The sequence below is a fragment of the Rana temporaria genome, chromosome 2 (genome assembly GCF_905171775.1).
Source record: "Rana temporaria chromosome 2, aRanTem1.1, whole genome shotgun sequence".
In the NCBI taxonomy this organism is placed as follows: Eukaryota; Metazoa; Chordata; class Amphibia; order Anura; family Ranidae; genus Rana; species Rana temporaria.
Window position 1 is genome coordinate 430,529,950 of NC_053490.1, and position 72,089 is coordinate 430,602,038.

Below are 72,089 nucleotides of genomic sequence, written 5' to 3' on the forward strand. Positions count from 1 at the left end.
ATTACTGATCTGTGAGTGAAAGTCTCAGATAATCCTTAAGCATGATAGAGAATTGAATAACATGTACTGAATATTTCTAAGCATTTGGGAAGAAGTTAAATTGGTGGGTTTTTTTTTTCTGCTTTAAGTCACATGACATGACCTATGTATCAGATGATTTCTAACTATTTTACAATGTGGTGACCAATGTATTGTTAATTCTCTGGCAAGCTTGAACAAAATCGATCAGAAATTGTCTTTTGCTATATGGTTCTTTTAATGCAGTAAAAAAAATCTGTTATAAGAATGATTGCTCCTAAGAACAATGATTTATACAGTATATAAATCCATCATAGTCTACTTTGCAAGTAGTATGTTGAAGAGGGAGCATATATTACAATTTGCTACATTGGCATATTTGACGCTAGGCTACAGTAGAATAATGTAATTTCAGGTATTAGTGTCAGTGCTTGATAGGAGATTTACATTAGTTTATATAAGTTATTTTATCATATTACGTATGCATATAACTGCCTTAGAAAGCAATATGTCTGTAGTTATCTGGTAAATGAAATGATGTACAACCATCCCTTATAATGCAGTAAAAAAATACTATCAAAATTGGCTTGGAATTTTTTTTGAGGTACATCAAAATGACAAAATAGAAAAAAAAAAAAAAGCTTTTATTTTGAGTATCAATCAATAAAATTAATATTTACAAATATACAAACAATTAAAAAAAAAGAAGGCATATTTATTATTGTCAGTGTGCAAAGCAAAACAAGTTCATAATTCTGGTTTCATATCTTATTTACGAATATTCATATTGAAATTCTCCAAAATCACAGTTTAATAGAAAAATTGAACGAATCATAAATCGAATAGTTGAAAAAAAGGTTGCGTGTGGTCTCTTTTATAAGGAAAGTATATGAAATAAACAGGTGCCTACATCCCAATTAGTATGTAAAATAAAAAGACCCAAATAATTAGGACACCATTGGCTGCTTGAGGCCGAACGTTTGTCACTGATTAGGTCAAGGAAAAGGGGGAGGGGATTTTGGGGGGGACTATTCACGGCACTGGTTGGACACGGTATAGTAAAAAATAACAGGTGTTTATTGAACATAAAACAAGTATCATAAAACAACATTTAAAGACAATCCCCACATTGCACATCAGTAAGTTATACACAAACTATGTCTGAATGTAAGGAGTCGATCGCCTCGACCGGTTTCGCGGTAGTGTACCGCTTCTTCTGGAGGGGGTTTATCTACAAGATATGCATAAAACATATAAATATACAAGCAGGTTTATACAGTATTGGTAAACATTGTATGACATAATCCAAGCGGCATGCCTTATAATGGAGTAGAGAACTTACCCAGACTGGTCAATTGATCGAGCCCGGAACCCAGTAGAAACCTTCTATGGCGCAAGGAGGGGGATATGTTTATTTAGAACGGGCTCTATTGAGGAATAAGATTGATGAATTTATATGCAATGAAGTGATCAGTTAATTAATGGGATGGGGGTCACCATTGAGTGCGTGAAGGTAGTGCATCTCAGTGACAAAAGTTAGTTAAGAAAAGTGGGGAGATGGGAAGCGGAAGTGGAGGGGAAGGGAGGGAGTGAGGGGGGAAAAAGGAAAGAAAAAGGAAAATGGTTAGAGGTAGGATGAAAAAAGACATAAAGAATGACGCTCAGATATAGTGGAAGTGAATAAAGAGAAAGTGTGGGGGAAGGGAGGGGGGAGGAGGGGGTTATAATGAGACAAGGGAGGGGGGAAGGGGGGAAGGGGAGGGGGGAAGAAAGTAAAAATGAAAAATAAAATATTAAAAAAGAAAGGGGCAGGGGGGGGGATAGGGAGGGGGGAAGGGGAAGAAATAACGGAAAATTAAAGGAAAAGGGGAAATAAGTGGAGAAGGGAGAGGCGGGGGAAAAAGGGGGGCAGCCAAAGGTGAAAATAAAAGGAGGGGGGAGGGGGAAGGGGAGGGTGGGTGTGTATGGTGACGTGCTCGTGAAAGTGAAATGTGTTAATGATGATGGGATAAAAATAATTGTGTTGAAGACGGTAAACAGATAGTGGAGGAAAGGATGGGGAAAGGGAGCGGGGGGGTGGGGAGTAAAAAACAGGGGCTGGGGGAAAGAGGAATGGAAGGGAAAGGAAGAATAAGGGGGTGAGGGGAGAAAAGAGGGGGGGAAAAAATAGACGTAATCCGTTGGAAGTGAAGGGAGAGGAAAAGGGGGGAGGGAGGAAATGGGGAGGAGGGGGAAGTGAAGGGGAAAAAGAAGGTTGGGGTGATAAATAATAATTTTAGTTGTGAGTACATGCAAAGTGACCAAGGTGAGCGTGGGACGTATAGTGTTATAAGGAGGTGCAAGGAATATCCAGGAAACCAAGAATTAAGAAAACCGATCACCAAGCAAACGAATAAAGGTTATATAGGTAGACCCTGATGGGTCCTTACCATTGCTGTATGCAAGATACTCAATTTTACTGGGGCACAAATGGACAGTATCTGTCAGCCAATTGTATGGTATGCTGAACTGCCAAGATATGGGCAGTAAGAAGCATTAATTCCAGCTGAGGAGGTTATAAAACAAGTCAGCCGGTTAGTCATGCAGTAAGGCAATCAAAACAGGGGCCGGGTAGGTGGGTGGCAGTCTGGCTTACCGTGGCTGGTACTCATCTGCGTGTGTCCCCAGGGAGAGCGTCCGTGCTAACTCACAGAAGCGGCTGTCTCAGCCGCTTTTGTAAGGATCCCTGGACGGCGTGTGACGTCATCAATTTGCGACGCCACCGCCGTCCAACGTCCCACCAACCCCTGCACGTGAGTGCGTGGGTGTGCAGCCGCAGACCCAATGGCATGACGCCAGGTCATAGGCTGCAAACAGGGAGCCGTGATTGGTGCTCCCTGCTGGGGACAACACTCCATGCGCCAGTAACGAAGGAGGGGCCGGGCACCAGGCTGGACCGGCCAATCAGGGAGGTTAAACTCCGAAGGCATGCTGCAAATGGAAACTGGGGAAAAAAGAAACATTGTACAGAGACATTTAAATAAACAATTACAGCGATAGGAGTAAAGATTACTCAATGCATATATTTGATGGGAGATTAATCCATCATATTGCCTAGAAAACTGCATCAGAGCTCAGCATTCTGAAATCAAAACAGGGCACAGAATTTTATATAAAACAAAGCTATCGCATTGTCCCATCTATGTCATGGCTCAGAGGCCAGATAGCCCACACAACGGGCCATGGTTGCGGCCTATGGATGTGGGAAATACGATTGGGAAATGGGAGAGAGGAAATTTCAATACACAGGGAGGGCAGGGGGGAGGGAGGGAAAAAAGGAGGGGAAGAAAAAAAAGGAATGGGTTGGTGCAGGGCCATTCTCTCAGAAGGTACATGTATTAATGTTCACGTAGAAATGGTTTGTAGGAATTGACTTCATTCAATCCTGGGAACCTCATGGCATTTAAATCTTCAATCCACAGGCATTCTTTCTGCAGGATGGCCCTGTTCCAATCACCCCCCCCGTTTAGCTTGGGGGATAATTTCCAAAACAAAAAAACGTATAACAGAAAGATCGTATCGATGGTATAATCCCACATGGCGTCCTACTGTGGTTAGTTTACCTACATCGGAATCGTATAGGTGATCACCCATCCGTTGCCGAAATTCTCTGAAGGTCTTCCCCACATAGAAGGCTCCACAGATACAACTCATAAGGTAAATAATGCCCTTAGTGCCACAATTGGCAGAGAAGGGGGGGTAAAAGTCCCGACCATTAGGCAACAAAAAATGTTGTCCCTCCATCACCCAGGGGCATCTTGGGCAATTGCCACATTTATAGGTGCCTCGGGGTGATGTATCGGTCGTATGTTCTGTGGTGTAGTGACTTTGAGTCAGTCGATCCCTCAATGAACTGGCTCGACGGAACACCATCTCAGGCTTTTGTTTAACATATTTCTTTAAGATGTTATCCTCGGCAATGATATGCCAATGGGTTTGTAGTATATTGCGCAGTTCATTGTGGTTGGCTGAATATGTTGTAATGAATCGTACTGACTCATGAGAACATTTCTTTGTATTTTTGGAAGGATCATACAGCAAGGAATGCCTGGATCGAAGGCATGCCCTGTTGTAGGCCTTCTTTAAATTGGTGTGGGTGTAACCACGAGCTAGGAGACGATCGCGTAGTTCATCTGCCTGTCTCTTAAAATCTATTGACAATGTACAGTTTCTACGTAGCCGCAAGTATTGGGCGAAGGGGATGCTTCGAATAAGGGGTTTTGGGTGGGCACTGGAAGCGTATAATAAGGTGTTGCCCGCTGTAGGTTTCCTATATAGGTCCGTGTAAAGTATACCATTGGCCTGTTTGATGACAGTCAGGTCCAAAAAGGGGACCTGACTCTTATCAAACACAACCGTAAATTTCAAATTAAATTTGTTTACATTAAGCATCTGTACAAATTCAAGTAACAGTTCACTTGAACCTGTCCAAATAATGAACAGGTCGTCTATGAATCGATACCATAACAATATCTTATCCATAAACCTACTGTATATATCGCTAGCATTGAGAAATCGCTCCCATGCACCTAAGTATAGGTTTGCGTAGGCTGGGGCACAGGAGGTGCCCATCGCCACGCCCTGGGTTTGTAAGAACAATTTGTCATTAAAGGTAAAGTGGTTTTTGGTCAATATAAATAATAACAACTGTAAAACAAAATCCATCAGGGGCCAGGAGGTGTTCTCCTGTTCATGGAGGAAGGAGCCAGCCATCCTGACACCCTGCTCGTGGGGGATGCTGGAGTAAAGAGCCTCCACATCCAAGGCCACGAGCAGGGCGTCAGGAGGGACTTGGGTCCCCTCAATGTGTTTCAGCAGATCCGACGTGTCTCTGATAAAGGACGGAAGGCTGATGACATGTGGCATCAGAAAAGCATCAACAAATTTGCTAGCGTGGTCTGTGAGCGAACCGATGCCAGAGACAATAGGTCGCCCAGGGGGTCTCTGTAGATTTTTGTGGGTTTTGGGGAGTGCATAAAAAGTAGGAAGACGGGGGAACTTTGGAATAAGGTATTCAAGGGTATCTTTGTCAATGAGACCTTTATGATGAGCTTCCGTACATATTGTCTTTAATTCAAAGGACACCCTGCTCGTGGGGGATCCCATCATCGGATCGGGTGGATTTATATGTCTTTTTGACCCCATCTAACAGGGGGTCCAACTTGTCTGGTAAGAGCATTCACTTACCCTTCCCCTGGTGTGACCCTGAAGACTTCTACCTTTCAAACCATCTTCTTCTGAACCGGTGGTGGACTGTATTCTTCCATCTTTTCATAGTTTTGGATTTATTTGGAATTGGACAATTTATTTTCACGTTTTTATTTTGTTCTTTTTTGCATTTTTGCTTATTTAATGTTGGAATTGTTTTTCTTGTTTGAACACTTGTTATTAATCTGATCATTCAGAGTGCACAGTAATATGAATGTGTGAGCCAAAATGTAGTCTATCACAATGTCTATCTCTGACTATTATCCTTTAAATTCTAACATTGGTTCCATAGGTGTGCACAGCCTATTGCATTAGGGCGCGCACCTCAAAGATCAAACACATATGTGTGTGCATATATACTGATGGTGTCAGTAGAGCAGTGGACGGTGTCAGTAGTATTTATTTGTATTATTTTATTTTATTTACAATTTTAGAAGCCCTGTTAGGGGGCTTTGGTGAAATATCAAGGGTTCAAATAGGGGGAGTTTGCACCAAACAGGGTGAGTAGGGTGTGCCCAGGCACATCTTGCACACCCTCTGTGCATGTCTATGATCAGTTCATGAAAGTCTTGCAAAGACATGCTGGTAGGTTAATTTGCAAACTGCAAAGACATGCTGGTAGGTTAATTTGCTCTTGTATAAATTAGCTCTAAGGCCTCGTACACACGATAGGATAGCCAGAGGACAACGGTCTGAAGGACCGTTTTCATCAGTCCAAACCGATCGTGTGTAGGCCCCATAGGTTATTTAACCTTAGGTTAAAAAAATGAGAACTTGCTTTAAAATGTAACCTGTGGACTGGTAACCGATAGGTCAAAACTGATCGTTAGTATGCAAAAGCATCGGTTAAAACCCGCGCATGCTCAGAATCAAGTCGACGCATGCTTGGAAGCATTGAACTTCGTTTTTTTCAGCACATCGTTGTGTTTTACGTCACCGTGTTCTGACACGATCTGGTTTTTTAACTGATGGTGTGTACGCACGACGGACCATCAGTCAGCTTCATAGGTTAACCTAAGACAACGGTCCTTCAGACCGTTGTCCTCTGGCTATCCTATCGTGTGTACAAGGCCTAATATGTGTATGTTTGAATATTAATTGAATTGTAAGCTCCATGAGGGCAGGGACTGTTGTGAATTTTATAATATATATGCAAAGTGCTGCGTAAATTGATGGCACCGTATAAGTAAATATTTAAAGTATACTTATGCGCTACTATATACCTTTAAATTACACTAATTGTTATAGTGAAAAAATATATGTGTAGAAAAATGTATCTGATCAAGTAAAATATGTAAATAAAGAACAGTTGCTACCATTCAATAGTGATCTCAAACACTAATCAAAGTAAATATAAAAGTGTATAATGGTGCGCTTATTCTAAATGATAAATTCAATTATTGCATAAAGGAACTGAGTAATGATGAATGTAGAAGTGTATGGTGATAAATGCTAACAATAAATACTAAACCATTAATAAAAAAATCATTAATAAGGAACAATACATTTTTTTTTGAAAAAACAAACACAATCAGTCCAAATATCGTGATTACATAATTAGTGATATTAAATGTCCTAAAAACGTGATATTAGATGTCTAAAGAAAGTGCAAAACGGAGGGTAAACTGTCCAGTGAGATAAACTTGCATCCACCGCCACCAAAAAGTGAGCCACCATAGTGCAATATTGCCAAATATATATATATATATATAAGAAGGCCAGTATGGTGGCCTGAGTTTATGGGAGGAGCCCGGAGGGTATTTAAGCAGCCCACTCACACATGCTCTTTGTCGGTTCAGTGTGCAGTACTACACGTCACTGGGCCGACTCTTCCCAGCTCACCTCATGTCCGTGAGTCTGCGCATTCAATCGCATTCGACATCGCAAGCGCTTTGCGGCTTCTCCCTTCATGGTCTTCGCCGGCGGTTCCCGCTTACTGTCGCAGGTAGGATTCAAAACTTTTCGTATCTTGTGCAATCTTACAATTCGTTATGCTTCCTATCCTGCATCCCTTTTGGGAAAAAATCTGCCTGAGTTACTTTTGCTTATGTTCCAACATCATTCGGCTCAGGCATAATACATTTGCAACTTCCTTCTGCCAAACATACGATTCATTTGTAAATCCATTTGGAGATTGACATGTGTTTGTATGGGTTCTTTGGCAGATTGAGGTGGTAATTGGACTCACATGGTGCCTTGTCTGCACTTGATTAGCCTGGGGGGATGGGTGGTTGGTAGGTGTTCAGTTTCAAAGCAAGGGGTAGCATACACTCTACAACCAATTTGTATCAGATTCGTTCAATACTCCTTACTATCAATTCGTATCGGATTCATTCATTTGTTTCCCCCATGTCGTGTGTTTTAGTTCCCCCAGCGGAACTTACGAATTGCTTGTACACGGCTCTTCTCTCTCATTTATTTACCAAAGTTATTGCCTGTGTGTCATGCATGGCACCACACCACACTCTTGGGATGTGTTGCACATCCACTCCAGTCCAAAGCAAACCCAGTCGCACGTTCACTGTCCCAGGTAGGATTCGTTAGCTTGTTTGTCATGTCAAATTCGTGGCCACTCATGGTGTCACCTGTACCATATGTTTGGTTCGTGCAGTGGAGCTTATAAAGCATTGATACGCACTTCTCGTGTTCTATTTTCTACAACAAACCTTGTTGTTTTGCCCCATGCACGGCATCACGCTACACGTTCCCGACATGTTTCACTCCAGCCACAGTCCGCCAGCAAACTCACTCGCATGGTACACTGTCGCAAGTAAGATTTGTTATTACATTCTTTATGTTCTATCAATTTGCTACCATTCGTTGTCTCCCATATCGTTCATTAGTGGCCCCTATGGAACCTACGATTCAAACAGGCGTTGTCCTTCTACCTTATACTGCTTGCTTAAGGTACAAACAAACCAGGTGTTTCTATCCTTTCTCAGTAACCCAATTCTTATTGATTGAGACCTTGCAACCATGCAAATCATCTCAGCAGTCTGATACCCTTGCTGAGACCCTTGCAACACATGACCCTTACAAAATGCAAAAAATAAAATGAAAACTATTGCCACCACGTAATCTCAGCCCAGCAACCTGACACCTGTTGAGACCGTTGCAACGATGCAAAATTCGTCTCCACAGCCTGACACCCTTGTTAAGACCCTTGCAAACGCAATACCGTCTTAGCAGCCCCACACTCATCGAGACTCTTGCAACCACACTAAATCGTCTCAGCAGCCTGACACCCTTGTTAAGACCCTTGCAACACATGACCCTTACAAAACGGAAAAAAAAAAAAAAAACGCAAAAAAATAAATGAAAAAAAAAACGAAAAAAAGAAATATAAAAGTGCAGAAAAATAAAAAATGCCACCACACAATCTCAGCCCCGCAACCTGACACCTGTTGAGACCGTTGCAACGACGCAAAATTCGTCTTCGCAGCCTGACACCCTTGTTGAGACCCTTGCAAACGCAATACCGTCTCAGCAGCCCCACACTCATGGAGACTCTTGCAAGCACAGAAAATTGTCTCAGCAGCCTGACACCCTTGCAAGCGCAATACCGTCTCAGCAGCCCCACACTCATGGAGACTCTTGCAAGCACGCAAAATTCGTCTCCGCAGCCTGACACCCTTGTTGAGACCCTTGCAAACGCAATACCGTGTCAGCAGCCCCACACTCATGGAGACTCTTGCAAGCACACAAAATTGTCTCAGCAGCCTGACACCCTTGTTAAGACCCTTGCAACACATGACCCTTACAAAACGCAAAAAAATAAATAAAAAATATGCAAAAAAAAAAAAAAAGCAGAAAAAAAAAATTGTCACCACACAATCTCGGCCCAGCAACCTGACACCTGTTGAGACCATTCCAACCATGCAAAATTGTCTCAGCAGCCTCACACCATTGTTGAGATCCTTGCAAACGCAATACCGTCTCAGCAGCCCTACACTCATCAAGACTCTTGCAACCACACAATACCATCTCAGTAGCCTCACACCATTGTTGAGACCCATGCAAACGCAATACCATCTCAGCAGCCCTACACTCATCAAGTCCCTTGCAACCACGCAATACCATCTCAGCAGCCTCACACCATTGTTGAGACCCTCGCAAACGCAATACCGTCTCAGCAGCCCCACACTCATCAAGACCCTTGCAAACGCAATACCGTCTCAGCAGCCCCACACTCATCAAGGCCCTTGCAACCACGGAATACCGTCTCAGCAGCCTCACACCATAGTTCAGACCCTTGCAAACACAATACCGTCTCAGCAGCCCCACACTCATCAAGACTCTTGCAACCACGCAATAACGTCTCAGCAGCCTCACACCATTGTTGAGTCCCTTGCAAACACAATACCGTCTCAGCAGCGCCACACACATTGAGACCCTTGCAACCACGCAATACTGTCTTGAGCAACCTCCCACTCGTCAAAGACCTTTGTGACCATACAGTCTCGCCCCAGCAACCTGGCATTCATTGAGACCCTTGCAGCCAGACAAATCATCTTTGGCCTCATGTACACTGCTGTTGGTAAAAAAAAAAATGGGTTCAGACGGATGTTCAGAGGCATTCGAAACGCATTCTAAACGCCAATGCCTGTAACAGCTTGTAAACACTGCCAGATGCGATAACTCATGTTTACCAGCGTTTCATTCACAGTCGTTTTCATAAAAAAATTAAAATAAAGGGGAATATTGTCTCAGCAACTTGACACTCATTTGAGACCCTTGCTAAATGTAATATCATCTCAGCTACCTCACACCCTTCTAGACCTTTGCAACCACACAATCTCATCTCAGCAACCTGACACCCGTTCAGACCTTTGCAGCCATACAAAGTCATCTTAGCAACCTGACACTCATTTGAGACCATTGCAAATGCAATATCGTCTCAGCAACCTGACACCCATTTAGACCCTTGCAGCCATACAAAGTTGTCTCAGCGGCCGACACTCATTTGAGGCCATTGCAAAACGCAACATCGTCTCAGCAACCCCTCACTTGTTGAGACCTGTGCAACCACACCATGCCATCTCAAAACAAACCTCATAATCATCGAGACCTTTGCAACCACGCAATATCGTCTCAGCAAACCAGACAGACCCTTGCAACCACCAATACCATCAAACCTTCATACTCAAGGCCCCTGCCACCACACAATATCGTCCCAGCAACCTGACACTCACTGACACCCTTGCAACCGCACAATATTGTCTGCAGTAGTATAAAACACTTAGCGGCACGCACCTATGTGCAAACCCGAATACAAACTAAACTTGCAAACACACCTCAGTGACAAACAATCAGCCACACAAACACACAGTGGCACCCAGTTGGCCATTCATCTTCAGTGGCACGCGGGCCACTCATCTTTTCTCAGTTTTTTCCCTGCGGTTAGTTCAGGTTTTCATCCAGCACCAGCGAGTGCACGTTGGCCTGCGAGTGCACGTTGGCCTGCGAGTGCACGTTGGCCTGCGAGTGCATGTATATCGTCTTGTTGAGCACCTGTGTATTGTCTTGATTTTCTCACACCAATGCAAGATCCAGTCCAAGTTCTCAAACTAGACCAAGCATCAGTAGCAGACTTAGCTATGTGGGACAACTTCCCCACCTGATAGAACATCATTTCAATCTTCATCCCGGCAGTGTCAGCCGAGCCACCAAAGGCTTTTGCAGCCATTTTTAGGCCGCCACTGGTTCTCCAAAACTTGGCCCCCAGAAATTCTCTTAAATTTTTGCTTCACCCAGTCTTCATCACGCCTCGTGCTGCACCCCATCGTGGCAGCTGCCCAGGTCTGGGACCACACTTGAACAGGACAGACACTGTTCTTCACCACAGACAATCAGGCCACAGCCGACATCATCAATTAAGATAGATCTAAGTCACTCCCCATCACTTCCTGCGCAGGCTCGCGCAGCTGTCACTCCGTCACCAGTTAATATCTTATGTAGACCTTTTCCAGGCAAATGCAAAAAGCAGCTGATGCGCTTTCCTATTCCAACCTTGGAATGGATGTTTTTTCCAGCAAGAGCCTGGAGCCGACCCAACAACTATCCCTGTCCCACCATGGACATTGCTGACGATGGACTGAAGTCGCATCTCGCCAACGCAATCCAACTTATTAACCACTCCTTGGCACGCAACACACTGAAGGCCTATCGCACTGCTTGGAACACTAATCGCAAATTTTTGGCCCCTTGCCCCGGAGCAGCAATAGGCAACGTTGGACACATCCTAGCCTTCATATCGTATTGCCACATGCAGCTGACCATTTCTCAATACTATCACGCCATATCTAGATGGCATCCAGCATTTCCTGTCCCTGCAGGACCCCAGTAAACCGTCAGTATTCTCGAGCCCATGCAGTCAAGTCCCTCCTACAGGGCATACAGAAGCACCAACCTGTAGTCAGTGGCAAGCGCCTACCTTTCAAGAGTTCCCTCTTTAGGGACATGTCTAAAATCCTTACTTGTTCCCTGTTTAGGGCTTTTCCCAGTCTAGTCACCCAACAGCCATCTACCAGGCCTTCTACTGTTCCCTACAACCTAGTGAATTTAGTCAGCGGCTCCGGCAGTCACACACTGCTCCGACGCCACCTGACTCGCTTTCGAACCACTACACTCTCACAGTCTGCAAACGCAACAAACAGGCCCCTGGGGTTGACATCAACCTGTTTCAGACTGACAACGGCTGACGCCCAGTGACGGTGCTCGACCCACTACTGCTCCATCTACCCAGCCAATCTGATGGTAGCTCGTTGCTACCCTTTCTAAACCAGCTCCCTGAGTGTCAGCCAGTGTGTCAAGCATGTCAGAATCCTCCTAAGTAACTTGGGCTTCAAACCCCAGTCAGTTCTCTGGACATTCTTTCCGAATTGGAGCAGCCTCAGTTGCCTCCCAACAGGGAGTACCAGACTACGTAATCAAAATACCAGGCTGATGGAAGTCTCCTTGTTTTGCCACATACATCCCAAATCCTCATGAAGGAATGGCACAAGCCTTTACCAAGCTGGCTCAATAAATACAAGAAATCAATATAAACTATTTCCCTATCTGAGTTTTTTGCCCCCTTTTCTTGGCATACTGACCAGACCACCAAGGCACACTTCAGGTCTATTTATGTTGTAAGTCTTGTCGCGTGTTTATGTGATCCACATCTCTCTCGGTCAGAGGGTAACGACCATAAATAAGAAGGCCAGTATGGTGGCCTGAGTTTATGGGAGGAGCCCGGAGGGTATTTAAGCAGCCCACTCACACATGCTCTTTGTCGGTTCAGTGTGCAGTACTACACGTCACTGGGCCGACTCTTCCCAGCTCACCTCATGTCCGTGAGTCTGCGCATTCAATCGCATTTGACACCCTCCCGCCCTTCCCACAGTATATATATATTTTTTTTAATAATGTCTGCTTACATTTCAATTGAATGACATCCGTTTTAGGAAGGAAACTTCAGAAAACGTCACCTCCTCACTGCACTTCCGTATACTGCAAACATGAGAAGTGACGTCACAGGCCCGCCCAAATAAGTACCTGTAATAAATAAAATAAAAAAATTGTATAAAATGATGATTGGGTAAAACATGGCAAAATTGGCATTTCCTCTGTGTAATCTTAAAAAAGAGACTATTTTACCAGCCCCCTGAGCCACTACAGTGTTTTATGCACTTAGGTAATTTCCTTTTTTCCTTGAACAAATTATTTCCTATTACATTATGGTGTAAGATGTCCACTTTCCTAATTCCATATACATATCAATATTTGTGGTCTTGAGGCTCTCAAATGGTCATGAATGCATCTGACTTTTCTCTAGCACAGGTAAGATGTCATGATAGTATTTTAAGCTAAGACCTTCATGTGAGTACAGCTGAGAACAGCACATCCCGCTTCATCCTTCAGACAATGGTGTTTGTGTACTTCAGGATGCATGCCAGCACACTGTTGGTGAGTGTCCAGAGGACCTGCCTGGCTCTTGCTTACAGGAATGAAGCCTCGTCAGCTCGTAATGAATAAATTATGTCTTTAAACATTTCACCCTGTCAACTATAATTTCATTTTGGACGGGGCGAGGCAGTCTGGGAATTAAGTCTGGGGCTTCGAGTTGGTGTTATAGACATTTAAATAACAGGAAACATTGTTTTTAAGCAAGGTGCAAAAACCGTTCCAGCCCTGGCGACGGGTGATCTTTATAGCATGCTTGGTGGGTTTACACTAAGTTTTATATAAAGAAAGAATTGTTCTTTTTTTCTCTCAGTTATTATACCTATTGAAATATAATATATTTTTTATATACTAAGATAATAGGTAAGCTGGGTGAGTACTTTCAGTGGAATAGTTCCTTTAAATACTTTTTCTCAAACGCTGTCAACATGTATTAAAACCTTTGTCAATTAGTAATGACATGTGTTTACCATAGAGAACAATTGCCTGTGTGGTAACATACATTAGGGTTTATTTACTAAAGGATATTCTCCCCCAGAGCATAGTGAATGTGGTAACATTTCTCTTCGCAAAGAATATCCAATCACTTGTCAGGGAAAAAAAAGAAAAGAAAAACAGCCTTTTTCTTGTACATGATTGGATGATGGAGATTAAGGAAATTAAATTTAAGGAAGTTCCCCTTATTCATAAAGCTCTGGAAAAATATAATATAAAATAAAATATTTACAGTGCAACTGTGTTTGCAGTCTATTTGCAATTAGTATTTTTACCCCATTACATCTGCAGCACCCTCTAGTGTAAGCTAGAAGTTAGAGTAGTAAAAAAAAAACATAGTTTATCTCTGGTGCCTCCCCCCTGGTCTAGAAGGTTGGAGAATCCTCTAGATTTGGTGGATGGAGGTTAGGAGGAGCTGCCTTGAATATTTATGGAGCCTTCGCCAAATCTCACAGGTAGGCTGGCAGTGGGATGAGACTACTCAATAAATAGATACGGCCAGTCTCCCTTGAAGACAGTGGTGTGCTTACACTGTGTGATGCTGAGAGTATCACTCTCTGCCACACTGTCTCCTCTAAAGACAAACCACTGTCTCTCCTTAACCAGTATTCTCATTCACACCATAGGGAGAGGTTTGCATATCTGGGTATTCCTCATCTAATGTGTGGCAAGTGGCAGGAAAGGAAAATCCACCAGGCTCAGTGCTCAGACCCCTGCGTCCTTCCTCTTCTCTGGTCTGACACAAAGTTCAACTCACTCCTAGCTATACACAGAGCATAGAAATCAATACATGTTTTATATGTGACCGAGGCTAGCTATATCCCCAGGGCCCCTTTTAGATGTGACATAGCAGTGCATCCCCAGTGCTTCTTTAAACATAACCGAACCTTGCTATATGTGTGAGATTTGGGGCAGGGGTGGGGAGTGGACGTTTCATTAGGGCAGTGTACAGTGACAGAAGTTTTTTGTTTTTATTATTTTATTTTCTATTATTTTTTACAATTTCACTTGTTTTCACTTTGTGGCTAGGGCAGTGGAAGATGTCAGTAGTGCAGTTGACAGTGTCATCAGTAGTTTTTTTTTCAGTTTCTATACACTTTTTACAGATGTATTCTTTTGTTTTTTTCAAATTTCTTCTCTTTTTTTCACAATAATTTTTTTGGGTGAGAAGTTTAGGGCAGTGAATTGTGTATGTGTGTGTGGTTGTGGGGTGGGGTTGTACGGTGTCAGTGTTGTTTTTGTTATTTTATTCTGAATAATTTAATGTTTGTTTGTTTATTACAATCTTTTTTTTTTATCAGCACTGTTGGGGGGGTGGGGCTTTGGTAAAATATCAGGCACCTCTGACATCTCCCCTTTGAGACAGAGAAAGGGACTGGGGACACAGATTCCCCCGTCCCTTTCGCTGCAGCTTCAGCTGCACTGATGAGGAATGAACAGGTGTAAGGATGAGCCGAAGCCTCCCCCCCCCCCGTTCGGTTCGCACCAGAACCTGTGAACAGACCAAAAGTTTTGTGTTTTAGAACCCCGTTAAAGCCTGTTAAAGTATGGGACTCGAACTTTTAAAGGCTAATATGCAAGTTATTGTCCTAAAAAGTGTTTGGGGACCCGGGTCCTGCCCCAGGGGACATGTATCAATGCAAAAAAAGTTTTAAAAATGGCTGTTTATTCGGGAGCAGTGATTTTAATAATGCTTAAAGTGAAACAATAAAAGTGAAATTTTAATTTCGTACCTAGGGGTGTGTAAAGTATGCCTGTGAAGTAGCGCTTGTTTCCAGTGCTTAGACCTGTCCCTGCACAAAGTGTCATTTCTGAAGGAAAAAAAGTTGTGGCTAAAATAAATTGTCTGCTCCCGGTCATTCAATTACCAGGCTCTTCAGGTCTGGTATGGATATTAAGGGGAACTCTGCCCCAAATAAAGAAAAAATTACGTGATGTTACCCCCCAAAAAAACATTTAAAGGACTATTTCACTTTTATTGTTTCACTTTAAGCATTATTAAAATCACTGCTCCCGAAAAAAATGCAATTTTTAAAACTTTTTTTGCATTGATACATGTCCCCTGGGGCAGGACCCGGGTCCCGAGACATTTTTTTTGACAATAACTTGCAGATAAGCCTTCAAAATTAGCACTTTAGATTTCCCCCATAGACTTTTACAGGGTGTTCCGCGGCTTTTCGAATTTGCCGCTTAACCCCAAATTGTTCGCTTTTCGGCAAACAGTCGAACAGGCAATGTTCGACTCGAACATGAATTCGACTCGAACTCGAAGCTCATCCCTAAACAGGAGACAGGCTCCTGTTCATTCATAAACTAAAGCACACGGGGAGCTGGAGGAATGATTGGGGATCTGGAGAACCACACATGAGCCAAAGGATCCCACTGGGACAAGCCGGACAAGCACACAGGGAGCTAGAGAAGCACATAAGTAGCCAGAGAAGCACACGGGGAGCCGGAGGAACAAACAGGGAGCCAGAGAAGCACACGGGGAGCCAGAGAAGCATATGCGAGCGACAGCAGTTACAAGCACCGATCTTCATGAATGGTTTTCAGTAAAGCAGCTGAAAGCCACGGGAAGGGGAGGAACAGAAGAGGCTTTTAGCTGCTCCATACAGCCATACAGATCGGTGCTTGTAACTGCCCCTGTTCTGCGAAAAACTCCAACTCGCCACAATCTTCAACCGCATCACTTCCGTTGACTCGCCAGCAGCAATAATTGGAGATTTTGACAAGTTGGCTGTTTTCACAGAACATGGCAGTGTATACACTACAGTACACAATGAGTTGGCTGTTTGGATAGAACACAGGGACAGAACACAGGGCAAAGAGGAAAAAAGTTGTTGCTGCCTTGGAGGAAACCATGTTGTTGGTTACTAGCGGGCAGACTAATAATGTTCACTCATTATATTGTGTACTTTAGTGTATATGCTGTCAGTGTTCTGTGAAAACAGCCAACTGATCAAAATCTCTAATTGATGCTGCTGGAGAGTCACTGGAAGTGACTTGGTTTTCAGCAGAACACCACCACACCGATCACCCCCGACTGTCAAATTTCACCATCCATGTTTTATCATCCATGAATGCAGTGTGCAGGGTGGGTCAGACCATAATACCCCCCCCCCCCGGGGCCCGTGTGCAGTGAACACCCTGCACCCATGGATGATACGCCACAAAGTCTCATGCATGCAAGCCTCGGACAGCATCTGAAAACCCAGCTACATAATCCTTTACTTGTCAAACCTGCTCTAGGAACATGAATCATTGAATGTGATTGCCAACACCATTTTTTGTAATAAAGCAACTCAATTTGTTCATCTGTGCATGCCCATGTCTTTTTTTTTTTTTGGATTTACTTTCGTAATTGGCATGTTGGCTATGTTTTCTGGGCCTCATAAAAACAGATTAGGTGGAAACAATGACATTAACAAGCTATTATAGCCAAAACATCCTCAGTATATTGGTATATTATAGCCAGAGATGTAAGTTTTCTTCATTCTGAGACATTTTTATAAGGAGCAGAAACATTTTTCACTCCCTGCCTGACAAGCACTGAGCTATGAAGAATGCTTCTCCCATTTATTTTGGACTCCATTTTCGAAACTGAAAACAAAGGTTTGAGGAAACACAGCCAGTCAACAGAGGGGGAACCACTTGGTTAATACTCTAACATTAAAGGGGTTGTAAAGGTAAAAAATGTTTCCCTAAATAGCTTCCTTTACCTTAGTGCAGTCCTCCTTCACTTACCTCATCCTTCGAATTTGCTTTTAAATGTCCTTATTTCTTCTGAGAAATCCTCACTTCCTGTTCTTCTGTCTGTAACTACACACAGTAATGCAACACTTTCTCCCTGGTGTGGAGAAAGCCTCTTGAGCGGGGAGGGGGCGAGCAGGAGTGTCAGGACGCCCACTAACACACAGCTCCTTTCTCTATCTGCAAAGTAGAGAGTGTCCTGACACTCCTGCTCTCCCCCTCAAGAGGCTTTTTCCACACCAGGGAGAAAGTGTCGCATTACTGGGCCAGATTCACATACAATGGCGCATCATTCTGCCGGCGTAGCGCATCTTTTTTCCGCTACGCCGGAACCAGCGCGGGGAGGCCTGTACATGATTCACAAACAAAATTCTCACCCAGATGCACCAGTGGGTCGTATTTTAGACGGCGTAAGGCGGCGTAACTGTAAGTGGGCGTCACCCTATGCTAATGAAGCTCCGACCGTGGCGCAGGGAGATACATCGGCCGGAACTTGTACCGCGCATGCGCAGTGACCTCGACGGGGTGACTGCCCCAATCTGCACATGCTCAGAACTGCGGCCCGGCGTGACCCCTAAGATACGCCGGCCCACTGCCTATGTGCCCAGTCCATAAATACGCCCAGACATCCGCCCTACAAGTGCAAAAGTACCCAAGCATTTTTGGTTCCTGCTAGGTCTTTTGCTCTTGTTTTTTGGGGGAATTATGGCTGTTGGAGATTCATCAGGTGAACTGAGGATGACTAATTTCAGCCCAGAGGAGAGGGCTGTAATTATAGATGGGCTCTCCCAACATGGGGCCCGCCTCTATGGGCCACAGAGTGGCCACACTGGCAAAGCTGATAAAACCCGCATTTATGTGGAAATAACCACACAGGTTAATGCTTTGGGTGTGGCGGAGAGGGAGCCAAAGCACATCCGGAAAAACAATTAACGACCTGCGGAGACTGGTCAAAGAAAAATTGGTTGCCAGGAAGAAGCATGCCACTGGCACAGGTGGAGGACCAGCCACCAGGATCACCCTGACGCCTGAGGACCTGGTCGTGGCCAGGTTCCTGGATAGGGAGCTTGTGGAGGGCCTGGAGGGATTCGATTCTGGGGATCAGCCCTTGAGGACAGGTAAGTGTGTTTGATCTTATTTCGGGTGTGTAGCATGTGTGTGGGGGGGGGGGAGGTAACATGTGACAAGTGTGTGGGTTCACCAACATCTGAATGATTTGTGTCATCCACAGATGTGCAGGATGGAGCTGGGCCATCATCGGCTGCAGGGCGACCCACCCCATCCATGGTGGAGACTGCCCCTACCTCAGTGCTGGAGGAAGTGGAGGAGGAGCACGTCGGGGTAGAGGAGGATGCAGTATATCTGTTGGTGGAGACCTCCATTCCTGGCCCCTCCCAAACCTCCCCCCTCATGAGAGTTACCCCCTCACGGATCTCAATCCCTATCAGGGCCAGCCCCTCACGGGACACCATCCCATCCAGGGATTGCCCCTCACAGGACACCATCCCATCCAGGGATTCCCCCTCACAGGACAACATCCCATCCAGGGATTCCCCCTCACGGGACAACATCCCATCCAGGGACTCCCCCTCACGGGACAACATCCCATCCAGCCGGCCTCAAGCCTCTCCTGCCCCTAGGAAGGCTTCCAAAAAAACTTGTGGAGTCCCTGAGGAGTTGGAGGACCATCTGGCAAGGGACCAGACAAGGCAGACCTGCCATATTGGTAGTCTTGCGGGGGATCTGCATCGGGTCGCAGATAGCCTGGCCTCCTCGGCCGAGAGCCAGGCTGCCTGCACTGTGGCTGTGCAGGCGGCCATCACGCAGCAGGCTGGGCAGAGTCGTCTCATCAATGAAAGCCTTCTGTCCTGTCTGGTGGACCTGCAGGCCACAACATCTGGCCTGGTCTCAGAGGTCCGGAGCCTGGCAGATGCTGTCAGAGAGGAGGGGAGGCTGACACGGCGCCAGCAGCGCAGCAATACTACCCGCCGGCTGCGGATGCAGGCTGCGACAAATACCTACCTCCACCGGCTAGCCGTGGCAATGGAGGGCAGCCAGGCAGCCAGGGAGAGACTGGGAGAGGTTCCACCACCAGCCCCACCAGCCCCCCCAGCTGTGGCTCGCCCCAGGCAACTGCACCCCAGGAGCCTAGGGACAAGACGAAGCCCACGACAGGGCCGTTGATTTTTGTGGCTATTTATTTGATACTCAGGTTATGAGTTTTTTTTACTTTCTTACTCAGGTTATGAGTTTTTTTTTACTTTCTTACTCAGGTTATGAGTTTTTTTTTTACTTTCTTACTCAGGTTATGAGTTTTTTTTACTTTCTTACTCAGGTTATGAGTTTATTTTTACTTTCTTACTCAGGTTATGAGTTTTTTTTACTTTCTTACTCAGGTTATGAGTTTTTTTTACTTTCTTATTCAGGTTATGAGTAATTTATTTTTCTATCCCTGCACACGGTCAGTAGTGCAGGCTTCAGTGTGAATGGTGTGTGAATGTGGGGGGGGGGGTGACACTCCTGCCATTAAGGTTTGTCACCCTCAGTCGTTGGGGAGAAGTGATCCCCACGACCCGTGTGAAAGGTGTATGAATGTACAGCGACATAATGACATAATTGGAGCCTTGGCGTGGCATTGCTGCTCCCAAGTCCCGAGCAGTGTACTTGGGTCTAATCCAATTTGATGTGGATGTAGGGTGTGTGTGCTAGGGACCACAGTGGTGTGCATGCGTGCATTCTCATTGTGCCATGATGAATGTGTGTGTTTAACGTGAAAAAAGCCTACCACGAGGCATCTCCTGACTGCTCTTCCCTCAGCAGACGGGGTAGCCTCGGGCAGTTGGGGATTATGTGGTTCGGGGGTCAGGTCATCACGTAGGTCAATCTGCAGGCCCTTTCTCACGGCGAAGTTGTGCAGAATGCAACATGCACCGATGATCTGGCACACAAAGTTTGGGGAATACAACAGGGTACCCCCAGACTTATCCAGGCATCGGAAACGGGACTTCAGGAGGCCAAAGGTGCGTTCCACCACTCCACGGGTACGTGCGTGTGCTTCATTGTATCTTCTCTCTCCTGGGGTTTGCGGGTTCCGGAATGGAGTCATGAGATGGGGTCCCAGTGCATATGCCGCGTCACCTGGAAGGGAAAAGACAGGAGAATGTTAGTCATGCATGTGCCCCTCGTGATGTCTGCATCATGGGGTCGGACAGTCATGCCTGACACCCATGTCACTCACCAACCAGCCAGCTGTCCTTGTACACGTTCTGCTCAAATTCTGTGGGGATGTTGCTTTGACGGTATATGAAGCTGTCATGGCTGGACCCTGGGTGTTTGGCACGGACGTGCCATATGAGGTATTGGGCATCGGCTATCACCTGTACATTGATTGAATGCCAATGCTTCCGATTGCAGTATAGGTGCTCTGTTTCATGGGGGGGGCTGTAGTGCCACATGTGTGCAATCAATGGCCCCCACAGTGCGTGGGAATCTGGCAATTGTGTAGAAATCTGTCATTGTCTTCTGCCGCTGGACCTCCTGGGTGGGTTTGATGAAGTGGTGGGACATGCGTCTGAGGATTGCGGGGATAACCTGGTGCACACATCTGCTCATGGTGGATTGTGACATCCCAGTCACAGCTCCACTTGTACGCTGAAAAGATCCAGTGGCGAGGAAATGCAGTGTTGCCATTACCTTGACCAGTGGCTGGACTGCATGTAAGCGGTGTGTCTTGCTGGTGATGTCGTCATGCAGGGTTGTGGCTATTTCCAGGATGGCTTCAGGGCTGAATCTGTAGATGTGATACACCTCCAAATCCCCCATGCCAAAGACGTCAATGCGCGTGCGGAATATCCTCTCCCGTGCCCTCCTACGTGCCCGCCGACACAGTAGTGCTATGACCATGGCTGCCCCTGGCATGTTGACGCACAGAAGTGTTGTCCAGCAAGTGCGGTTGCTCAGGTCGTCTGTAACAGTGCTGCTGTAGCTGCTCTCCAGCTGACCTGTGCAAGTGTGGTGCAAAGTTACCCCTGCTTTATGAGGGGTAACTTTGCGCCGGAATTTCCAGTTACGCACACTGGGAGTAGCCTGCGCCGGCCAAACGTAGTTTTCTGAATCGGCGTATCTCCCTCATTTGCATATTTAAAACCAAAAAACTATGGCCGCGCCAGATCCGTCCAGCGTAAATATGCGCCAACGCCGCTCCGGCGTAGAAAAGTTACGCCGGTAGGAAGAAGTCTATTTTGAGGCGTATCTGGTTCTGTGGGTACGGCGCAGAGATACGACGGTGCACATTTAGACTTACGCCGCGCATCTCGAGATACGCCGGCGTAAGTGCTACATGAATCTGGCCCACTGGGCCAGATTCATGTACAATGGTGCAGATTTGCACCGGCGTGGTGCATCATTTTTAGACTACACCGGTCCAGCGCGGAGCGGCAGTTAGGTGATTCAAGAAACTTTTTTTGTCTACGATGCCCCAGCGGGGCGGATTTTAGATGGCGTAAGGCGGGGTAAGGCCAAATGGGAGTCACCCTATGCTAATGAAGTGCCGACTGTGGCGCAGGGGTCACGCCGGGGCGCATCTTAGACCGCACATGCTCAGTGACATCCAGGGGTAAATGCCCCAATCTGCACATGCTCAGAACTGCGCCCTGGCGTGACCCCTGAGCTACGCCGGCCCACTACCAACGCCCAGTCCATAAATCAGCCCAGACTTCCGCCCTGCAGGTGCAAATGTACTGAAGCTTTTTTTTTCCAAGCTAGGTCGTTTGCATTGTGGTGGGGCAGTTATGGCTGATGAGGAATCCTCAGGTGGGCGGATGACCAATTTCAGCCCAGAGGAGAGGGCTGTAATTATTGAGGGCCTCTCCCAACATGGGGACCGCCTCTATGGGCCACAGAGTGGCTGCCCCTGGCATGTTGGCACACAGATGTGTTGTCCAGCAAGTGTTGTTGCTCAGTTCGTTTGTAACGCTGCTGCTTTAGCTGCTCTCCAGCTGACCTCTGCAAGTTTGGTGCAAAGTTACCCCTGCTTTTATGAGGTGTAACTTGGCGCCGGAAATTTCAGCTCCGCGCACCGGGAGTAGCCTGCGCCGGTCAAGCTTAAGTTGATGAATCGGCCCAAAAACCTCATTTGCATATTTAAAACACAAAAACCATGGCCGCGCCAGATCCGACCAGCGTAAATCTGCGCCAACGCCGCGCCGGCGTGGAAAGGTTACACCGAGGCGATGAAGTCTATTTGGAGGCGTAATCTGGTTCTCTGGGTACAGCGCAGCGATCCGCCGGCGCAAATCTGCACTTACGCCGCGCATCTACCAAAAAAAACGGTGTAAGTGCTTCATGAATCTGGCCCTCTGTGTTTAGTTACAGACAGAAGAACAGGAAGGGAGGATTTCTCAGAAGAAATAAGACATTTACAAGCAAAATTTAAGGATGAAGTAAGTGAAGGAGGACTGCACTAAGGTAAAGGAAGCTATTTAGGATAAACATTTTTTACCTTTACAACCCCTTTAACAAAATCTTTCTGGTTATTATATGTGCACATACAAGTTATGAAAACATCAGTGGTAGGCAGAAGTTATAACTGATAAGGACTAAGATGCCTGGTACAGCTCTTTACATTTCCTTTACCCCCTATTTTTTTGAGGTTTGAAAGCCACCCAAGGAATACTTTTGAATGTTATCTAAGGTTTTATGGATGGCCTGTTCTACCTGTGAATATAGCCCTTAAAGGGTCACTAAAGGGAAAAAATTTTTTGCTGAAATGACTGTTAACAGGGTATAGAGACATAAAAGTTAACTGATTCCTTTTAAAAATGATTACACATAGATAAAAAAATCAATCATATAATGTGCCTGCAGGTTAGTTTCACGTTTAAACTGGTTTCATGTTCCTGTGAACTAGAGAGACACACAGAACAAAAACATACAAATCCAGGGCAGTGTTTTGTTTTTAAAATGAATCTGATTGGTTCTGTTAAGTTTTTGACACACAGTAATGACAGCTTAGACCACAGTGAAAAGCTCCCAGTACTGTGGTTATAAGGAGCCAGACAAGCAGGAAGTGTGGAGATCACAGCAGAATTACAGCAACTTCAAAGAAAAAACTAACAATAAGGACATGAAACCAGTACTGCAGTAAGGTAAAGAAAGCTATTTAGCTAAAAAAAAAATATTCCTTTAGTGATCCTTTAAAGTCACTGTTTATTGGTAAAAAAAATATCAGTGAATATAATACTCAATTAGAATACAGCATTATTTGTCTATCATACGTTTTTGTAAATGCCACTGTGTAACAAATAATCATTACAGTAAGTGGTAAGCATTCATGATTTAGAAATGTAGGGGATTTTTTCTTCATAGCTTACTGGTCTGCCTTCTTATGATAGTGGGAGTGCAGATATATAGCAGTTCTCAGTGCGGAGTTCCAGCCTTTTTTTATGTTTATTCAGGCCTGGTTCACACTGGTACGATTTGAGATGCGATTTGAGATGTCAAATCGCATCTCAAATCGGCGGCATTTGCCGGAAATTGTTGGCAATGGTACCGTCCTAATCGGTGCGACGCCACATCTGCGGTGCTGCACCGATTTCAAAAAGTAGTCCCTGTACTACTTTTTGTGATTTCGGGCCGTGATTTACATTAACATCTGTGCAGAAACCTGCACAGATGTCTCTGAAATCGCGACCGAAATCGGGACTGCCAGCGGGAGTGAAATCGTGCGAGTTCAGTTGAACTCGCACGGCTTCACTCCCGCAGCCCAGTGTGAACCTGGGCTAAAAGTCAGCAGCTACAAAAAGTGTAGTTGTTGGCTTTTAATAAATAGACACTCACCTGTTCCACTGTCCGGAGCTTTACTCCTCTCCCCCCTCTCCGCCGTCGCCTCCATTCTAAGGACCTATTCACACCTGAGCATAGCGTTTTCAGGCAGAAAGTTGCGAAATTTTACAGCGTTTTGCAGCGATTTTGTACAGGTCAAAATATCACCAATGTAAAAAACGGAAAAACGCCCAAATCTGCCTTAAAAAAAAGTCCCAGAACTTGTTTGAGCTTCAGGCGTTTTGGAGCTTCTGGCTTCAGGCGTTTTGGAGTGGACATGTGAACCATCTTCATAGAGGATAATAGATTTTTTCCCCTCCAGCGTTTTGTATCTTCAGGTTTCAAGCTACAAAACGTTCAGGTGTGAATGGGGTCTAATTGTGGGCACCCGGCCGTGACAGCTTTCGGCTTCACGGCCGGGCACTCACTGTGCATGCGTGAGTGGCGCTACGCTCCCTGAGTGGACAGGCGATCGCCTGGGACCTGTCACGTGTCCCAGGCGATCGCCTACAGGGAGGGGCCGCCAAAAGGCGATATGACGAGTCGCCTAAGTGGTCCCTGGGCGGAAGTAGGAAGTGGGACAGGAAGTCCCACTCCTACTGAAGCCCCCACTCCCCCCCCCCCAAAAAAATATTACATGCCAAATGTGGCATGTAAGGGGGCGAGGAGTGGTTTAGGCAGAAGTTCCACATTTGGGTGGAACTCCGCTTTAACAACATTAAACTTGTACCTTTTGGAACGGCCTTTGACTCACATTGCTTTCTGTTTCTGTTCCTTTCCTCATGGGACTCTGTGAGAGCAGTGGGAGCCATTGGTTCCTGCTAATGTTACTGAAATCCTGTAAAGGGGGCAGGGCCAAACTGCACTGTGTGTCCATGAATGAACACAGCCTGGCTCAGGAGCAAGTCCATAGGTGCACCTCCATAGTATGTGGCTACCTATGATGGTCCACGGAGAAGAGAAGGAGCCCAGAGCGCCAACCAACGGGGGAGCTAAAAAGAGGAGATGCAGGACTGCTAGGTGCAATGCCATTGCACAGAGCAGGTAAGTATAATATTTAGTTATTTTGTTGAAAAAAAAATGTAACTTTTAAACTCATATGCCACGTACGTTCACACAACCGTTTTTCGGGTTGTAAAAAATGTAATTTTTAATGGTCTAGAAAAAATGAAGTTTTTTTCAACCCGATCGTTAAAACGGCCTTGCCTACACACGATCGTGGAAAAAAAATGCTCTAGCAAAGCGTGGTGATGTACAACACGTACGACGGCACTATAAAGGGGAAGTTCCATTCGGATGGCACCACCCTTTTGGCTGCTTTTGCTGATTGAGTGTTAGTTAAAGACGATTTGCGCTTTTCAGTCTGTTACAGCGTGATGAATGTGCTTACTCCATTACGAACGCTAGTTTTACCAGAACGAGCGCTCCCATCTCATAACTTGCTTCTGAGAATGCGCGTTTTTTTCATGTCGTTAAAGCCCACACACGACAATTTTTTACGACGTTAAAAACGTTGTGAAAAATTAGAGCATGTTTGAAATTTTTAATGACCTTTTTTTACATTGTGAAAAATGCTCTGGAGCCCACACACAATCGTTTTTAATGACATTTAAAAAAACATAATTTTTTACAACCCGAAAAACGGTTGAGTGTGCGCGCCATTATACACATATAGATACTGTATAACAGGTAAGTCCTTGGGTCAGTGCTGAGGTGTGCACTAATACATTGTTAGCAATCTTTTTTCTTTTAGTGCAGTTTTTTGGCCATATAGATATAGACCATTAGTGCAAAGGACTTTGCAATACTTCATAAACTGTCCCACTAGAGACCATGGGGCAGATCCACAAAGATCTGCCCCGGCGCAGCGTATCTGAGATACGCTACGCCGCCGTAACTTACTTTTTTTGTTTCGAATCCTGGAAGAATTTGCGCCATAAGTTACGGCGGCGTAGTGTATCTCTTGCGGCGTAACGGCGCCTAATTCAAATCGGCGAGTAAGGGGGCGTGTTTCATTTAAATGAAGCGCGACCCCACGCCGAACGAACTGTGCATGCGCCGTCCCTAAATTTCCCGCCGTGCATTGCGCTAAATGACGTCGCAAGGACGTCATGTTTTTGGACGTGGACGTAAATTACGTCCATCCCTATTCACGGACGACTTACGCAAACATAAAAAAAAAAAATCAAAATAAACGCGGGAACGACGGCCATACTTAACATGGCAGGTTTAACTATACGCCACAAAACAGCAGCTTTAACTATACGCCGGAAAAAGCAGACTAGAGACGACGTAAAAGAATGCGACGGCCGCTTGTACGTTCGTGGATAGTCGGAAATAGCTAATTTGCATACTCGACGCGGAAAACGACGGGAACTCCACCCAGTGGACGCCGGAGTATTATAGAAAATAAAATGTAGCGCCAAAAACAAGTGAAATAACAACCTGGTAAGGTATTATTAAAAGTGATAACGACTCTGTCTAGACTGTACAGAATAACAAACACACAGGGGGTATGAACCGACCTGTCTGTTGTGTCTTAGAATCTATAGAGTATCCCTAACAAGATAGCCCCCCAAAATCAAGTGAAAAATGGTGATCCGATGTGATCAAAATCACAACCAAAAAACATATATTAATTGACGTATTGAGGTGAATAGAAATAAATGAAATAACAGCACCATGTAATAGCACACTATAGTGAGCAAACATGCAAACAAAAAATGTCAATTATGCGTGATGCATGGATATTCAAATCCAGTGTCCTGTGAATAAAACGTATTGTTTAATACTTTGGTGTAGCCACAATACTCGATAATTAGGGCAATAATGCCACCTAGTGGATGGTCAGTAGACTGGTTATAAATAGTCCTGTATAGTGAAACAGTGAAGACGATCTGCAAAATCCTCAACTGTATAGGGTAGAGCTTCAAATCTTCAAACAGTAGACGTGGGAACAATAGTAATGAATGGATACTCTTACCGGAACTGGTGGACCCTCTAACGCACCGTACGGTGGGAGGGTCGTCAGAGCTTGGTTAGACCGTCTGTCTCCCTATTCCAGATATCCACAGAACGACAGTCCTGGACCGTGGTAATCCAAACCTTTGTTCCGTTGTCTCCGAAAGAAGCACTGAGTAAAACTCCAGTTGTTGGAAATAGCTCAAACACCCCCAAGTATAAGGAGAAAAAAGAAAAGAGGAGAGGTGCTCCACATAGTGTAAAAAATGATTTATTTGGTAAAGCAAAAAAACTTTCCAAATTTCACAAAATGACAAAGTTCGATAAAAATCAGTAAAAAAGTCATGAAAACCAAGTAGAAAATTTCAAACTCAAAGTCACACACATGGACAACAGCAACTGAACAAGATGTAAACAGTAGCAACTCCCACCCATGGATGGGTGTATAGGAGTATATCCAAAAAATGCAGTGGAGATGCAAGGATCAATCACCCTACCGGTTTCGACGCCGGAGTATTGCATCTAAGATCCAAAGGCGTATGAAGCCATACGAAGCCGTACGCCTGTCGGATCTAACCTAGATGCCGTCGTATCTTGGTTTGAGGATTCAAACCATAGATACGACACAGGAAATTTGAAAGTACGCTGGCGTATCAGTAGATACGCCGGCGTACTCTCTTTGTGGATCTGCCCCCATGTCTTCATGGCCCTTGGCACCTGAGATAGGCATCACTGTAGCCATGTGTTTACTGGATACATTACCTGCAACCAATCCGTTCATACCTAAGCATGCACAGAGTATGTACATGAGGGTTAATTGGGTATATCATTTACAAGGTGGCAGGTAAGGAACTTCCCCAATGTGATTGAAGTCATACCCTTTGTTTGAGTAATGCAAGTGGTGGATTTTATTCAAATAGCGACGGAAGGCCATGGGTATCAGAAGAAATCTCCTTAAAGGTGAAAAGTTTGTTTTACCTGTGGGTTAGCTGTCTAGTTGCAGTGCTCCTATGATGTTAAAGAGGTTGTAAAGGTTTGTTTTTTATTTTCTAACTAGGTTCCTTTAAGCTAGTGCATTGTTGGTTCACTTACCTTTTCCTTCGATTTCCCTTCTAAATGTTTTTTTTTAATGTCTGAATTTCTCACTCCCTGTTCCTCCTCAGTAAGCTTGCCCCCATCATCCGAGCTGTTCTGGCTGGTGGTTAGTCAGCATGCTCGTCCCTTCCCTTGGGACTACATCACAGCGTCTCCCCTCAGGGGATTTAGAAAAAAAAATACGAACCTTTACAACCCCTTTAAAGGTTTTAAAGTTTAGAGTATATGTGACAATGGTAAGATTTAAGAGCTGTCAGTCAAAGCAATCCTGAACATTCTGGGTAAAGTAGCAGGTTCACCTTACTGTAATAACCCGTGAGAGTATTTATGGTACTTTAAATTCTATTGCTCCCTGCAATTGACACCCAGAAAAAAATCCAGTACTTCTAGGTATGGGGGAGCATGCTACTTCCCCTTGCCTCTTCACAATACAGAGTCAGGCCCAAACATTGTCACATGAAAACAAAAGACATGTGCACAGTTCTGTGTAGGCTAAGCAGTTTCAAACTTAAAGTGGAGGTTCAACCGGAAATGTTAATTTTTAACATTAGATTCATGCTCATTTTGTCAAGGGGAATCGGGTAGTTTTTTTAAAAACAAAGTACTTACCGTTTTAGAGAGCGATCTTCTCCGCCGCTTCTGGGTATGGGCTGTGGCACTGGACGTTCCTATTTGATTGACAGTCTTCCGACAGGCTTCCGACGGTCGCATCTATCGCGTCACGATTTTCCGAAAGTAGCCAAACGTCGGTCCGCAGGCGCCGTATTGAGCCGCACCGACGTTCGGCTTCTTTTGGCTACTCGTGACGCGATGTCATAGGATGCATTGAAGAGGCTGCACGATGCACGCTGAGTGGCGTGTGTGCTTTAGTGCAGACTTGCAGACAGTCTGTCTGTCGCAAGGCGCCTCCTCGGCTCCTCGGCTTGTATGCTGTTTTTCAAAAAAGCCGGTCCTTCGTTCTCCCTTCAGTCGGCTGAACGCCGGTGTGGACGTAGCGGGCGTCGGGTTGTGACGTTGACGCGTTTCGCCGTGCTTAGTGGCGTAGCTTCTTCCTGGACGTGCTGCACAATTAGTCTGTGAGTGTTTTATATCGATGTTTTGCAATCTTGATTGGTGTCAATCAGAGATAACGATCGCTCTTGAGTTTGTGTCAGTAATTAGCACAATGCGATACACCAGTGTGAAGGAACTTATGGTTTTGGATAGAACAGACTGTGATATAATTTTGTACTACTTGGTTAGAATTGTGGATGCCCTATGTATGGCCCTCAGAGCCGGCTGCGTTCCAAGCCAGGGATATCAGCCTTAGGTAGTAGTTTTCCCGATAGGAATTTGTGCCTTATATATCGTACCAAGGCAAAAATTTAAAGATATAATATCTTGACTCATTGTTTTTGTTTTTACTAGAAATAAAGCAAAAACGAAGGCAAAAGTAGAAAATTATAATAATAAAAATATTAGATATAAGGCATAGGCAACAACTATTGTGTTGCTGAAAATGTAATGACTTTGTAAATTCAAATTCATTGATTTCCACGGATACTCAGAGCAATATTTATAAGATTTTTTTGATTGATCAATCAATATTGACACTACTTACATACTTTGAACCAACTGTCCTAACAAAGTATCATTATTTTTGATTCGCATGATACTACACAATCAGAATCTTCGACAGTTATCCAGTATTAATTTCATTATCTTGGATCAATATCATTTATGGACTTCCATTAAATTTGTAATTATCATTTTTTACTTTTTAATTTTCCCAAACAATTTCGGGTTTTGACAACATACGGTACACTCCACACCTCCCCCATCTCCCTAGTCACAGGTTCACCCACCAGGTAATGCATCAATTTGACACCACAGTGTTAAAAACGTGGTGAGACTTCAGGTTTCCCACATATGATCTTCTAACACATAGTCCCTATGATCTACGATCGGGGCATTTAAAATTGCCATACTTACATGATGCACGTCACTGATGTGTGAACTTCCAGCGCGCCGTTATTTGTAGTCCTAGTGAGTCTTGTCAGTCTTGTTATATGTGTCAAGGAACTTTCAAAATTAATTAGACTTTATATCTGATTACCTTTTAAATTGCACGGATTTGTGCTAAATAAACTTCTTTTTGATATATTTCTAATCAAGTTTCTTGGTCAATTACTGCTACTAATAGTAACCCTCTTATCTAAACTCTACAGTCTTTTCTTAGACTACTCCCTATCCCCCAACTCATCTATTTCATTAATTTATTTATATGCTCAATAAGGTTACAGTATCAGCACCGCCACTTGTCGGATGACCCCCCAAAGGTACCCTTTATCTAAGATACCTATTAAACTAGTGACACCACTTGCGCCTTCCCCTTCCCCTTTCCCTTTAAAATATCATTTTAAAGAACACATACCACTGGTTGGACCCCTCTGCAGCAAAACACAGGCCTCACATAGATCTGAAGAAACATAGGTAGAAAAACCTGTTCTAGTAGTCCCCAACAGAAATTTGTATAACTTTCTAAACCTTGAAGAGTTTTTTCAGTCACTGCTCATTGGCAGGGAAGGACTTAGGGTGGTGAGTCACTTTCGGGCCCTACCTTCTATACATTACGAAAAATGGGCGTGGTTCACACAAAATAGTGGGCGTGGCTCAGAAGGGTGTGTGGTTAGAGTCTGAGATGAATAAGGGATGGAGGGAGGAAGAAAGAAAGAGGGAGAGAAAGAGAGAGAAAGGAGAGAAAGAGGGAGAGAGAGAAAGAGAGATGGAGGGACAAGAGGCACAGGTCCTACACCACAATAAAAATATGGGTATCTATCTATCTATCTATCTATCTATCTATCTATCTATCTATCTATCTATCTATCTATCTATCTATCGATCTATCAATTCAGCTATCAATCTTAGGCCTTGTACTCATGAGCAGACATGTCCGATGAAACCGGTCCGCGGACCGTTTTCATCGGACATGTCTGCCCGGGGACTTCTGTTCGATGGCTGTACACACCATCGAACAGAAGTCCTCGCGTAAACAATACGCGGGGCGTGTACGCGCCGTCGCGGCGACGTGGGCGGGCCTGCCTTTTAAATGCTTCCACGCATGCGTCAAAGTCATTCGACGCATTCGAGGGATGGCGGGCGGCCGGACATGTACGGTAGGTCTGTACAGACGACCGTACACGTCCGGGCGGACAGGTTTCCAGCGGACTGTTTTAAAGCAAGTCCAGGAAACAGTTGTCCGCTGGAAACCTGTCCGATCCGCCCGAAAATGGTCCGCTCGTGCCTACACACGGCCAAACATGTCTGCTGAAACTGGTCCGCGGACCAGTTTCAGCAGACATGTTCGGTCGTGTGTACGGGGCCTAAAACATATAACAAGCTCTTTAATGCCTATTTGCTACCCCCTGCACACCAATGACTCTGCCGCCGCTAAAATATCCACAACCAATATTTCTTGGTCCGAAAAGAAACAAAAGGCCCACTTGTGCACTCACCGGAGTCTTTGGGAAAACGAGAGCTAAATAATAAAAATCATTCATTAGTCATTACAGAAATATTCCCTTTTCCCTATGATTCACGTCCTAGTAATTACCATCTGACCAGCCTAATAAAAACCGCAGCGACAAGTGTTCATTATACAAAAATTACATTGTGATTGTCCAGACAGTGCCTTGAAACTGGTTTACCTTTCAACAGCCTCTGGTGTTCTGCCCAATAAGTTCCCCGGGTGGATAAGGACTCCCCTGTACTGTTCAGGCGTTGCGCGGCTTGCCGTCTACAGCTGACTCCGGCTCATCTCTACATGTTCGGCTATTTTTGGATGCGCAGTACATGGGGGGTCCTTATCTGCCAAGGTTACTTTTTCGTAAGGACACCAGGGGACTTTTTCGACAGGACACACGGTCAGCGTCAGACAGTCAATAGCTCAGGGTGGGCGCTACCTATTTACATCACGTGTATGGAGAAGGACATGAGGGGGAGGCGGGGCCCCCAAGTACATTGTGGGGGCCCTAAGCAGCTTGCATAGCAAGCGTATAGGGCGGATTGGCCCTGGGATTGGCACACACAGAGCGTGCCTTGACTCAGTGGATGGGAAGCGCATGCGCTGGAGAAATAATCAAAGAAAAAAGTAAGGAGACTTTAATAGGCAGGGGCCCCCTATTGGACAGGGCCAATGGGCTTGAGCCCAGTCAAGCCCAATGGTAAGTGCGGCCCTGCTCATTGGCTCCACCAATAGGCCTCCACCACTCCTCATAATTGCTAATGATACATTTCATGATTTAAAAATTGAGACACTCACCATTAGTCATTGATGCATTAGCAGAGCAGGCTTCTTGAAGGAAAATACTAAATAGGAAATTCATTCTGCTTAACCTTTGTCTTCTCCCACCCGCCCACCATATCCTCTCTTGCGAATTTCAATATGGTCACCTTAGGATGCTTGTCAAAGACAGGAGATTTTGCTGGTTTAGGTACTAGTGTTTTTTTAACGTGCATAATTCAGAAACATCTGGAAAAGAAGGGGGATGTTCCCAAAATATTTTTTTTAGAACTCGCTGTTGTCAACCCTGTGAGGTTCCACATGGGCTATCCCTTTAAATGATCTTGCACACCTGATTGCCCTCTTTCACTGAACCACCACTGCTTCCTCAGTGCCTTTTTAGAGTCCATTGTGTTACAGTATGTTGGTAAAAGTAGGCTACACTACTGCAAGCATTATGCTGTTCTCTGGTATCACTTTGCTTAACATCCACAGTCCCCATTGTGGAGACAATGGGACCAGGCTTTTTATCCTTAACACATTTACTCATATTAATATCAATTGTATGCAGATTAGTCTGGATTCCTAGGAACCTTGTTATTAGATGTACTGTATAAATACAAGTTATGAGTAAATCAGGTAGGCAGAAATGATGACTGATTTGAACTTTGGAGATGCCTGGTACAGCTGTTTACACCTCATTAACCTCCCTGGCGGTATGATTCTTTCAGAAAAAACATGCTGAAAGCGGTACCATTATTTGCAAGGAAATTTGGCGTTTTATATTGTAGGTCTGTCATTTTTAGAAATAACTCACTTAAATCTGACCAAACAAGCTTCTAATAGGCATCCCGGGTATGACATTTTTTTAAAAACAAAATTATAAATTATAATATAATAAATAATCATAAATAATTATAACAAATAATAATATAATTATAATAAAAATTATTCAATAATGTAATCAAATCAAAATCACTGAAATTTGCTCAGTTGCAGAATTGTTGCTGTCATTATTTTTTTTTTTTTATGACGAATTTCCCCACAAATCGCTATCGCACAATTCTGCAAGTGATTATAATTTATTATCGCTGTTTTTTAGCTGATCTAAAACTATTTTTGACATAAAGGGACACTTTTGGTTGCTATGGACAATCTACAGTTTGCAGGGAGAAAGAAACGTTTTTATTATATAAAATGACATGCATGACACAGGACAGACCACTAGGGACAAGGGGGGGGTGTTTTTTTTACATACAGTACTGTAATCTATAAGATTACAGTATACTGTATGTATAGTGTTTGTTTACTTTTTTGAATTTGGCGCCGTTCTCCGTCCCCGTGCGTCGTAACGTTGCAGGGAACGGAGATCGGCGGCACACGGAGGCACTGTGTGAATCGAGCGAGGTCCCGCTCGCTCACACAGCGCGGTGGCATCGCTGGATCCAGGGACAAGGTAAGTAAAACTCCCTGTACATCCAGCGAGGCGAGCCCGAGTCTGATTCGGGGTTACCGATCCTAGCCCAAAAATCTCACCCCGAGTCAGACTCGGGAACACCGCCCAGGAGGTTAAACACCAGTGTTTGGGGTTTGATAAGCACCCAAGAAATATGTTTTAATTGTATTTAAGGTTTTATGAATGGCCTGTTTTACCTGTGATTATAGCCCTTATATTCACTGTATATTTGTAAAAACATATCAGTGAATATAATACTGAATTAGAAACAAGCATTATTTGTCTATCATACGTTTTTGTAAACGCCAATCTGTAACAAATAATTATTTAGAAGTAAGCATTCATGATTTTAAAATATTGGGGAATTGTTCTTCATCACTTAGTGGCAGGGCCGATCCGCCCTATAGGCTCACTATGCAAGCCGCTTAGAGCCCCGCAAAGCTGCGGAGGGCCCCCCAAATTACTAGAGGCCCCGCCTGGTGAGAAGTAATTTTCGGCCCCTCACCCCGGCTTCTCAACTCGCTGGCTGCATGGGAGAAGAGGTAAGAAGTCAGCACCCCCCGCTTCTCACTTTAATATAAGATGTCATTTCCGACAGCAAGAACACCCCCTCCCCCCGCTTCTCAACTTTAATCTTTAATGTGACATGTCACTGTCGGCAGCGCCCCCCCCCCTGCTTTTCAACTTTAATGTGACATGTCATTTTGCTTAGGGCCCCAGGGAGGTCAGGATCGGCACTGCTTAGTGGTGTACCTTCTTATGTTAGTGGGAGTGCAAATCCATAGCTGTTCTCTGTGCATGGCGACAGGATGACAAAACACTAAAGAACATTAGACTTGTACCTTTTGGAATGGCCTTTGGCTCACATTGCTTTCCATGAAAACAAAAAAAAAAGAAAGAAAGAAAAGAAATATGTAGCATGTAACATCCTAATAGAAAACTTTTATATTCTCTCACAAACTATGTTCCCCCAGCCTCCCCACCCCTTTTACTTGGCTCTGTCCCTTCACTTGCTGGCTCTGTCACACATTCCTTCTCCCTGATCTCTCCTCTGCTCAGACTTTGCTGTTCAACTGCATGTTTTCCGATGAAAAACAGTCACGGCGTTCCAGGAACAAGCCAGTGTCTGAACCTCAACAGCACACTTAGAAACCTTCAAATCCACAAAAGCTTGAGTTCTCGAGCCGCTCTCAAATGAGATCTTCAAGACAGTGGTGTCTTCCATTTCTAATTTTGCGTGTTTAATCCCTCTGTTTCTTGAGGGACACGCGATGTACTATAAAAATTCTGAATCATAAAACCGTCCTTTTGTGCCATATTCTGACATAGAGGCAGAATGATGAATAATGCTATGTGCTTTTATAATTGGATTGTTTCTTAATCCACTCAACAACAACGATTTTATAGTTTATGAATTGGAAAGTGCTTCTATTTTATCATCCTCATTTCTCACCTTCAGAACCACACATGTAAAGGCAATGTAATTTATTTTTATTTTTTCTAGTTAATACACTGGAATTCCTATATTATTATGAGGAGTTAAATGACACTTTTCTGATTCTCCACTTGATGACAATCCATGGATCTTCTTTCCACACTTTCTTTTGCTACTTTACACTTTTCGAAGATAGTCGATATACAAAAGTCACCTAGCAGTTTAATTGTTCCATTACATCTCTATCCTCATATATGGTCACAAGCAATGGTTAATAACGGTGAACTGCACCAACAAGAGGTGTAAATTTATTGTCTCTGCAGACTTGCCAGATATTTGGGCATTGGAGGAGAAATTCTGCTATTTTAAATTACAAGTCATTAGGATTGACAATGACATAAGAATGACCCCTGGAGTTGTTCCAGATATATGTAGCTAGGAAGCTGCAGACTATGGATAGACTATTAGCTAGATTCAGAGAGAATTAGACCGGCGTATCAGTAGATACGCCGACCTAACTCGGAATCTGCGCCGTCCTAAGTTTAAGTGTATTCTCAAACTGAGATACACTTAAACCTAGCTAAGATAGGTCAGCCTGCGCCGTCGTATCTTAGGGTGCAATATTTAGGCTGGCCGCTAGGTGGCGCTTCCGTTGAGTTTGGCGTAGAATATGTAAATGACTAGATACGCCTATTCACGAACGTACGTGCGCCCGTCGCAGTAAAGATACGCCATTTACGTAAGGCGTTTTCAGGCGTAAAGTTATTCCATCAAATAGCTGGACTAATCAATGTTAAGTATGGCCGTCGTTCCCGCGTCGAAATTAGAACATTTTACGTTGTTTGCGGAAGTCGTCCGTGAATAGGGCTGGACGTAATTTACGTTCACGTTGAAACCAATACGTCCTTGCGGCGTACTTTGGCGCAATGCACACTGGGATATGTACACGGACAGCGCATGCGCAATTCGTAAACAAACGTCAATCACGTCAGGTCACCCACCATTAACATAAAACACGCCCCCCTCATCCTAATTTGAATTAGGCGCGCTTACGCCGGCCCTATTTACGCTACGCCGCCGTAAGTTAGGAGGCAAGTACTTTGTGAATACAGTACTTGCCTCTCTGACTTAAGGCAGCGTAGCGTAAATACGATACACTACGCTGCCTTAAAGTTGCGGCGGCGTCTCTGAATCCAGCTATATGTCTCTGAGGCAGGTAATGCCTTTAGATCCAGCTATAGAAGTCTGTCTGAGTCCAGCATGTGCGAAAGAGAGGTCTTGGCTGGCCTAGCACCATCCTTCCATTAAGATTATTTAAAAATAATGATGATACCTTACGACAAATTATGATGCTATGTTTGGATTTCAATTCACAATTGTCCCAGCAGCATGCTCCTGCTCTAAACACTGCATTACTTTGGCACATTTCCGATTCTTGGATACTTGTGCCTACCTGCAGTAGTGTGTTTAGGTCTTGTGCTGCCCTAGGCCTGACCAAATTTGTGCACCCCCTAATTTAAATATGACCCAACCTTTTCTGTTAAGGCCACACCCCTTGCTGTTTAAGACCCACCCTGACATTTTTGAGTGGGGACACTAGTTCTGAGGGGGGGGGGGGGTGCAATGAATTCCCTTAATTTGCATAGATTTCCTCTCACTTCCTGTTTGGCTATGAGGCAGGATGTGAAGGGAAATCTCTGCAATGGGACAGGGATGGTAAAAAAATTAACTGGCAGGGGCTATAACCCGCCCTTACTCTATCCAAAATGAAAAAAAAAAGTGTTGCCTATAGTTCTACTTTAAGCACAAATTTCTGATACTTTTATGGAGAAGACTAAGAAGATATAACTATGCCAATGGTGCAGCAGAAAACATATAGCACAGTGAGGAAGGTTTGTGGTCCAGGATGATAGGACAGTCAAAGTTAAAAGCAGTGCCCCCCCCAACAGTTACAGAATGCCGGCCGCCCGCATACCGGCCATTTTATGGGGGTGCTAGACTAATTTGCCTCTCGGCCCAGTCCACCCAATAAGACTGGCGATACATTAACAGTGTAGCATGAGCCGGCGGGGACTCTTTCCGTGCTGCCCCCCTGTAAAGTGCTGCCCTAAGCCTGGGCCTTATTGGCCTAGGCCAGGATACAGCATTGCCTACCTGTGTGCTCTGTCATTTTTGGGTCCTTGTCTTTGTGCTCATGTACTTCATTCATTGGTATTGTACTGGTAGTATCCCCTGCTTTTGCTTATGCCTGAATTGTCACCTCCATTACATATTGCTCTGTGTCCCTCTACTGCAGTTTTGTCACAGCCATTTGTATGGTTTTGTCTTGGCCCCACCCATGACCCGCCCCTGACCTGCCTCTAGATTTTGCACACAGTACAACACGGTTGCTGTTTAAAAAAACAAAAACAAACAAACATGTTATACTTACCTCCACTGTGCAGCCCGTTTTGCACACAGTGGCCCCAATCCTGGTCTTCTGGGGTCCCTCGGTGGCTATCTCAGCTCCTCCCCGCAAGTACTAACCCCCTTCATAGGAGCTCTCTCCCATAGGGGTAAGTTCTTGCGGGTGCGCTCCTGTGATACAGCCAGTGGCTATAGCCGCAGACTGTATCACTCGCCCCTGGCGCGCCGCGACATTGGATGTGATTGACAGCAGCGCGAGCCAATGGCTGCGCTGCTATCAATGCATCCAATCTAGCCAATTAACGACCAGACTGAGTGGAGAAGAGGGCGTCGGGGGTGAACGCAGCAGATGAACTAGCTCAGGTAAGTAAAATGGGGGGCTGGGGGGGCCATCATTGGCATTAAGGTGAAACAAAACAAACCTTTACAACCCCTTTAAATCTTTTTTTTTTTTTTTTTCAGTTAGGCCCCTTTCACATTGGGACGTTTTTCATGCGGTACAGCGCTAAAAATAGCGCTGCTATACCGCATGAAAAATCATGCCCTGTACTCTTCAATGTGAAAGCCTGAAGGCTTTCACACTGAAGCGGCGCGCTAGCAGGAACGCTCCAAAAGTCCTGCTAGCCGCTTCTTTACCGCGGTATAGGAGCGGTGTGTTCACCGCTCCTATACCGCGCCTTCCCATTGAAATCAATGGGAAAGCGCGGTAATACCGCGGTAATACCGCCGCAACGCGGGCGGTATTTACCCTTTTTCGGCTGCTATCGGGGGTTAAAACCTCACCGCTAGCGGCCGAATATCGCGGTAAAAACGATGGTATAGCCGCGCTACAAATAGCGCGGCTATACAGTCACCGCGGCTGACGCTTCAGTGTGAAGCCAGCCTTATAGAGAAAATAAATAGGTTACTTGAACAGCAACATGCAGCAGAAAGCAAAGCAAAACAAGACAAGATTGTGAGTGGTCTTCTGTGGCTGTGAGGGGGTTAATCAATACTTGCTGCCCATTCTGGTTCCAACCCGTTGACATGAAAAATCATATCCATGTTCCCAGACAGTCCCGAAGGGAACAGCCACAGAGGGGAGGGGGGTGTTTATGAAGTGAGATAACATTGTGTGGCTGGCAAGGAGCCCCCTTCCCTCTCCCACCCGTTCAAAGTGCCTCAATACAATGTGACACAGACAGAGACTCAAGGCAAAAACCGTACCTTCTAATATGAATTCCTGACTTCTGACAGAATCATGGGACTCCCTTTATACAAATATGTGTGTAAAACCATGCTGCTTTTATTACTTTGAATCTGTCTGGCAGATATTTACAATCATTTTAACCACAGATAACAGTCTTATTTATAAGATAATATTTTATTAATCCCCCCCCCCACTATTGCTTAGCTTGTGTTATGACAGGCAGGACACATCAATCTGACTTTCAGGAAAATTAGCTGTAATACTTGTCATTTGACCTGCATTTTACAGACAGGACCCAAGTCAGTCATTACTTTATGTGAGTTGTACAGTAGAGCCAAGGCACAGCAGTGTATTAAAGTATCACTCTACTTTTGCTGATACAAAAGCCGTACCTCGCAACTTTCAAACTTGAGAATGAGGGACACTCGAGGGGGGCAGAGACCTGCGGTGCGCTAAGCGTGCCATGGCAAACAAAGTGGGTGTGGCTGAACTTCACAATGGGAGGGGCTTAAAGAGGCAGAAGGTGGGAGAGCGGGGATATGTGATTATGTGATGAAGGGGCACTTCGGGAGGACAGTGGGCTTGTACAAGGTGGTGGGGTGGAGATGTAATGGGGGGGTTGCTTTGGGAGAAGAGGACATGTGCTAAAAAGGTGGGGTGGAGGTGGTCAGATATGTGCTGGGGGTGCACTTTGAGAGAAGAGTAGACTTGCGCTAGAAGGTGGGGGGAGGGGGCAGATATGTGAGGGAGGCTCTTTGGGAAGGAAGAGGATTTGTGCTAGAAGGTGAGGTGGAGGATTATGAAGAGTAGAGACATTATTGACCCTGCTTAGTTGGCTGACTACAACTGGATTGAGCGGTGATCCATCCATCCCAAAAGGGATTTCTCCCTAAAGTGCTATCAGACCTTCTGTTACAGAGGTTGGTGGTGTGCACAACGGTGAGTGTTGGAGGCACAGGATCGCTGTGAGTGTTGCTAGGTACACAATTATGCCGCGTACAGACGGTCGTTTTTTGTGATAAAAAAAAAAAAACGACGTTTTAAATCATGAAATAAAACAACGTTTTTGAAACTTTATTTTCAAAAACGACGTTGCCTACACACCATCGGTTTTTCAAAATGCTCTAGCAAAGCGCGGTTACGTTCAGCACTCTTTTCCATTGAAGCTAGCTTTATAACGTGCTTCTGAGCATGCGCGGGTTTAAAAACGTCGTTTTAAACGTCATTTTGCCCACACACTATCATTTTAATTGACACAAAAAACTGCATTTTGAAAAACGACACAAAAAATTCAAGCATGTTCAAATTTTTTTTTTGTCGTTTTTCAGAAGACATAAAACAATGTTTTCCCCACACACGGTCATTTTAACCACTTAAGCCCCGGACCTTTAGGCAGCTAAATGCCCAGGCCAGGTTTTGCGATTCGGCACTGCGTCGCTTTAACAGACAATTGCGTGCGACGTGGCTCCCAAACAAAATTGGCGTCCTTTTTCCCCCACAAATAGAGCTTTCTTTTGGTGGTATTTAATCACCTCTGCGGTTTTTATTTTTTACGCTATAAACAAAAATAGAGCGACAATTTTGATACCTTTTGCTATAATAAATATCCCCCAAAAACATATATAAAAAAAAATGTTTTCCTCAGTTTAGGCCGATACGTATTCTTCTACCTATTTTTGGTAAAAAAAATCGCAATAAGTGTTTATCGATTGGTTTGCGCAAAATTTATAGCGTTTACAAAATAGGGAATAGTTTTATTGCATTTTTATTAATTTTTTTTTTTTTACTACTATTGGCGGCGATCAGCGATTTTTTTCGTGACTGCGACATTATGGCGGACACTTCGGACAATTTTGACACATTTTTGGGACCATTGTCATTTTCACAGCAAAAAATGCATTTAAATTGCATTGTTTATTGTGAAAATGACAGTTGCAGTTTGGGAGTTAACCACAGGGGGCGCTGTAGGAGTTAGGGTTCACCTAGTGTGTGTTTACAACTGTAGGGGGGTGTGGCTGTAGGACTGACGTCATTGATCGAGTCTCCCTATAATAGGGATCACTCGATCGATACGTCGCCACAGTGAAGCACGGGGAAGCCGTGTTTACATACGGCTCTCCCCGTTCTTCAGCTCCGGGGAGGGATCGCGACGGAGCGCCTATAAACGAATAGCCGCGCCGTCGTCCCGGATCGCTCCCAGGGGTAAGGCGCCCGCCGCACGCAGCGGGGGGGGGGGGGTCCCGATCGGACCCCCCACCCGCTAGAAGGCAAGGACGTATAGATACGCCCATCTGCCTGTACGTGCCATTCTGTGGACGTAAATAGGCGTGCGGCGGTGGTTAAGTGGTTAAATGACGTTTTCAAAAACAACGTTTTTTTTCATCCCAAAAAACGACCGTCTGTACGCGGCATTAGAGCATGTTTGTTTCATCCAGTACTGCACTTGATTGTTCTTTCATCATCTATGAATTTTCATGAACTTCTGCAATCACCTATTTACATTCATTTATTTTTTATGAACTTTACAAATCCTGTATTTTTTTATATATTTAATACACTTAACTTTATATGAATGTTGTACTTTATATTTAATTATTGTTTGTGGTAGTAGTTAATGTAACCTGTACAAAAGCTTCCTGGGATAAGCAGGCTTTCAGGCACAGATACCAGAACAAGTGAAGTAGTGACAAACAGTGAAGTGTTTAACCACTTCCATACTGGGCACTTACACCCCTTCCTGACCAGAGGACTTTTTGCGATTCGGCACTGCGTCGCTTTAACTGACAATTGCGCGGTCGTGCGACGTGGCTCCCAAACAAAATTAACGTCCTTTTTTCCCCACAAATAGAGCTTTCTTTTGGTGGTATTTGATCACCTCTGCGGTTTTTATTTTTTGCGCTATAAACAAAAATAGAGCGACAATTTTGAAAAAAAATAAAATATTTTTACTTTGTTGCTATAATAAATAGCTCAATTTTTTTTTTTACGTTTTTTTTTAATCCTCAGTCTAGGCCGATACGTATTCTACATATTTTTAGTAAAAAAAAAAAAAATCGCAATAAGCGACTGGTTTGCGCAAAAGTTATAGCGCCTACAAAATAAGGGACAGAATTATTATTATTATTTATTTTTTTTTTTACTAGAAATGGCGGCGATCTGCGATTTTTATTGGGACTGCGACGTTATGGCGGACACGTCGGACACTTTTGACACATTTTTGGCGCCATTCACATTTATACTGCAATCAGTGCTATAAATATGCACTAATTACTGTATAATTTTTTTTTTTACTAGAAATGGCGGCGATCTGCGATTTTTATTGGGACTGCGACGTTATGGCGGACACATCGGACACTTTTGACACATTTTTGGCGCCATTCACATTTATACTGCAATCAGTGCTATAAATATGCACTAATTACTGTATAAATGTGACTGGCAGGGAAGGGGTTAACACTAGGGGGTGAGGAAGGGGTTAAATGTGTACCCTAATTAGTGTTCTAACTGTGGGGGAGGGGGGGTGACTGGGGGGGGTGACCGATCTATGTCTCTATGTACAAGAGACACAGATCCGTCTCCTCTCTCCCCTGACAGCACCGCTGTCTGCGAGAGCCGGGAATGAGAGATGATCTCATATGTAAACATATGAGATCATCTCTCATTGGCCGCACAGATCGCCTAGGAAACGGCCGCTCCGATTGGCCGTTCACGGCGATCTGTGACTGGCTGTGTCCAAGGGACACGGCCAGTACAGAAGTTCCCCGCCGCGCGCTCGGGAGCGCGCGCGGGGAACGTGTAAAGGAGAGGCCGTAAAAACACGGCCTGTTAGAGATTGGGAGCCGCGCTGAGGCCGTACAAAGTCGTACGGCCGTCAGCAAGTGGTTAATGGTAATATTTACAAGTCTATAGAGGTGCTGTACAGCGTAAAAAAAAAACAAACAGAACAAAATAGCCAAACAAAATCCTAGCCGTGTCTCAGCTCTAACTATACATTATGCAGGCCCTAACTACCAGGCTGAGAAAGCCTACAGCTTGTCAGTTTCCAGATAAACTGCTTAAAGAGGAGGTCAGGGGAAAAAAAGAAGCATACTGCAGCTGCTGGCTTTTAATAAATGGACACTTACATGTCGTGCAGTCCAGCGATGTCGGTAGTAGGGTTCCCGGCGTGAAGCCGAAAGGCTACACTGCCGCCGCCATAGCGGGTAAGGGAACCTAGCAGTGTAGCCTTTCGGCTTCACGCCGGGAACCCTACTGCGCGTGCACGAAGCCGCACTCCTCTCTCCTATTAACACGGCAGCCAGGGGAGGGGAGGTGGAAGCCCTGCAGTGACATCACTGCCGCGTCACGGCCACGGCCGGACTCCCGGAAGTAGGAAAGGATACCTCCCCCCTCCCACCCGAAAGGTGCCAATTGTGGGACCAGAGGAGGGAGGAATCCAATGAGCGGAAGTTCCACTTTAGGGTGGAGCTCCGCTTTAACAGCTTTTTACCAACCTTTTTGCTTTGACAGACCAGCATTGTCTGTGTTACCCAGGCAGAGAGCAAAGGCTGTCTGCTCAGGTAAACTTAAATTAGCCTGGGGAAGAGGACCAAGAGCCGAACGGGATACTGGATCAGGGATCCCTGAACGTGTAAGAGAGGAGCCTGGGAGATGTATAAACCCCAAACAGGACTTTTCCTGGCTCTCTCTGGGACGCTCTGCTACATTATATTATATATTTTATTGAATTTAAGGTGGGTTTTTTGGCAGCGCAACACATACAGAAAGACACACAGGCATTCTCTCACACACACATAAAGACCAATACACACACTTACACTCCCATGCAGGCACACACACTTCCGTGCACACATACACTACCATGCACACATCCTACCATGCACACACACATACATTACAATGCACACATACACACACTGCCATACACACACTACCATTCTCACATACATACACTACCATGCACACACACACACACTACCATACACACACTACCATGCACACACACACACACACACACTACCATACACACAATACTATGCACACACACACACTACCATACACACAAACACACTACCATGCACACATATACACACGCACACACTACCATGCATACACACACACACACACACACTACCATGCACACACACTATCATACACACACTACCATGCACACATACATACACTACCATGCACACACACATAGTGAAGTCCAGGCTCGGTTTGTTAACACAGGCAAATGGCTGAAGGGATCTCAGGGCTGGAATGTTGCAACACAGGCAAGTAACTGGAGGTGTCATAAGTGCATGGGAACATATCTGAGTGCCCGGAGATGCAGGGACACCTTACGTATAGCACAGTAATCTGGTAGCAATTGGGTAGGAGCTTACCACATTGTCTTTGTCCTCTGTGGAAGCTGTGTTGGGCTTCTGCACAGCAGAAAATAAATGAAGAGCAGGCTTAACACATATTTAGCCACCTAAATAAAGTGACCACTCGTAGATCATGGTGCCGGGTACCGTTGTCGTTACCAAAAAGTAATATAACACAAAAGGTAGCCCTGCACAGAACACCAGGAAAGGGTTACTTATGGCAGCAGTAATTGGATCATACTAGAGTTATTGTAAAAAAACACAAATTTGTATTAATGTATTTCAAAGGTTTTGGCACAATCTAAAGCCAAGATTTAGAAAAGTGCAGCTTCACTAAAAACTGACCAATAACAAATAACAGTTATGAGATAATCACCACACATACACATACAAACAAAAGACACTACATATGATATAACAATTAAAAAGAACATCCGGACACCATATATCAACGGGCAGTCAGTCTGTCAGATGAAATAATTCATCATAAATGAATTCCTTTTAGGAAGGACTGATGCCCGAATGGCTAGTCATTAAATGAGGAACTGGCTGCGTGTGAATCCAAGGAAGAAAGGGTTTGGGTTGGGAAAGGAAGAGGAAGGCTAGTAAGAGTAAATAAGATTTTCAGAGCTTTACCTGCTCTCATGTTAGTGGTAATTGGGGACATTGATCCTAGCTGTTCCATCTCAGGGATGCAGGGAAACCTTACGTATAGCACAGTAATCTGGTAGCAATTGGGTAGGTGCTCTCCACATTGGCTTTGTCCTCTGTGGAAGCTGTGTTGGGCTTCTGCACAGAAGGACTAACAGTGGAGGACCCCACGCCTGGTTGCAGAACATATGCCCAGCACCCTTGGGAATTGTGCCAACCCATGGGATTGTAGAAAATCAAATGATTGTGGGAAAAGGAGCTAAATGAGCCCATGCATGCATCTGAGCATGGTAAGTCAAGAGGGAGTCCACTACAACTTAAATGTCCATATCTCAGTGTGCTGATTCACAAGACATTTGTATGAGGACAGAGTTTGAGGTCTGATCTGTATAAATCACATGGTACATCTTTATTGGCTTGCTTATCCATAGTTACAAAACAAAGAGGGCTAGAACATTTGGTTTTACATACTGTATATTTTCCAATAAACATCAATTATAACCTAATTTGAATATTATCGCTATTAAAATTAATTTGCATACTGCACTCTGGGTGAGCATGTTGGCGCAGTCCAAGTAATTTAAACTTTTCCAAAGCAGAATTATTATACAAACAGTATACCATTCTTTCAAGAAAGAAAATATTCTAGAATATAATAATATCAGTAATATCTCACATTATATTAGCACATGGGTGAAACTATCTGAATCTTAATAAATACATGGGCTCTACATCCTGCTTAGGGACCATGTTGATGACAAGTAAAGTTTGGACCCGGGCACATTAGCAGAGCCTTCTATACAAAGTGCCCCATTTGCTCTTCTTGCAGCCTGGAAGCAATTTAAACATTTTACCATTTACTTAGCACTATATATACAGGATCTGTTTTATCTGCTAAAGGATTTGTGTTTAAATTCATCTAGTCCTGAGATATACACAGCACAGCCAGCCTCCTAACCTTGACTTTTCTCTGCTACAGTGACCCAGCACAGATAGGTCTCCTTCCTGTTCCCAACTTGAGCAGCAACAGACTGGGAAGGTCATCTCTCTGCGCTATGAGCAGAGCCCCAAAACTGAACCCAAGTAAAACCAGGTAAATTATACTAGTTGCAGTTGAAATCCATTTATTATTTTTTAATGTAGCACCCTCTACCATAGGCTAGAGGTGAGGATTTTTGTGTGGTAGCTGCCAGGCAGATACATTTAGGCAGGCCTATGCTTCAGGCTAGGCCTGCTTGTTTTAATCCGGGACAGGGAGTGGTTAGTGTAGCAGTGGATGTGACCACCTGTGCTTTAGTTCTTGGGTGCTTCATCTGCTTTCAGGGAGAATGTTCTGGAAGACAGGCAGGGATGAGGACTGGAGTGACAGGGAGTTCCTGTGAGGAGCCCTGACTAATCCCCAACTGGAATTGGCAGGGGGCAGGAGCCTAGAAGCTGTGAGGGAGCCTCATCCTTACACGGTCATGGAAGAGGTGTCCTGCAACAGAGGGGCTGGAGAAGCGGTCAGTACGCATGTCCGGTTAAGTTCTTCACCATGGATCCAGGACAGGAGAACTTTGGTGAGTGAGGCACAGTGGAAATCTGGAAGAGGCATGCCAGGGGAGCTGGGTGCAAGGCCAGAGGAGAGACTGTGGGGTTTTGTGTCAAATCAATGTGGCCTGCGGGCACAGGATTTGCAGGTCAGGCTAGCTGGGATCAGTAGTCCACCAACTAATGAAAGCTGCTAAATAACTAGGCCGCAAAAGGGGGTACTGCAGGCCCCTGGCCTATTAACAAGTCAGCCAGTTCAGCCAGCATTTGGGATAATTCAGAGTGATTCCCTGGTGTAAATGTGAAGATGATGAGGCAGAGAAGCTAGCATTGCACAGTGAAGTTTTGTGCAGGAGAAGAAGAGTCATGGGAGCAATAGTCTGCAGGAGTTTTGTGCAGAAGAGAAGTAACAGCCTGCAGTAGTTGATGCAGGGGAAGTGACTGTAAATGTTAGTCCATTAGTTCTTCAAGGCAATCCATTCAACAATTCTTTAAATATGATGGTAAAGTGATCTGTTCTATGGGCATTCCATAACCCCTTTCCCCAATTAAGTTATACCCCCGATATATAAATGTAGCGATACCCCCGAAGGAGCCGCTGATTGATTTGGGATCTACTCTCTTTTGGCTCAGCTCACCCCTGTTTAACTAGCTCGAACCCTCCCTTGACACATCAGAAGTCTGGTGAATGAGATATTGTGAACTCTGCTGGGCTGGGGTCACAATAGCAGGCACACAATACACAGTGACAATATAGCAATAAAATTACCTGCGGTTATGGACGGTCTCTCCGGACGAGGAAAAATACACACCACACAGTGAATATATTCAAATGTAAGAGAGGTAAGTTTACTGTATAGAAACTTAAGAAAGGCAAACAAAAATTTAAATTATGAACATCACTGGCAAGTAATGACCTAATCTGATTCGCAAGGGCCCTTGCAAGGATCAGTAATTGATGTAAGCAAAAGAGATTTTTAACATAAGAATGGTACCATTTATCTAAGCTGATGACAGGCAGTCTATGCTTGTGAGCGCCCTCTGGCGGGCAGTCCTACAGAACAGTTAATATGCGCGTGGCGGCCGGTTAGTGCACGTTAAAATTGTAATCCATGGGCGGTAATCAGTGAAAGAAACTATGCAACAAAACATTTGTGATAGCTGAAAGTTGGTGGATTGACCGCTCGTCAGCGTCAAACACTTCTGCGTAACACTGGAACAGTTAACTGGGCCTCTAAGCTCTGGCTATGGTCCGAACACATGTCTGTGGCCTGTGAGATGGCACTAGGTGTCTGTGCTAAACAGAGGGTTTGAAGTTGAGCATGTGCTCTCTCACCCGACAGGCCGATCCGCCTGAGTTCTCCTCAGAAAAGGGGCACGCTGGCAAGCAATGCTCCACGGCACAAAGAATCCCGGACGGGGGTCGCTCCACTGTTTCAGTCGTCAGCTGGGCTGCCTCCTCAATCCCCAGGAACACGGGCCGGATGCTGGAATCTTGCTTCCGTCTGGATGGCTGGTCTCTCGGTGGATAGGCCCAGGCTTCTGGCCTAACAGCACGGCTTCACTCCGTCAGCAGCTCCGCAGAGGCGAGAAGTGCAGGTCCCGAGAGAGCGAGATCAGCCACTCCCTTTACTTAAATAATCTCCCCCATAAGTCTGTGCGGAGATGTCACATGTTCCAATAACACGGGGCATTGTGGGAAATGTAGTCTGTTTCTCCTCAGAGTCAATGGAGTCCATATTTCCTGCTACTTGCAGTCCCACAATGCATAACTTCCTTAAAGGTATCTTACATATTTACAAATGTGGATAAAGTTCCAGCGGGGATGACCTGTCGTAAGGTTCCGACAGGATGACCCCGCTACATAAACAAAAACAAAACAAAGAAAAATTACTGTTCATTGTATCTGAGAGTGATATATGGAGGTCTGGCAGCAGGGTGATATGGTGGATGTTAGTAACTAGTAGCAACCATCCGCTACATTAATGAATACATCCATTGGTTTTCCTAAACATCTGCATTAAGTTACGTTTTTTTAAGAAGTAATCTCGTCCAAACAAAGGCCATTTTATAGCTTTTAAAGGTAGCATCTCGTAGGTCCGTTAACACAACTTTTTTTTCTTTTGTGTCTCAGTCTCTGAAGCTACAATGGTAGCTAATAAACAAAAACAAAGTGTATGTATAGCCCAAACTTTATGTTTTAGTTTGGGATAAAAAAATGAAGGAAGAAAAGACCATAGTGAATTGATATCCTTTTAACCGCTTGCCGACCGCCCACCGTCGTTTTACGACGGCAGGTCGGCTCGGCTGTGAAAAATCACGTAATATAACGTGATTTTGCATTGCAGCCTCAGCCGGCGCGCACGCCCCCTGCTCGCCCGTGGTGCCGATGCGAGTGCCCAGCGGGCGCGATCACCGCCGGGCACCCGCGATCGCTCATTACAGAGCGAGAACTGGGAGCTGTCCCGGTCCTTTCAGGGGGAGAAATGACTGATCGCATGTTCATACAATGTATAAACAGCGATCTGTCATTTCCCCAAGTCAGTCCAACTTCCCCTTCAGTTAGAACACAATGAGGGAACATAATTAACCCCTTGATCGCCCCCTAGTGTTAACCCCTTCCCTGCCAGTTACATTTTTACAGTAATCAATGCATTTTTATAGCACTGATCGCTATGAAAATGTCCCAAAAATGTGTCAAAAGTGTCCGCCATATAGTCGCAGTACCGATAAAAATCGCAGATCGCCACTATTACTAGTAAAAAAAATATTAATAAAAATGCCATAAATCTATCCCCTATTTTGTAAACGCTATAACTTTTGCGCAAACCAATCAATAAACGCTTATTGCGATTTTTTTATGAAAAATATGTAGAAGAATACGTAAACTGAGGAAAAAAATTGTTTTTTATATTTTTTTGGGGGGATATTTATTAAAGTATTTTATTAAGTAAAAAATATTCATATTTTTTTCAAAATTTCGCTCTATTTTTGTTTATAGCGCAAAAAATAATAACCGCAGAGGTGATCAAATGCCACCAAAAGAAAGATCTATTTGTGGGAAAAAAAGAACGCCAATTTTGTTTGGGAGCCACGTCGCACGACCGCACAATTGTCAGTTAAAGTGACGCAGTGCCAAAACGCAAAAAGTGGCCCGGTCATTGACCAGCATAATGGTCCAGGCAGAAGTGGTTAATTATTGTTTGCTAATCAAAAGATCTTTTGTGTATTGCCAGGCTGAAGTAGACTTGCATCACCAATGCTTAGGTTCTAGATGAATAGATCCAGTTTATTGTGAACTAACTGGCAAAAAAACAAACAAACAAAAAACGTCATCTTTCTTATAATTGTTCAGTGTCTAGTAGAAGGTTGGAAGAAACTGTCGTTCATAAAATTAGGGGGAAAGCTTTTAATACTCTCCCAGGATAGTACCTGCACAGTGTCTAAATAGAAGGATTTGACAGAACAGAGAGTGTTTTCTGGGTGGACTTTGGCAATGTCATTGCCCTTGCTATGTATAACCCAGGACCCTGCGGTACAGTGCTTAAGGCTGCTGGACACCTTACACAAAGCCTGCATGTACAGGAAAAAATGCTTCAAAAGAAGAACACAAACAGGATTTTAGAGCGTAATGGAAGATCTGTGCAGCTTACTCTGGCATCGAGGATGGTAAAAGGCTGCAAATTCCCTCCAGGTCTTAATTCTAATTAGGATCGAGAGCTGAAAATATATTAAAATAATAAAAGAAAAGAGTTTGCTGGTAATTTGAGAGACATGTGTTAGGTTGGAAGAGGGAGACTGCCAGAACATATTCAAATCCCTAGTCACATACCAAAGCTTAGGCTAAAGTGAAAACTGCAGAATATCGTTGCTGTTTCAGCGGCAGCCAAAAAACCTGTGGGACCTATTTATCACTCCTACATGAGACATAACGTGAGTGCCGGACTGCAGTCTCCTCATGGATCTGCTTGGGAAGGAAAAATTACCAAATGGCCTGGACATTTGGTTCAAATTAGCAGCACTTGCCGGAAACTAAAGCCTTAGGCTGTAATGACTCTGCTAGGCTTGACACTGGGAGACAAGCTCTCCTGCAGTGAGAAAAGCGTAAACATTTGTTGCAATATCAAGTGTCATTTATTCAGAGGTCGCCAAATTTTATCAGTTTACGTGTCATAACTGGGTTTACAGTATCATTTTTATGTGAGCTTCACACTATATATTTTGTACAACGTCCTGAAACAGATTATACTGGAGTGCAGCCTCTAGGCCTCTGTACTAATGTAGCAATTTCGTAGGCTGACCATTTGGAAGAACACGATCCAAATGACACGGCCAATTGCTATAATGCATGAATAATGTGAGAATATCATTTTTAGTACAACTTCAGTACATAAGAATATAAGCACATAGTAAATATTTCATAATTCAATCATGGGATTAATTTTTGTCCAGCACATGATCTGTCTTCATCAGTCCCCTGATATTTCCCCATCACATCCAGAAACTCTAAGGCCTTGTACAGACGAGCAGACATGTCCGATGAAAACGGTCCGCGGACCGTTTTCATCGGACATGTCTGCTGGGAGGTTTTGGTCTGATGTGTGTACACACCATCAGTCCAAAATCCCAGCGGACAGAGAACGCGGTGACTTAGACGACACCGACATTCTCTGACACGGAAGGTCAATGCTTCCACGCATGCTTCGAATCAATTTGACGCATGCGCAGGATTTCGGGCCAGCGGACATGTCCGATGAGTTGTACTAACCATCGGACATGTCCGACGGACAGGCTTCCAGCGGACAAGTTTCTTAGCATGCTAAGAAACGTTTTTCCGCTGGAAACCTGTCCGCTAGGCCGGGAAACTGTCCGGTAGGCCCTACACACGGTCGGACATGTCCGCGGAAACTGGTCCGACGGACCAGTTTCAGCGGACATGTTCAGTCGCGTGTACAAGGCCTTACTCTGGGCACTTTGAAAAAAGGTATTTAGCTGCAGAATAAATATATACAATAAATATATATTGTGTAGTATATCTTGTTATTACAGATGGGCCGCCGGAAATGGAAAAACTGACTTTACAACCACTTTAAAGTGGAAATAAATCCTCATATCTGTTACAGCCACGGAAGCTGCCATCTTAGCCTCTGTTTGATCTGCAGTTGCCATGGTGCTGCACATGTGATCTACAGAAAGTACAAACAGCTGTGACAGCTAGATGAATGGCAGCTGTCAGTTTCTCTGTTTTATCAAACAGGCAGCTGTCAGTTTCAGCCACAGTGAAGGGGCAGTATGATGCATTTGTAGCGCCTATGTACCTTACAGTACTGGTGCTAGTGAAATTTAAGGGCAGATCAGAGTGTAGTTAAACTCTGATCTAGATTGTTAGTAGCAAATTGCGGTCTCTTTCTCAGCTTGGCTGTGCTGTGAGCCCATTCTGCTGTGCTGTTTTTTTTCCAACCCCAGTACTGCAGGTGGCAGCAGTGGAGTTGAGGTTTGGGTGCTCTTCTCAGCAGCCAATCACGAGGGTTTGTCCTCGCTGTGCATGCTGGGGAGGGGTATTTATAGGACAGACGCCATTGGTTCTGGGTCTTCTTCGTCCAGTGTGGCACCCACCTCTAGGGTGGTCACTGCACGGCGCCCCGTGTTATGGCCTACCTGGCCGGGGCGTGCGGGCCACGTGGTGTTCCTGGTTTCGGGGCCATGCTGACCCGGAGCATCTAAACAGTGGCGGGACCCAGTGAGTGACTGGGTTCCCAATCTGAAGATCCCAAGCTGTACTGCTGTTCGTTGGGGAGTCAGTCTGAGGAGCGCCATTGAGAGGCTGGCGGTCCAAAAGGGCCTGGACAAACCACCAGGGATCGAGGTAGCCGGACACCGAGGGATTGATCACCTGTTGGTCGGTACCTGGGCGGCAAGTTGAAGGAGATCCCGACGTAACTCAAGTAAGGAGGCTTATCTCCAATAATCTAACCCAGAGGGGACCTGTGGCAGAGGTATCTTCTGAGGCTCATTGAGAAGGGTCTGTTCAAGTTCAAGTTCACCAAGGAGGGTCTGTGGCAGAGAATTATTCCTATAATTGTCCGAGTGATACTCCGGCTGCCAGGTCAGTAAGAGAGGCCTGTCCGGGTACACTAAACCCACTCCGGCGGGAGTGGTAAAGAGAAGTGTTACGTTTGGGAGCAGGACTGTTTCCTATCATTACACCTGAATCTGCTATTCTCCTATCTTCTTCAGCTTTACTTTCCTCACCACAAGTTTACTGTTTTTACCCGGCTGGGTAATAAAGAGCACAGCAAAGAGCACCTGTCTGGACATTCCCAGGGGCGGACTGACCATTGGGACACTCAGGCACTGCCTGAGGGCCCCATGCCACTAGGGGGCCCCATCAGGGTTGCCAGGCTCAATAAAACCAGGGAAAGTATGTAAAAATCTGTGTTTTTTTTTACATCTGTCCCTGATATGTCCGAAACCGACATGCTTTTGATGTGAAAATCCTGAGATTTTAGCTGCCCCGCCTCTGCACTGCCTCCTGTTGTGGTGGCCATCTGTAAGCCCGGGGGCCCCATAAGCTTCTATTGCCCGGGGGCCCCATAAGTTGTCAGTCCACCCCTGGACATTCCTTTACTTCTACTACATGCAATATGCATCATTCACCCCTAGGAATTTCGAAAGAGCTTTAACTTTATTTGAAGTGCACAAAGTGACACTTCCTTCAATCTATGTGCAGCAGCGTGGTGTGTTGTACTGCCATGAGGTGAAATGTGGTGCCTTCCCGGGTGCTGTGATAAAATGAAACTTGTCTACATTATACCACAGCTCAACCTCTGTGTTGCAGTGCAAAATGGACACATAGAAAAACAATTGTTCTCTATATGCAGTCACTGCAATGTGTGAATGAGCCCTACTTGTTAAATTCAACAGTTAAATCTATGGGTTTAGTTCCACTTTAACAGAGCAAACGAAAGATAGAATCTGATTGATTACTATGCACAGCTGTTTAGGATTCCGTCTTCTCCAATTTTATTAAATTACCCCAATATGTCTCTGAAAATTAGGCACATCCCTTTCAATGAAGAAAAAAAGTATGTCAATTATGCAACTGAAATGTTTCCAATGTGAACTTGGTAACATTACAGTCTGCCACATAATCAAGAAATTTTTCAAACCTAAGGGTTTTTCCACAAAGCAAAGCATGACCAGAGGAGAAGAGCCAATGTTGCAATGAAGTAAGGCATTCCTAAAATGCTTAAATGCAAAGTCTTCAGATTCACCTAATTCAAAGTCTGAGAATTCAGACCCCTCTAAATCTGATTATCCAAGCTTATCGCTATTAACATTAATAATCCAAAGATCAACAAACACCACTGAAATATTTTTACACATTATATGACATATTATTGATAACTCATCCTCATTTGTCTCATCAAACCTCCAAATTATAAAGTTGGAATAACAAATGTAATTCCCATCCACCATCAAGGCAAGACACACCCAGTCTGATTATCTCTGCCTTTATCTAACCAAACTTGGACCCATTTACTGTAGCTAACTTCCTACACATGCGATGTGAAACATATGTGTTCCCTTTGCATTGTGTTTAAAAATGGTACTAATTGGGACCAATTTACTAAAGGGACATGTTGGAACATGTTTTTAGTTGTGCCAGTATGATACTGATTCTGTGCTCACAGACGTGCTTAGGCTTGAAAGCACCACTAGTGCTTGCGCCATCACTAGTAGTAATCTACTAGTACTTGTCCCTCTATAAAACACCACTACCTACCTATTCTTCTCTGAGGGACTTAGTGTCAGGGATTAACTGGCTATAGTGCAAGTGAAGCTCCGTGGCACACACAGATGCACAAGCACATTTGCCACTGATCTGGCTGCCTCATCTGATTGACCCTGCTCATTCTGACACTGCTTAAACGCTACTTTCCCTGACCTTGGCCTGTCTTTGGATTTTGCTTGCCACTTGCTCATCTGCCTGCTTCAATGTTTGGGACCTTTGTCTGTATCCTGACCATTCTTCTGTCTGCTGTCCATGACTGTACCTGATCGTCTGTTGCTGACCTGATTCGTACTACTACGTATCCTGTTGTCTGTCTGCTCTGCTCCATACAATACTTACTTGGTCCTTGCTGGTCATCTGCCTGCCACATGTTACCAGTCTATCCTGCACCTGTGACCAGTCACCTGCCAGCTTGCTGTCTGCCAGGTCCTGGTGCCATCTGCTGTGTTGGCCATCTGATCCATTCATAGCAAAGCACCTGCTCTTCATCTGAGCGGTCTGCTGGACATTCTACAGACACTTGTACCTCTCTGTGCTCTCAGGGCCACTGTCTTACTACCAGTGGTCCCTGAGCCAGAGCTGTAAGAGAGGCTTTCCTCTGCACGTCAGGCTCACCAGCCAGGTATGTGACACCAGGGCCGGGACAAGGGGTGGGCAGGAAGGGTGGCTGCCCCTGGCGCAATGGTTTATTTCATGGATGGGGGGCACCCTGACCTTAACCCTAAGGGAAAGGGGGGGGCACAGTTTGGCATCTTTTCCCTGGGTGCTGTATGACCTTGTCCCAGCACTGTATGACACAGATATATTTTATGTACGTGATATAGATATATTTTAGGCTTCATGCACACTGGCATCTGACTTCTTTTCTGATAGATCCACCGTCAGTGCGTATTTTTGTTGCCAGTGCAGCTTTGTTCTCTCAGAACTTCAGAATGGATCCCAGGCACCTGTGTGCTATTACAATTTGTATGTAAAAAAAAGATGCCCTGGGTCTCCTTGCCTGCCCTGGGAAATTCACAGTGATTGCATAATTGAGGAATTCCTGTCTCCCATTTGGTCAAAGGAAGCTTACAGACTGGGCTCATACAGTTGCTTGTAAGGTAAGGTCACTTATAGCTGTGTTCTACAGCTATCACATATGCAGAGAATTTAGCCCTATCCCACCGGCTGTACGCATATATGTGGCAGCATGGCAGTGGGCTTTAACACTGTGTTGCCCCATAGCTGCATACAGCCAGTGTCACTGTTATGTTAGGGCCACAGAAAAAAAAGTAAAATTACTATATGGGGACTGTCGTCCATGTCACCTTATTTTTATTTTATTTGTCATTCGTTGATTAGATCCCATGATCTATATTACATTGTTAATTTTGATGAAATCCCTTTGCTGTTTTCTGGTTCTTTATGCTTTTCTTTCAGGTACCAATCTGTTTGGAGTAACTGGGCAGCAGTGCTGTTGCTGGGCCGATTTTGGGCTATCAGCAAGCAGAGTTACTACTCAGACAACTGGAGTCATGATTTGGAGGGAAAACAGCCATCCAGTCTCTGTTACCTTTCTTATTATGGCTTGTCTCTAAGGTCGAATTTCAAAAGAATTTTCTTTAGAAAATCTTATCTAAAGCCCTGTACACATGATCAGTTTGTCTGATGAAAACAGACCGTTGATCCGTTTAATCGGACAAACCGATCGTGTGTGGGCCCCATCGGTTTGTTTTCCATCGGTGAAAAAAAATAGAACATGTTTTAAGATTTTCCTATGGATAAAAAAACGATAGAAAAAAACGATCGTCTGTGTGGAAGTCCATCGGTCAAAAATCCATGCATGCTCAGAATCATGCTCGAAAGCATTGAACTTCATTTTTCTCAGCACACGTTTTACGTCACCGCATTGTACACGGTTGGATTTTTGACTGATGGTGTGTAGGCAAGACTGATGAAAGTCAGCTTGATCGGATATCCGACGAAAAAATCCATAGGATTAGATTCCATCAGATATCCGATCGTGTGTACAGGGCTTAAGAATTTTTGTTCATATTTAGCACCATTAGTGGGCTGCAGCAACAGCCAATTTTCGTGCGCCTATTGAATTGTAATAATTGGACATGTTGGATTTTTTGGGAAAAACAAACGATTTTCTAATCAATGATAGGAGAATCATGCGAGAAATGTAATCGTAAAAGAAATGCGCATGTGCAAGAAGAGAAAATTCCCGGAAAGAAAAGAAGATTAACAGACACGAAAATTATTTTCTGTGGGAACATGAGTTGAAATTGAAGGTTTGGTTGGACGAATTTCGAAATCAATGGTGGCTCCATCGGATCACAAAACGCACAAATTTTCTGATTTTTAAAAGAAAATTATTTCAAAATTCGACCATGTATGGCCTGCCTAAGGCAGCTATAAACAGTTACCTTGGGATCTTCCTACTGCTTCATCTGGACACCAGATTGCTGTCACCCACCCAACTCTCACTGTTTTCTTGTTTTTCTTTGTCAAGCTTTATCAGGTAATGTTACCTACTTTCTGGGTGGACACTGTCTGCAACAGTATGGTTGGTATAGTTAAATTTGGTCAGGTTGAGTCTTAAAGAGGAACTGCAGTCTGCTCACATAATTTGCAATAAAAACATCTTTGCCATTCTGAAGCTTCCCTCCAACCACTTTGCATATTATCTTCTATATACTGTGATTCTGTACTTGCCAAATGTGCTTCAGAAATCTCCCTCCACTAAGTCTGGCTGTATCCATTTTAACTGTGGGCAGCTGAAGCTGCTGCCTGTTCACTTCCTGAATTTACACAGACACACCAGCTCTGAAGCTCTGATTGTCCCTCTTATGTCTCATCCCCACTCCCTTTCTGACAAACTCTCATGAGAGTGAGATAGAGAGCTGTGCATGATGTCAGAAGCCTAGGCTTATTACCAGACAAGAAACAGGAAGTGGGCTGTATAGTAGGGTGACCAGACATCCCCAGTTTCAGGGGACAGTCCCAAGTCTGTCCCTTGTTTTGTCCCCAGATTGGATTTAATAGGGGCAGGGGCAATTTCAGTGCAGAATTTAAATAAAAAAGTTGAATTACACACCCCCGCTCCGCCATGCCTACTAGCATAGGGGGGGTTGTATTTTTCCCATTATCTGTGCCCCTTTCTGATGATCATGTGCTGGTCGGCCAGCCACCTGCCTATCTCCTTGCCTTCCCTGGCGGAGTTATCTTCCTCTGCTCCCCATCCAGTAGTAGCCTTGGCCCGGATAGTAAGATTTGAGAGGCTGTGAGGCGGGCGGCGACGGGCAGAGAGTCGCTGATTCCTGCCATTACTAGTAAAGAAAAAATATGTCCCCGGATTTCATTTAAAACATCTGGTCACCTTACTGTATAGGGCAGGGATATGCAATTAGCGGACCTCCAGCTGTTGCAAAACTACAAGTCCCATCATGCTTCTGCCTCTGAGTGTTATGCTTGTGGCTGTCAGAGTCTTGCTATGCCTCATGGGATTTGTAGTTCTGCAACATCTGGAGGTCCGCTAATTGCATATCCCCGCTATAGGGTATTTACTGGCAGAAAAAAAAATGTTTTACTATCCAAAGTTAAAACAAGGGCAGAAGATGTAATAGATGGAAAGTTGAAAAAATGAATGAAGGTCCACTTTAAAGACTGAGGTTTGGTGTTATTGGTTTAACTTGTCATCTGGTTGTTTGTAGGTTTTAATTTGAAAACAAATACAGTTATTGTTAATATTTCTAAACCCAATAAAGGCGCTGGAGCCTAATTTTTCCCACATTCTGGATTGTGTGTTTATTTATTATTGTAATTTGCGTTTGGGTTTTTGGATGGACATATGGGGTATACAATCCCATGTGCTGGAAGTCCACTTAGTTGCATGCCATTAGCACTGTTACATATATTTACTGTATTTACTTTTACCATCGGGAATGTTTACAATCGGCAACCAGTAGGGTGGGCTCCTGATCATGTGACCATTGTGACAGTCAATCACAGTGATCAAATGGTCCGAAAACCTAGGAAGTTCCTTCAGCATTAAGATCTCCTTAAAGTGGATGTAAACCCTGACATATACCCAATGAAGTGAACACCCTCAAATGATACACAGAGATGAAACCAATCTCCCTACATACGTTTTACATATATAGTACAGCCCTCAAAAATTCCACTCGCCTGCTCGCAATTTGCGAGTGGAATTTAATACAGGGCGAGTGAGGAGCGGGGGTGGACCAGGCTGATTGTTTCCTGGCTGAAGCGATCAGCCAGGAAACTGTCAGCCAGAGGACACACAGCGGCAGACCGGACTGCTCTGGTGCTGCTTCGAGCTGGGATGAGGAGGCTCTCTCTCCTCCTCTTGTTATGTTTTATAGTTTTATCAGTGTTCCATCTATGAAACTAGCCATCTAGAGGTGTGGGGCCATGTAAGACGCTGGAAGGGAAAGTCAGCTGACCAGCTGACACCAATGCAGTGAAGGGGGAGGCCCACCACCACCACCGATCCCACCCACCACCACCGATTTTGCCACCCCTGCCACTGATCCCACCCACCACCACGATCCCATCCACCACCACCGATGTTGCCACCCCACTAATCAAGTCAGGCTCACACTACTACAATCAGATTTTACACACTTCAGCCCTGGAAGGTTTTACTACCTTAATGACCTGGCCATTTTTTGCGATAAGGCACGGCGTTATTTTAACTGAGATTTGTGTGGTCGTGTACCCAAATAAAAATGGATGCCCTTTTTTTCCCACAAATAGAAGTTTCTTTTGGCGGTATTTGATTACCTCTGTGGTTTTAATTTTTTCCGCTAAACCAAAAAAAGAGCGACAATTTTGAAAAGTAAAACAACAATATTTTTTACTTCCTGCTATAATACATATCCAATAAAAAAAAAATCTTATTTCTTCATCAATTTAAGCCAATATGTATTCAGCTACATATTTTTGGTAAAAAAGTGTATATTGGTTGGTTTGTGAAAACGTTCTACAAACAATGGGATATTTTTATTAATTTTTTTATTAATTTTTTTATATTTATACTAGTAATGGCGACGATCATCGATTTTTAGCGGGACTTCGACGGCGGACAAAATGGACACTTTTGACATATTTTTGGGGACTAGTAACACTACTACAATGATCAGTGTTAAAATATGCACTGTTACTGTACTAATGACACTGGCAGGGAAGGAGTTAACACCAGGGGCGATGAAAGGGTTAAGTATGTCCCTAGGGGGCGATTGCTAAATGTGGGGGTTGTTCTGACTGGATGAAGACAGAGAGCGGTGTTCCGGCTTAGCCGGAACACAAGATCTTCCTCTTCTCCCCTGTCAGAACGGCGATCTGCCTTGTTTACATAGGCAGATCACTGTTCTGCCTCTCCCGGGAATGATTGCAGTTGGCCAGCAGACATCAGGTCCGCCGGACCTGCTGATTGGCTCCCCATCTATCCAATCAGCGTGCTATTGTGCCTCTAGCTGCACGCGCACGCCCCCAGTGGCTACTGCATAAAACAACGTACAGGTACTTTATTTCGTGCAGCCAGGCTGCCTTGCAGCAGGAAAGGTGTGGAAGGTGGTCCGGAACCGGTTCATCTCATTTCAGTGCAATTATCTAATGCGACTTGGTTGCTACTTTATTGATTTTTTGGATTTGGTTTGTATATTCTTTAGGGCCAAAATTGTGCTGGAATCGCACCAAAGCAGTACAGGACCTTTTCCCCAAATCTTGCTGTGCTGTGCTGTGCTGTGCTGTGTTGCATTGATGTGAATGGTCACCATTGAAAACAATGTGATATCCATTGTCATGCAATTCTGTGCAACTGAAATCGCATTTGAAATCGCCTATGAACCAGGCCTAAAATTAATTTCTTAGATTGTGTTTCCAAAACCTTGACCTTTTGTTTTGTTATGTTCTTTTAGGAACCACAATGGAGCCAACCGCAGGAAAAAGATGTGGAAGGTGGTCCGGAACCGGTTCATCTTTTTTCAGTGCAATTATGTAATGCGACTTGGTTGCTACTTCATTGATTTTTTTGGATTTGGTTTGTATATTCTTTGGGGCCAAAATTGTGCTGGAATCGCACCAAAGCAGTACAGGATCTTTTCCCAAAATCTTGCTGTGCTGTGCTGTGCTGTGTTGCATTGATGTGAATGGTCACCATTGAAAACAATGTGATATCCATTGTCATGCAATTCTGTGCAACTGAAATCGCATTTGAAATCGCCTATGAACCAGGCCTAAAATTAATTTCTTAGATTGTGTTTCCAAAACCTTGACCTTTTGTTTTGTTATGTTCTTTTAGGAACCACAATGGAGCCAACAGCAGGAAAAAGATGTGGAAGGTGGTCCGGAACCGGTTCATCTTTTTTCAGTGCAATTATCTAATGTGACTTGGTTGCTACTTCATTGATTTTTTGGATTTGGTTTGTATATTCTTTGGGGTCAAAATTGTGCTGGAATTGCACCAAAGCAGTACAGGACCTTTTCCCAAAATCTTGCTGTGCTGTGCTGTGTTGCATTGGTGTGAATGGTCACTATTGAAAACAATGTGATATCCATTGGAAAAAAGAAATGTTCCTGGACTGCCGCACTCTGGTTGACGATTTATTAAAACAAAATGAACAAAGGATAAAATCCAAAAATTCATGCAACACTGCAATCAATGGTAGAAAGTGGACATAGAGGACAAAAAAGCTATCCATTGTCATGCAATTCTGTGCAACTGAAATCGCATTTGAAATCGCCTATGAGCCAGGCCTAAAATGAATTTCTTAGATTGTGTTTCCAAAAACCTTGACCTTTTGTTTTGTTATGTTCTTTTAGGAACCACAATGGAGCCAACAGCAGGAAAAAGATCAAAGCAAGCTCAAATTAGTTTTAATTTCTTCAGTAAGGTTCCAAGACGGAATTACTGGATTAAAATCAAGACAAATGTACAGTTGTGTTAACTTTACACCAAGCTAGCTCTAGTTCTTGTCTGTGACTGAGCCCAATTCCACAGATGCAGAGGAATATAACCCTTCAATTTGCCTAATGTTCACCTCCTCTTTTGAAGAATTACTTACATAGGCATGTGCACAGGGTGTGCTGGATATGCCAGGGCACACCCTAATCTCCCGCTGAACACTCCTACTCCCATGGCAGCTGAGGCTACAGAGAAAGAAACTGGGGAATCTCTGTCCTCAGTCCCTTCCTCTGCTATTTTCCCAAGATGGGGCTCCTAACAAATTGTAAAAAAATAATAATAATACAAAAAAAATATTATGAAGAAATAATAAAAAAAAACGGTAAGCAATAATAACAAAATAAAATAATAAAAACAAAAGACTACTGACACCATCAACTGCACTACTGCGCAAGTGTGTTTAAGCTTTGGGGTGCACACCCTAATGCAATAGGCTGTGCACACCTATGATTACTTATATAATTTTATAAACAGGAGCAATATAAGTGTTTTGCATTCTAAAGATTCTGTCGGTCGCAGAAAAAAAGATTCCAGTACAAGTGGCTGTCTGGATGGAAGTGGTTAGTCTATTCTGTCGCTGAGGATGGGGCTTACTACATGTTGCTTTTTTCAAGTCAGGAGCTGGGATTAACGCTCATCTTCTTTCTTCCCAATTGGAAAAAGCAGTTAAATATTTCGAAGAATATTCTGCCAACCAATACCTTCAAAACTGCTTTCATGGTGCTTTTTGTCTGTCCAAAAAAAACTCTAAAACGTCTGTGGAAAACCAGTTGGTTGCAGAAAACTTGAGAAAAGCAGCCGAGGATGGAAAGAAATGAAGGCCTACAATTGAATTTCTTATTTTGTGTGGAAGGCAAGAAGGAGAAGTAGGGTAATGCCGCGTACACACAATTAAAAAGTTCGATGTGAGCTTTTGGTCGGAAATTCCGACCGTGATTAGGCCCCATCGGACATTTTCTGTCGGAATTTCCGACAGCAACCATTTGAGAGCTGGTTCTCAAATTTTCCCATCATCTGTATGCAATTCCAACGCGCAAAAATCCTACACATGCTCTCATGTCATTGAGCTTAATTTTTCTCAGCTCATCGTAGTGTTGTAAGTCACTGTATTCTTGAAGGTCGGAATTTCGGACAACATTTGTGTGACCGTGTGTATGCAACACAAGTTTGAGCCAACATTCCGTCGGAATAAGGCCCCTTTCACATTGAGGCGTTTTTCATGCGGTACAGCGCTAAAAATAGCGCTGCTATACCGCATGAAAAAATCATGCCATGCAGGCTTCAATGTGAAAGCCCGAAGGCTTTCACACTGAAGCGGTGCGGTAGCAGGAACGCTCCAAAAGTCCTGCTAGCCGCATCTTTGGAGCGGTATAGGAGCGGTGTGTTTACCGCTCCTATACCGTGCCTTTCCATTGAAATCAATGGGAAACCACGGTATTAACCCTTTTTCGGCCGCTAGCGGGGGTTAAAACCTCACCGCTAGCGCCCGAATATTGCGGTAAATACGACGGTATAGCGGCGCTACAAATAGCGTGGCTATACCGTCACCGCGGCTCCACGCCTCAATGTGAAAGGGGCCTAAGACTGATTGCTCTGATCTGTCAGACCATTCTAAAGGAACTGTCCAGTGCTTTTTAAGATACCTAGCTAATGTGGATACTGTTAATGTGTATCTAAGGTCAAAATGTATAGCTCTATATCTTCATGTTTACATTATATTCGTTTATTTGTAGCCTACTCTTATTAACTCCTACCAACCAGTCTTTTTCTGGCACTTCTTTTTTCCAATTTAAAATCCGAAAATTACTTATAACCCCCAAAGGAATAAAATGGCGATGTTGCAATTGTTATGTCACATGGTATTTGCGCAGCGGTTTTGCAAATGCATTTTTTTTTTTTTAAAATACACTTTAATGGATTTAACAAAACACTATTGACCTAAAAAAATGTGTATGATGTAAAAGATTATGATACGCTTAATAAATAGATACCTAACATGTCACGCTTTAAAATGCACACGCTTGTGGAATGGTGACAAACTACAGTACTTAAAAATCTCCATAGGCGATGATTTAAACGCCTTTACAGGTTACCTGTTTAAAGTTACAGAGGAGGTCCAGTGCTAGAATTATTGCTCTTTCTTTAATGTTTGCGGCGATACCTTACAGGTGTGGTGTGAACAAAGTTTACATATGCGTACTTGACTTACGTATGCTTTCCCTTCGGCGCACAAGCACGGAGGGACAGGGGCACTTTAACTAGTTTCGGACCTCCCACCGCAGTTGTACTGTGGCAAGTTTGCTCCCCTGCGTGTATAGCCATTATTGTGCGTCGGGCGCGTACACGGCGAATTGTGGGTGCGCGCTGCCGCCCGTTCACGAGCAGGGTAGCCAACCAGAGATCGCTCCAGAGACAGGCAGATCAGGGATCTGTCAGTGTAAAACAATCAGCTCCCCGTTTTGTCAGGGAAGGATACAGAGATTGTCTGATCTTAGTGATTAGGAACAACGATCTCTCTCCTCCTCTAGTCAGCTTAGCCCCCATACAGTTAGCAACACCTCCTAGGGAACACACTTAACCCCTTAATCGTCTCCTAGTGTTAACCCCTTCCCTGCCAGTGACATTTATACAGTAATCAGTGGCAATTTTTAGCTCTGATCGCTGTATAAATGTCAATTGTCCCAAAGAAGTGTCAAAAGTGTCCGATCCGTCCGCCGCAATGTTGCAGCCCCACTAAAAATCACAAATCACCGTCATTACTAGTAAAAAAAAAAAAAAAAATGCCATAATATATCCCCTATTTTGTAGACGCTATAACTGCAAGCCAATCAATATACGCTTATTGCGATTTTTTTACCAAAAATATGTAGAAGAATACATATTTGCCTAAACTGATGAAGAAATCGTTTTTTTGGGAGGGATATTTAGTACAGCAAAAAGTAAAAAAAAATATATATTTTTTTAAATAGCCGCTCTTTTTCGTTAATAGCGCAAAAAAATAGATCGCAGAGGTGATCAAATACCACCAAAAGAAGCTCTACTTGTGAGAAAGAAAGGACATCAATTTTGTTTGGGTACAGTGTCGCATGACGTGTGCAATTGTAAGTTAAAGCAACGCAGTGCCGTATCGCAAAAAATGGCCTGGTCATTTAGGGGACAAATCTTCCAGACCTTAACCACTTAAGGACCGCCTCCTGCAGATATACGGCACGGCTGGGCACAAGCACGTATCTGTACGTCCTCTTTAAGTGCCCAGCCGTGGGTCGCGGGCGCGCGCCAGCTGTGCGTGCCCGCGACCCGGTCCAAAGCTCCATGACCGCGGCCGCGGGACCCGCGGACCCGATCACCGCCGGAGTCCCGCGATCGGTCCCCGGAGCTGAAGAACGGGGAGAGCTGTGTGTAAACACAGCTTCCTCATTGTTCACAGTGGCAGCTTCATTGATCGTGTGTTCCCTAATATAGGGAAACACGATCAATGACGTCACGCGTCCAGCCCCGCCCCCTTACAGTTAGAAAAACATATGAGGTCACACATAACCCCTACAGCGCCCCCTAGTGGTTAACTCCTAAAATGCACTGTCATTTTCACAGTAAACAATGGATTTTTATAGCATTTTTTGCTGTGAAATTGACAATAGTCCCAAAAATGTGTCAAAATTGTCCGATGTGTCCGCTATAATGTCGCAGTCACGAAAAAAATCACTGATCGTTAGTAAGAAAAATGTTTTATTATAAAAATGCAATAAAACTATCTCCTATTTTGTAAACGCTATAAATTTTGCGCAAACCAATCGATAAATGCTTATTGCGTTTTTTTTTTCCAAAAATAGGTAGAAGAATACGTATCGGCCTAAACTGAGGACATTTTTTTTTTATATCTTTTTGATTGATATTTATTATAGCAAAAAGTAAAAAATATTGAATATTTTTCGAAATTGTCGCTCTATTTTTGTTTATAGCACAAAAAATAAAAACCGCAGAGGTGATCAAATACCACTAAAAGAAAGCTCTATTTGTGGGAAAAAAAGGACGCAAATTTTGTTTGGGAGCCACTTTGCACGACCGCGCAATTATCAGTTAAAGCGACGCAGTGCCGAATCGCAAAAACTGGCCAGGTCCTTTACCTGCATAAAGGTCCGGTTCTTAAGTGGTTAAGTGGTTAAAAAAAAAAAATTCTTGTTTATTTAACTTTTGCATTGTCCCTTTAATTTTTTTTCTTAAACATCCTTTGCATTAGAAATAAGGATGACAGGTCCTCTTTTTGGAGAGGTCTGGGGTCAAAAAGTCCCCAGATCTCTTCTGTACCTTTGAAAGCAAAAGATTTAAAAAAACTTCTAGCCTGGACCGGATGTGACGTCATGACAATGCTCCAGTCCTCCAAGGTCATAGAGGCGATCAAAGAGTATCATACTGGTAAAAAAGGTAAGCCTGAGAAACACCGGCAAGCAGTGGGAGAGGGGGGAATGTCCACTCCCACCTCTTCGGAAACCATTCCAGCGGCTCATGAGCCACTCAGAATGGTTTCTTGAGAAGGCCGGCCGCTGGCTGCAGATTACAATACCAGTGTTATTGCTGATAGCTTCAGTCATAATCTTAGTAAACCACTTGCTGACCACAACGTATATGTAATGATCTTGACATTTTTCAACTTACACTGTGAGGATCCCCACACTCCCTTGAATTCTATGACACGTTTTCTCTATGCCCTGTAAGTAGGCATTGCTGTGTCACACATTTCACAGAACCTGCCTTCTGAGGGAAGGAGTTTCAAGAGGTGAAGTTAGCATACCTCCCAACTTTTTGAGATGGGAATGAGGGACACCTATTAACAAAAGTATGTAGGCATATGACACGCCCTCTGCCTCGATCCCTTAAAAGAGAATTATACAACAAAAATTATTAGTTCAATTTACTACTACTTTTCCTTTATAGTGGCTGTTGACATTTACAAATACAGCAATGTAGAAAATGGATGAAAGGTTTAGCACTGGGAAACACTTTTTCAAAGATAAAAAGTGCAATTTATATACAACCATACAGGGATTTTTTTTTCTCAGAGAATAGGTGCAGGAACTCATCCTCCCCGGCCAGCTCCCTGCCCAAACCCTGCACTCAACCATGCCCGAACCCCACCACTAGCACACCTATCTTAGAGGAGAGAAGTACAGTGGTGCCACATAATAGTAGAAGGTAAAGGCAGGATAAGCTTTTCTGAAGAGATGGGTTTTCAGGGATTGTCTAACAGCAAACAGAGTAGGAGACATTTGGAAAGATTGGGGTAAGTAGTTCCATAGGATGGGAGAGGCTCTGGAAGAGTCATGGAGGCGACAATGGGAGGAGGTGACAAGGGAGCTAGAGAGCAGGAGGTCTTGGGAGGACTGAAGAGAACGATCTGGTTGGTATTTTGAGACTAGATTAGTCAACATGTAGCTGGCAGAATCTGAAAATAAACAGCAGAAGGGAAGTTACAAAGCATGTAGGGAAATTCAGGAAATTGTAAAAAGTGATGGCCAGCAGACAGGTAGAACTCAGAACATAAAAGGACATTTTTCATGTAAGCTTATCTTTGATTGTCAAAAATAACTAGTTTTTGTATTGCTATTACAATGCTGATGTTAATGAAAGTGTTTGCTGTGACCGCAGAACTCCTTTAACCACTTGGCATCCTGCCTATTGTTAAAAGACGGCCACAAGGTGGCTCTCAATTGCCGGGAGGACGTCTTTAGACATCCTCGGCTCCTCCAGCCACTGGGGGGTGCGCGAGAGCCTGCCGCATCACTGAGATGCCGATGCGCGTCCCTGGCAGCCGCGATGTCCGCCAGGCGCCCGCGATCACCGGTTACACAGACAAGGACGTGGATCTGTGTGTGCAAACACACAGATCCACGTCCTGTCAGGGAGAGGAGACCGATGCTGTGTCCCTTGTACATAGGGACACAGATTGGTCACCTCCCCCAGTCAGTATCCTTCCCCACAGTTAGAAACACTATGCAGAGTACACATTTAACCCCTTCCTCGCCCCCTAGTGTTAACCCCTTCCCTGCCAGTCACATGTATACAGTAATTAGTGCATATTTATAGCACTGATCGCTGTTTAAATGTGAATGGTCCCAAAAATTTGTCAAAAGTGTCCGATGTGTCTGCCAAAATGTCGCAGTCCCAATAGAAATCACTAGTAAAAAAAAAATAATAATAATAATTCTGTCCCCTATTTTGTAGGCGCTATAACTTTTGCGCAAACCAGTCGCTTATTGCGATTTTTTTTTTCTTACCAAAAATATGTAGAAGAATATGTATCGGCCTAAAAAAAAAAATGGGATATTTATTATAGCAAAAATTAAAAAATATTTAGCCTGTCGGATAAGCGATATAGTGAATAAAACCTCCTTGAAAACTTTCTCAGAGCTCCAGACCCAAGTTAAGTTACCCTCTATCGAACACTTTCGCTACCTCCAAATATCCCACTTCACTCGTACAGTGGTGGGCACTTGTTCCTCATTTGACGGCATGTCCTTCTATGAGAACATATGTAACTTAGATCCACATGCTCCCGGCATTATTTCACGAATCTATAGCCATCTCACGACCCCACCTTCTGAACTCCCTCTATATGCTGCACAGTGGTCCAAGGACCTACAAATAGCTTTGGAACCAGAGGACTGGGCAAATATCTGGGCCCGCACTAAGTCCTCCTCTCAAAATGTGGTGGCCATGGAAGCCAACTACAAAGTCCTCATGCGATGGTACCTGGTCCCGGCCAGGATAGCTAAATTCTCACCTTTGTACTCTCCAGTCTGTTTCCGGGGTTGTGGAGAGAGAGGTACCCATGAGCATATCTGGTGGTCTTGCCCCATTGTACAACAGTTCTGGAAGCTGCTATTCCGTATGGCCTCTACCCTTTTACACGACACCCTCCACCCTGACCCAGCTTTGGCCCTATTGAATCATATTAATGGTGATTATACTAGAGCCCAAATTCGTCTCCTATTACAACTGACCACAGCTGATAAACAAACAATAGCCAAGGCCTGGAAAACCTCCAAACTACAGGTTGCCGAAGTTAAACACAGAGTGACCCAAGCAATGATCCATAGCAAGACTGAAGCAATTGTTCTAGACCGAATTCCACAGCATGATAAAGTATGGTCTCCATGGGTGGAATTTTTTCTCCCTCCTGACTTCGTAACCACCTTCCCTATCCCATGATTGTCGTGATCTTCTTATAAATTGACACAATGGCCCATTGGGGGCACACCCGTCCGCGCTGACACTCTCTTTCTTTCTTTTCTTTACTTTTTCCTCCTTTCTCCCTCCTTCCTTCCATCTCCCATTACTACGTCTCCCCTTCCCTGCCCTGGTCTCCTAGGGCTCCCCCCCCCTTAATTTGAAACTTATTGTCTTATGCACTAGGGTGATAAGGTTACCCGTGACCCTCCATTAGCCTTCAGTTCTATATCCTTGAATGTGCTGAGTACGGATTATTGTTCTATGCCACCTTATGGAATAGAAACGTGTGCTTTAAAATCCTAGGTTTATTTGTCTTTATCCCCTATGTTCCCACATAACCCTGGTATAACACCTTCTCTCACTATGTTGCACTTATTCCCCTGTTAAGTAATCCTGGAAGGTCCTACCGGTACTGTGTGTACACGTTAATATTATTATATACCATTGTATCTCCGCAATTGTTTTAAGCGGAAATGTTTATTTTCTTTTTACTCTGTACTCTTTATTTTTACAATAAAAAATTTGAACAGAAAAATATTTAGCCTGATTCAGGTAGAGTGGGGTATGTTTAAGCCGGCGTTGCGCATCTCATATGCGCTATGCCGAAACATAGAGAGGCAAGTGCAGTATTCACAAAGCACTTGCTCCGTAAGTTACGTCGGCGTAGCGCAAATGGGCCAGCGTAACCCCGCCTAATTCAAAGTAGGCATGTAGTGGGCGGGCTACATTTAAATTAACCGTGACCCCATGTAAATGAGGGCCGTTCGTACGGCGCATGCGCGCGCATGCTCAGAATCACGTCGCAAATACTCCCTACGAAACAACGTTGGCTCAATGCTTTCGCCGTGAACGTAACCTACGCCCAGCCCAATTCGCGTACGCTTACGCAAACGACGTAAAATACGACGGCTGTTCCGTCGTCCATACCTTGCATGGGCTGCGCCATCTTTTTGGTGGTTTATCTTTACGCCGGCGTATGTCTAACGTAAACGGCGTAGCTTACTGCGACGGGTGTACGTACGTTCGTGAATCGGCGTATCTTGCTCATTTACATATTCGACGCGTAAATCCACGTACGCGCCCCTAGCGGCCAGCGTAAATATGCACATAAGATACGACGGCGTAGGAGACTTACGTCGGTCGTATCTTAGCAACAGTGAGGCGTATCTCATTTTAAGAATGCGCGCAAAGATGCGACGGCGCGCATTCGGACTTACGACGGCGTATCTACTGATACGCCGTCGTAAGTCTTTCTGAATCCGGCTAATTGTGTTTTTTTTTCTAAATTGACACTCTTTTTTTGTTTATAGCGCACAAAATAAAAACTGCAGAGGTGATCAAATACCACCAAAAGAAAGCTCTATTTGTAGGGAAATAAGGGCGTAAATTTTGTTTGGGAGCCACGTCACACGACTGCGCAATTGTCAGTTAAATCGACACAGTGCCGGAAGCTGAAATTTCGCCTGGGCAGGAGGGGGGGTATATGTGCCCAGTAAGCAAATGGTTAAGAACAGGTCCAGAAAAAGAGATACAAGCCCTACCATACACAATTAAATAGTTAAAGCATGTAAAATATTTCTCCACAAACTTTTCTCTGTATTACTGCTTAAATGCAGATATCAGTGAAGTTGAACAGGTCTCTCTGTGTTAGGTGTATTGACTGATTCCAAAGGACTTTCTGCAATTGTTTTCAGTTATTGAGAAAGTTATATAAGAGTGTTAGCTTCCATGTTATAAAATGTAAGAACATTTGGAATAGGATGTCAGTATTTAATACAGTTATGATAGAGCTTCATTTATGTCAGGAAAATTACAAGGTACACAAGCTGTAGTTATACAGAACCCCTTAATTTTCACTGCTCAGCTCTCTCTGAATTAAGCAGTGTCTAAAGTACAAATTATCAGGAACTACTTATGGATCATAGGTGCAGCGCACAACTTATAATATCTTGTACTTGTAATATCTAAAAAAGAATAGCAGTTGTTCTCTTTCACTGCATTGAAAGATGTGATGTGCTACCTACTGCAACATTTTTCAAAATACTTTTTGCAACTAGATGGACTGAGAGATTTAATGCAGTCATTGACTTTGTAGAACTCCATGAGCTATTGAAAGATGCATTGACAACCATTTTAGGGTAGTCAAAAGATTCATCAGACACATCCAAGGAGGCAAACTCCTTTGTGATCCATTCTAAATATGAATTTATCATATCTCTTTTGGTAACCTACAAAAGTTGTTAGACTTGGTCCTCCAAAGACCAACTCTGTGTTTAAAAGAAACATTAAAAGTAACTGAAGACACAAGAAAAGAATTGGAAATTCTAAGCGCTGATGCTGCAAAAACTTTTAAAAAAGCAATAAAAAAATAATTGTTAGAAGCTGGACAATACATTTCTTAGATCCGCAGTGGAAAATTATAATTACAATAAGTGTTCAGAGGCACTTAAAGGAGAATTTCAGGCTAACCCTAACCAGTCTTAAAAATGATCTTTTCCCCTTCCTAACATCTATGCTCACTAATATGTGTAAGAAACTTGTGCACAATTACCTATTTTCAGCCTGCTACAGTCAGGTTTTTCGGCTTCCCTGTATCAGTTAGCCAAGAGGAGGGACCAATGAAAATGGATGTGCCATGGGAGCCTATGGGTGATGTCACCACTCTCAGGCATTCCCAGCATAGGTGTTAGGAAGGCAGAGGGAGCATTTTTAAGGATAGTTGGGTTTAGCCTGGAATTCTACTTTAATGGCAAAGGGATAAAATATCTTTTGTATAACAGAATACCATAATTATGCAGTGGCTACATGGGCTGGCTCCCAGAGGCTTGCATCCTTATGCAGAATTCCTCATGGCTGTGCAACAGGAGTTATTGAAAATTTTCTGTTACTTCCCAGGTGCCCAATGATGCACCTGACCAGTAACTGAGCAGTGGAGCTGGGGTGCTTGTCACCTGATCCAGGAATAGAAGGGGACCCAGAAAATCCCTACTCTGTTCCCATACAGCAAAAGCCTTTCCCTTCACTAAATCAAACTGTTCCTGACAGGACAAGCTCCCTACATTCTCCCACACTCAGAGAGGTTACACGAAAAGGAAATGACACTGACTCCAGTGCTAAGGAAACAGTGGAGGGATGATTGCAGCACAAGGACTCAACTGAAGAGGGAACTTTCTCAGGGGGTACTGAGGGGAGAAGTGTATGGTGAGTGATGTCTCGGAATAGTCTCTGGTCCCAGTCGATGCCTCCTACAAGGAAACGTGTCGGGTGGAGCTGCATTCCTTGAAGTCACCACGTACGAGCTTGCAGGCAAGGTCCGTGGCTGTGTGTTGCTCGGTTTACTGTTTACCGTTATCCTAAGTGTAAGTGCTACCATTTTTTAATAAATCTTCATCTGATATACTACACTATAAAGCCTCTTCCTTCCATTGCTTCCCATGTTGGATATTATGCATAGTGTGATGGTCC